This window comes from Pithys albifrons, chromosome 18 (assembly GCF_047495875.1).
Source record: "Pithys albifrons albifrons isolate INPA30051 chromosome 18, PitAlb_v1, whole genome shotgun sequence".
In the NCBI taxonomy this organism is placed as follows: Eukaryota; Metazoa; Chordata; class Aves; order Passeriformes; family Thamnophilidae; genus Pithys; species Pithys albifrons.
This window is the reverse complement of record NC_092475.1, coordinates 8,484,626-8,547,784: the sequence shown is the minus strand read 5'-3', so window position 1 is coordinate 8,547,784 and position 63,159 is coordinate 8,484,626. Positions and strand designations below refer to the sequence as shown.

Here is a 63,159-nt window from a genome sequence, read left to right as displayed (position 1 = left end):
AGGACCTCCCTCAGTCAGCTCTAACTTCAGGAAGAACTGCTTTAAGCTGCAATGTGACAGTTTAGCACCCAATATTGTCCAGCTCTCACCCCTCAGCTGCCCCTGAGTCTCAGCAGATGCTCTGGGAAATGGGGGAGCTTCCCAGGACCAGCATCAACTCGGCCAATTCCCAAGAGCAGCAGTTTCTGGGAAACAAAGGGTGCTGCTCTGACTGCCTGTTCAAGCTTTAAGGGGCAAGAAGGAAGAACAAGGAAGGATGTGAGAGCTATTTCAATATAATCATTTAACTTTGTATTTTTACACCCATACAACTTTCTCTACATAAAGACCTCAATCCAAACCCATAAACATCCTGAATTAGAGCAGGTGCTTTGCACAGAGCTGCCCTAAATTAACTTGCCATGCTAAGTTGCATTGACAAAGGCATGAGTGTAATGGGAGTTATCCTTACTTTAGCTGTGAAGAGATACAAATAATCCCCTTTTTAATCCATTTCCTCCCTGTTCATGACTTCTATGTGTTTCTTCACCAGAAGCCATGGCTTAAACAAGCAGAAATGACAGAGCAAGGTGCCACCCAGAGCAGACAGTGCTCTTAGAGGCTCTTGTTACAGACCCCTACATGCAATGAAAAGTGTATTATCGCCCCTGTTGCACACATGGTCAGAGCACAGCATTTGCCAGCATTCAGTAATTTAGCATGAATGTTTCATAATACTGAGTGGGGAAAAAAAGCATTAAATAGTTCCAAGGATTTTTCTAGTACCACATTGCTAGGAAGAACTGCTTCCCATAGCTAAATTAGAGGTACAAACCAACCACTGGCTTAACCACTTGAAGGGAAGTGAGTACCCAGCCAGCCAGGCCCGGGAGGTGACACCAGTAACACAGGTTGAACACCGGCTGTCAAACATAGCAATACACAACAAGACAATTTTCACAGGTTTCAGTGATTGCAAAAGCAAAGTCTGTCCAACACAGACTCAGGGCATTTCTGCAAACTAAATGTGGAGGTTTTGATTTAAAAAACAAGAGGGAGAGAAATAGGAAAATAATTATGCAGTCAAAACAAAGAATAAGGCAAAACAAAAGGCCAAAATTCTAGAGACACATACATTTATAGTTAAAAGCCTTGTCAGTCAATAAACATTGCCCTAATATGCATCCTGGGATTCTATACATCACACCCCCTAGGATGCCTATCCTCTTGCTCCTGCAGAGCTATAGAAGTCCTCAAAGGTGCATTGTCTGCCTTTGCAGTCAGAAATAAGGAGGCCAACACAGGTCAGCGTGACTTGTTCAGGTTGATTCAGATACCACTGCTCAAGGAGGCAAGAACACCCAAATCCCCTGTGTCAGCTCCAGTCACCGCCTATGGAGCAGCAGTGCTTTTGCAGGCTGAATCACCTTATTTGCTGCGTCTTCTATGATACACATATTTAATTTTTATTCTCTAACTCAGCAACATGATCTAACACAGCCGAGTTTTCAGTATTTTGGCTTCTACCTGCTATACCCAAGATTCCTCGATGGTCTGCTATCCCAGTAATAGGAGGACTGCTTCAAGGCCACCAGCAGATGAGTTCAGCTCACAGACTCCATCTAAAACTAAAAGCATCAGTTCCCTATGCACACAATTCCCCATGAGGAATAGCAGACCGACCCAGTGCAAAGTGATTCCCACTGGGTTTCATGCTGGGACTGACACTGGCAGAGGACAGTGTCAGCACCTCAGTGACATAGAGCACCTTCTGATATCTGCACCAGGGCCAACTTTAATGGGTGAGATCTCTCCTTCTAAACAGATTTCAAAGACATAGTTTACTGAAATAGCCAATTGCTTAGAAATAGAATACTAAGAAGTGACTTAGCCAGAAAAATAAACAAAAAAACAAAACAACCTTTCCAGGGAGAGGAGAACAGGTGGGTTAAAGTTCTTCCGAGTGTGTGATTGCTGCACTGGCAACAGCAGCTTCTTCTAATGAACTCTGCTAAATTCCTAGACCAGTTAAGAAATTTTTCCAATTATTACTTTTTCTGAATAAAAACTTTTGAGGTCTTTACACACTGAAGACCTATGGTCACTTCCTGTATTCACATCTCCAGTGCAGCAGGATTGTGTACATTTGGTCTCAGCCTCTTTTGTTACCAAGATGTATCCTTCCAGTTCCACAAAAAGGGTCTCAGAACCAGGAATTGGTTAATTCCATGATCTATGAAAGAAAGTGCTAAGAAACTGTTTGACTCTAAATTGTCTCTCTTAATCTTCCCACTTTGATTGCTCCTTGCCCTCCCCATAAGAGGATTGTTGACATGCCTCCATGTCCACGTCCATTAATCAGTTTAATTCTCAAGCCTCACACAAATCCCAGCTCACCATACCTGTACAGTCCTTCAATAATGTGCTTAGTGCAATAACACCAACAGATTAAACCCAATAATTGGATTGCAGAGGTTTTAGGCAACCCTGGGGTCAGTGGGAAGGGAAGACAAGATTGCTGTGCCACCTGTTCCAGCTGGTCAGAGGTGCCTTGGCATATGTTCTGTTATTTTTACTGCACCCCTTTCTGGAGGGCAGGAGAGGGACATGACCTGCTGCCCAAGTTCTCCTTTTAGCCAGGGCTGCATCAGCCATTGTAGCTGACATTCAGCCTCTGTGACACAACTCAACTGACAAGAAGCACCAGAGGGAGTCTGAATATTTTCTGATATATAGAATAATAACATAAAGCAGTCCTATAGCATCTTCCAGGTGCTCAGAGTGGACCAATCTCCACTCTCATTACAAACACTAATAATTATCCATTTGTAGCAACTGCAAATCTATACATAATTTTATATATTTTTTTTCTTTTTGTAGGAGCTTTTAGCTAAGTCTGATATCCCTATACAACTGTGATGTCTGAACACTTCAGGAACTGACTTTTGCACTCCAAAAGTCTCTTTTACCTTAAGTGAAACAACTTTGTTCCATATCTGCAAAGTACAGGTACATGGTTAATACCAAACCCTCTTTCCATAGAATCATAGAATTGCTTAGGTTGAAAAAGACCTTTAAGATCATCAAATCCTGCACTGCCAAAACCACCACAACCCATGCCCTGTGTTTCTTCCTGCGACTTTTGTCACATCCGTGACGGTGACACACACTCTAGTGAGCACAGAGGTGCTGTGACCACATGAAAAAGGCTGGTTTGCACAGTGAGATATTTTGATTACTAAGCAGCTTTAAAAATCTGCTTCAGCTTTGGATTCTTTGAGTCTCAACTGGTTATTTGCACTGCTGTCCCCTGTCTGTATTCTCTGACCTTCTGACACAGAGTTGCTGCAGCCTGTTGCATGTGTCCCCAAGCAGAGAGCAGATTGGACAGAGATTAGATAACATCATGGGCTATGGGCTGGGTTCTTCTTTTTTTCTTACCAGCTTCCTGTTGATAGAATCACACTGATAAGGAGTTTAGTTGGTAGTTGAAGTATGAAACTGCAAAAAGCTGCCTCTTCAAAGACGTGTTCCAACTGGGATGCAGATGCTGCTCAAAGATAGTTTGGTGTGTGTGTAGCTGGGCTCTGGTGCTTGGGCCCATCAATGTGATTAGATCCCAGGAGCAAGGAGGAGTTAAGGGATCAGTGTGGGTGCACAGCTCAGGGTTAAGTGTTTTCAAAACTGTTTAAACACAGTTAGAGAGGCACTGCAGAAACAGAGGAAGCTGTTTGAGATGTTACTTCACTCTGGCTTCATCTTACCACTGTGTTTCTGAAGGTTATTGCTCCACAGTGCTTTAAGGGAAGATGACTTAGCACAATAGTGTGCATCTGTCTCATCTGCTTCAGTACAAAGTCATCCAGGTTGCCTCCAACTATCACAAACACTGAAAGTAAGGCTTTGCCTGAAGCTGATGTGCCACAAAACCCTGCCAGCTGAGTTCCAGATGCACAAGCTTTGGCAGCAATGTGGGAACAAACAGCTAGTGGGCACTGAGGTTTCACATTTCCACAGTTCGATCTGCCATGATCACACATAGATCCCAGGCCCCCAAGGCTCACTGTGCTAACGTGAGACCCCAGAGACAGCTGGACTGGAGTAAACCTTGGAACAAACCAACAGACACCCACACTTTAGCTTGGAGGCTTTTCATTATAAATATCTGCCCCTATTGTGCTGAAGAGCTACCAACCCTACAGAATCCCAAGGTCCATCTTTATCTTCCACTACCTGCAAGAGAAATGAAGAAGCGACCGCTGGCTCGGCTGTTGGTGGTTTGTTGCCATCACAGCCCTTCAGTTGGGAAGGTGCAGGCTATGGTTTCACGTGCAGGGGCAGCCCCTGCCCTCACACCCACCATACTGCTGGCACAGCTGGTTGTGCAGCTGCACAGTCAACCAGAACAGCTGAAAAACTCCTTTCAGCTGACAGTTCAGTTTACCGCATAACCGTGGAAAAGGGTGTGCTAGTCCCAAACAGCAGCACTGCAAAAACTGGGACAAGTGGCTAAAGGGAGACTGTGGCCACTGCAAAAACTGACTTGAACCCACGACTTGAGAAATAGAGGTTGTCCTGGAGATCTTGATAGGGAAGCTCAGCAAAGAAAGGGTCAGTCTACACATGTAGCTCCCTCTGAGGCAAAAGGGAGCCACAGATATGAACTGGGAGCCGTGCAAGCAGCAGTACAATGTAAAGCAGATTTTCTTTGATTAGCCATGGCCTCTAATCTCTCCAGTGCCCCCCTGCAGCGAATTCCAGAGTTCAACAGTCCCCACTGGACTTTCCTGTTAAGGCTCAAATCATTAAAAGTATTTGTTTAGTAAAGGCTAAAGCACTCAGGTCCCAGTGCCTGAGAGCTCTGCAAGGTTAAATGTTGTCAACCTTTTGAATGCAAGCCATATTCCACAGTGACTCTACAATTCACTGGTGGAGCCATAGGGACATTTTATCTCCAGGCTTCACCCTTCACCACAGCCCATTGCAGGGGCTGATGAAATGCTTGGACAGAATGAGGTCTCCTGGTCCTAGACACAAGAACTGTGTGGCACAGCCTCTGCCAGAGCCCCCATGATCACACAGGGGTCACAAGCCAGCCTTCTGTGCTGGCCCTGGTGGGGATAGAGTTCATTTCCTTCCCAATCCCTGGTATGGGCTGTGTTTTGGATTTGTGCTGGAAACAGTGTTGATAACTAAGGGATGTTTTCCCAACTGCTGAGCAGGGCTTTCACAGAGCCAAGGCCTTTTCTGCTCCTCACTCCCCCCTCCAGAGAGGGGACTGAGGGGCACAAGGAGCTGGGGAGACACAGGTGGGACAGCTGATCTCAAGTGACCCCAGGGATGTCCCAGACCATCATGGTCAGCATGTGGAGCTGGGGGAGAAGGAGACAGAGAGGGGACACTCAGAGTGCTGTTGTTTGCCTGCCCAAGTCCCTGTTCCATGGGAAGGAGCCCAACTGTCCTGGGGATGGCTGAGCACCTGCCCATGGGATGTGGGAATGAATTCCTTGGCTTGCTTTGTTTTCACACACACCTTTTGCTTCACCCACTAAGCCGTGTTTATCTCAACCCACACGTTTTTTCACTTCTACCCTCCCTATTCCTTCCCCCACCCCACAGAGGGGCAGTGGGAGAGCAGCTCTGTGGGGCTGAACCACACCACCTCCTCCTGACACACAGGAAGGGATCTTCAGCTGGCTGAAAGCTGAGGAGCTTCAAGGCAATTCTGTTGGCCAAGGTAGGTGTGACACAGACAGAAAAACCTCTGACCCTTCAGGCTCTTTCTCAGAAAACTTTCTCAAATTTAAAATCTCACATCTGAAGTCAAGGGCTTACACTGCCTTAGGACCAGGTTTCTTTATCCTCACATTTTTACTGATGGTGATGTGTTCCACATAAACCAGCAAATGTGGTTAGAGTGTTGTGAGTCTGACCCACATCAGCTTTGACTCAACACTGTTGCTTAGGGCAGAAGGTGTTCAAAGACGGGAAGAATCAGTTCCCAGAGCGATCCAGGATTCAATTTCTCTATAGCTTCCAAAGGATTAATATTTCTCACAGAACACTCCTGGTTACACCCTAGAGAATACTCCTCAACTGGCTTAATTTCAATTTCAAAAGTTACTTCAGTGAAATTGCAGTGAATTAGTGGCCAAATTCACATTCCTGAGAAAAACTGATAGTTTGACTTGCAGTGAAGCTGATGTGGGGCAGCTGGAGAGGCTGCATACCTGCCCTGCAGGAGGATAGCTGGTGACCCTCGGAGCAGACAGAGGCTCTGAGCCCCCAAAGCGCTGGGCCCTGGCTGGGCAGGCTTGGCTGGAGGGCTGAGCCACAGAGGGGCCATCCCAGCAGGATATGGGACACCCAGGACTCTGGAAGACACAGTTTGGAAGAGCACAGTGAGGGGCTGACAGAGCTCCAGCAGTCACCCCATAAGACCCCAGAGGAGGTCAGGTGAGAGCCCAGTGCCCTGAGGATTCTCTGGCTCCCAGTTCCCTCTGTCAGCTCCCTGGGAGCTGGGCAGGTGAGCTAGAAGGAAATCAAGCAGGTTTTCAAACCTGCCTGGCAGGCAGTGAAAATCCACCCTGGTTTCTGTCAATTTTTGCAGAAAATGTCATACTACCCCAAGCATCCAAGCTAAGATCAACAGGAAATTCTTTTCCTTTCTTCTGAACATTTTCAAGATTTCAAAAACTTCCCTGGTACCTCCTTTGAATTTCTTTTTATGATTTTCACAAAATAAAAACTGAGGGTTAAAAAAATTTGGGATTGGTCAATTAAAAATTTTGTTTAAAAAACATTTCTTAAGAGTCTTTTTTCCAATACAAACCATTGACTGACACCAATTCTGCAACTCTGAATAATTCCATTTAAAAAATCTGACATATTCAGAGGAATAATATGTCACGTTCAACAGCAACTGTACTCTTATTTTGAATGTCTGTCTGCATCATTTAGCTATTACTGAGCATGTAGAAAGTTGTGAAAACTAGGGAGTTAGTTCTTAAGCCTGTTTATAGCAGTGTTTATGTACAATGTCTGTGATATTTCCAGGCAAACAACCCTGAAGGCCCAGACTTCACAGAAGTATCAGACCCTGCAGAAAATAACACTGGTACTTAGACTCACTTGCCTATGGCAAGCAATCCTTTACCAGAAATTTCACGCTGGCTATTACCTTGAAAAACAGCTAAGAATAATCCACTGAAAGTCTCTTGCATCCCAGCAAAGTGGGAAGGATTTGTTAGTCACCAGTTTCTTCCTTCTGTCACTTTGCCAGGTTCCTGAGAGAGGCTGCTCCAGTCAAAATCCACAGTGCAGTGCTGAGTAACCTCCCAAATCCTCCTGCCTGGCCCACTTACTGCCCAGACAAGTGGTCTGGTTCTGGAAAGGACTTCCTAGGAAACATGCCTCACCGAGGTTTACAGCAATTTGGCACACCTGGAAAACCATGTCAGAAACAGATGTTTATTAGATTGAAACCCAGAAGCAGGGGGCTACATTTAGACAGGCAGACTGAGGTGTTACGGAAGGTAATGTGGCCTCGCAGGCAGACATGATCAGCTTCCACTTCAAGTATGTATTTGATGAGAGAAATTACCAAAGTAATACCAAGCTTTTGACCAAGACCTACTTTTTCACTTCCTCTGCAGCTCAGCCCAGTGAAAGATCCAAGTACAAGTTAACTTTTACCTCAAAAAAAAATCATTATGTCTTTGACCTTTACAAACAAAACAAGAAAACAAATCACAGAGTCCCAGGCCACTCTTAAACAATGCCTGGGCTTGATCCAGTCACTGGTTTCTGTTTGGAAAGGGAGAGTAATCCCTGCAAATGCACAAGACAGTCATGTGTGTAAATATGGGGAGCAGGCAGAGCCCTGTCACCAAAACCACCACCAAGCCCAGGTGTCACAGAGCAGCTCCTGTCTATTACTGGTGATGGCAGAACAATGAAGCAGTTAATTGTTTTTCTAAAGGACAAAAATGAGGGTGCTTTAATCACCTAGGGAAAGAGTCAAGGAATTATCTTCCAGAGGGCAATCCAAAAGAAATTTATTTCTCTCCATATGGGGAACCTAAACTTCAGTTCCCAAACTGGGCACATAAATTTGGGCAGTTTCACATGACCACCTCTCCTCCAGTCATCCTCTGCTGATTTTTGTACAGTTTCTATTTATAGCTTTCTGGATGGGGTGGACATCTTGTTTGACCTCCTGCATAACACAAGGCCATGGAATTTCCCCCAGTTTTCACTGTAATAAGCCCAACGTGGTGGCTGTGTCATAATACTGAACAGACACATGGCTAGAAATACACAGCCAAGGCCCCATGTCCTGAGGAGGAATGGGCTGTACAGCAGCAAGAAATGCCCACGGGTGGGATTGAAGAGGATCAAGGCACACAAAGCTGAAAGAGCCGTTGCACAGCCCTGTCCCACACCCACTGCAGGGCTTGGGAGTGGACACTGTGTGATCACAGCAATCCTAACATGGGTCATCGTGGGAAAGCAGGAAAAGATTCTCCCAATCAACATGAACATGCACAGAGCACTAGGAGGGGCTCCCTGAACCCACTCCCCAGGCCAGGATAACTCTTTGTACAAACAAACAACCAGGAAGCCTCCCAGAACAAGTGAGGCCCCAGGCACACAGAACACCTGGTGGTTTGGCGTACCGTGAGAGAGCTTAGATAAACAGTTCTGAAAGTATTCTGGAAGCAGGCAGAGTATTCCCAGAATCTCATGTGACATCTGAAACATGATCCTGTGCCACACGTTGGTGTCGAGGGAGATGAAAGTCCTGGCTGCAGAGGGGGCGATGGGCACACCCTCACAGGGAACACAGCAGGGAGCACCCAGCTCTGCTCATCTTCACCCACCCTGCAAGGAGCTCTTGGCTGGAAGCCAGCAGAACAGAAGAGATGTTAAATATTGAAAGATAATCACTTCAAGTCAAAAAAACCCAAAATATCCAAATTCCAAAATGAATCTGACCAAGCCCAAGTAATTTGTATCATCTTTTATGGTGCTTTTGGGATTTTCATTAGTGTTAAACATTTGTAGTGTAGTAGTGGTGACAAATAGAGCTGAAGACACTGTGCAAAGTAGCTACTGTGCAAATATGGATCCAGTTAGGATGTATCTAGAGTCATGTACCTACACAGAGTCATGGAATTATCCTGAGTTGGAAGGCACCCACTGGGATTGTCAAAGCCCAACTCCTGACCCTGCACAGGACAGCTCCAAGAACCCCACCATGTGCCTGAGGACATATACATGAATTACAGGGAAAAAAAAAACTCTGACTGCTCAAAATTATCTCCTGAACTTTTCTTTCCAGGTGCATATTAATGTCAGGGGCTTCCTGGGACTTGTGGTGCAATCAGGTACTGGAGAGTGGCTGTATTTTGGAGCAGTCAGCTTTGCAAAGGGACAAAGTGCTCCTCCATGAACAAACAAAATAAGGCAAAAGCTAAGGCCAGGCTGAGCCCACCCATGTCATCTGCCGGCTCACGGGGCTGAGATGATTTCCCCACAGTGGAACGTTGCCAGGCTCAAACAAAGAATCCCCAGAGCTCTGGGCAGCAGGGGCTGTGCAGGAGGTGTGGGCACAGCCTGGGGCTGGAACGCCGCTCCCGGCTCCACCTGCACGGTGCAAACCAGAGCTACAGCGACTCTGGGAACAAACCAGTGAGGAACAGACAGGCTGAGCAGCTGCTGAGCACCCCAAGTGTGAGGGCTTGGTTAAGGCAAATAAGGGCAGATCTATGGAATTTGAAAGAGAAGGAAAAAGGAGGAAAAGGAAGACAGAGTTACATTCCAGATAATGTTCTCTCTGTATTTAAATGAGACATGACTACAGCAGAGGCTGAAGGGAGAGCTAAGAACTTCCTTACCCAACTTACAAAACTTATCTGTTCCTCAGATCTCAAAATTCAGTAATATTCCAGACAGCAATGAATTTCCTTTATAACAAGTATTATTACAAGTATTATCACATGAGACTGAGCTCTGCTTTTTATGACCAGCAGCAAGCAATACTGGACAAATAGCAGAGCTGAACTGTGCCTCAGTTTCTCTTTCCCCAAAAGGGGGGAATATCACCTTTTCTAAAGCACTCACAGCTGTTTGGATTAAGTGCAAGTTAAGTGTGTCAATTTAAATCATAGTCACTGGTATTAAATCAGTCATTAGTTGGCCTGGATGTTGAACATGCTGAAAAAGTCCCCTTGAACAATCAATAACCAAGTTACCCATAAAGTCTGTATTTCATAAGAGATCATTCAGCTCACTGCTCGTGGAGGGTGGAAAGCAGAGTTAGCCATGGAAGAACATGTTGGGGGATAAATTTCCTCTTCCCTGTGTACAGTTCAGGTTTCCCTGAATTTTGGAGCTGAGCAAGAGCCCTGTCATGAATCAAATGCCTCTGGGGCTGCACAGGAGATTCCCACCCAAACCTCCATGTTTTACTAACCCAGGACCTCTCCACTGCCTGAACCAGAAAACACTTTCACCAAAATTAACCTTGGAAAAAGCATCCTTCCTTTATCCAGTCAAGAGAAAAGCTAGAAAACCAATAAAATTTTGGGAATGAACTATCACCAGCACACTTTCCAGAGGCCAAATGTGCACAGATGTTACACATCTGCACAACCAGCCCTTCCAGAAATATCTACTTGTTGATAAAGTACTACAATTACAAAAGCAGCCTAAAGGATGGAGTTTGTTCTCTTTGATCAGGTTTCACTGTTCTGTTCTAGCTGGTTGTTCAGAAGTCTTCACATACATGTACATTCCTGTGGGATTCTTTCCTACTTCACTGGAAGGCTCTGAGTTCTGACTGACAGGAGACCTTTCCTTTCTGTGGTGCATAATTCCCAAAGCTTGTGGCCTGTGGGACAGGAGATGGAGCATGGCAAAACCAAGCCTGGCAATTTGCTACAACGGGGCTTCACATCACTCCTTCCAGAAGGGCACATGCTAATCCCAGAGTACAGTGTTGCTCTTGAAAGGCTCACATGATCCTCATCATGGGCAGAGATGATCTTCCACATGAAGGGCTTTTCCAACACCCTCATTGATTCTATCTGGGAAATGTCAGCTTGTATATCCTTTGGAAGATCCATTTGTTACCATCAGCTCTGATAAACCTGGCCCACCTTAGGCCATGTGGCCATCCCAATGTGCCTTGGAGCTCACAGTGGTCCTGCTGGGGAGATCCAAGCTTGAACACTCATGGAAGAAGTGTAACAATTTTGTGCCCAAAATTTGTAAGCAGTGTTATGTACATGTGTAGGAGTTCCTAGGGGAATTCAGTATGATAAAATACATTAGGCACTCCGAAAATTTCTGCTCTGTTTTACTCTAGTCCACAAAAACAAGGCCCTTACATTTGTTCAGTTCAGAGGCTGCAGTTGAGACCTGATGGAATGACAGTCTGAAAAATGACAGTGTTCAAAGGGTAGGAACTACCTGAAAAACAAGTTAAAAAAGTCAGCATCAAGAGGTCCATCCCATGTTAGAGCAGAACTATGCGCTGGCAGGTGGCCCAGGCAGGTCTTAGGCTTGGTGGTTTCCGATAAGGCAGCGGGGAGGAGAATGGGGGAGACTTGCACTGGTGTTCCAGAGGTGGAACAACTGGCTGGAAAGAAGCTGCCCTGATAAATTGGACCAGCAACCCCTCACTCTGCATCGTAATGCCTGAAGCCAGGGCTGCCTGAGAGTGGGAAACTACAGCCCTGCTTCAGAACAAAGACATGGAAAAGGCCTTGGGCTGGGTCAGACCTCCCAAAAATGGCAACGACACAAGTTTAAGCTGAACAAAAAAAAAAAAAGGGAAAGAAAAAGGAACATGGAAAGGTCAGTCCACCCACTCAGCCATCCTTTCAAACTAACTACTAATAGCATGGAAAGAGGGGCACAAGATACCTATTTTCAGTGCTGCTGTTTGCTTCCAAACTGCAGCTCCCCAAAATATGAGGTCGCTGAGGTAAGAGACAGGTCACGTTCTTTCAGCAAAGGCCCCATCCATGTGGAACTTTCTTCCCTTCTGGGTCGTGACATGAGCACAAATTTCAGAGATTTGGAAAGGCTGACTGAAATTCTCTCCTTTCTCCTAAGGATTTAACCTCAGAGTCCCGAGGATCCAATAGTAATTCTCACTGAAGCAGAAGGGAGCAGGAGTGCAGTTTTGGATTTACTGGGCCCTTCAACACCAAATGGATGGTGGAGATCTATGGGAAGAATGGAGGGATTAAATCCAGATGGGCAATGAAACTCTACTGATACTTAGGAATGAAGAATGAGAAAACTCCCCTCAAGTATCTTTTGGTGTTCAGGTTAGACAGTTTGGAGAGTGACTCATTGTAGATTTGAGTGGAGATGGTCGTGAGTTCCCAGAACTTCAGGCATCCTTGGAGGGAGGAGGAGGTTCTGCACACAAGTGTCACAGAGAGGGTTTTGCCTCAATTTCAGAATGATAAAAATGCTGTGGAAGATCCTGAACAGCTGAACTGTAACAGGTCCTAGACCCCAGCATTAGGGGCAGGCTACACTCATACCAGTGTTGCCACATTTACATGAACAAATGAATGGGAAAGAGAAACCAGGAGGGAGGCCATAGCTGTCCTATAGTCAGTGCTGTGCCCAAAGGGGCAGATGTGAGCAGGAGGAAAAAATTACTCAGCAGACCCTTACCAACACCAGAGTGTGGACACATAGCAGGGAGGCCCCTCACTGAACTTCCCCTGCTCACTGTAAGGCAGTTTCAGGGAAGAGACACCGTGCCCCTATGGCAGCACTCACCAAGTCACAGCCTGGGCACAGGGGCTCTTCCTTCTCCTTTTCTTTCACTGGAGGCCCCTGTCTTGGCTGAGAAGCCTTTTCCTTCCCTCATTTTTTGAGCTGCTGATCTAACGGTTTCCTTTTTTTTCCTCTGAAAACATAGCAAAAAGGAGTAGCCCAAGCCTGGCCACGGGGAAGAGGGGTGGGTACTTTACCAGAACCTTCTGTGAGACTCAGAACAGTTCCCTCATGACCATGATTCTCCCATGTGATGGTTTCCAGAGAAGACAGGCAATAAGGAGGGGGAATTAATTATGAAAATTGGGTTATCAGGGTCTGTGCAACTTCAGTGTGTGGTTTTGTTTGAATGACAAACCAAAGGGAAGGGAGCAGGAAGAGCAGGGAAGATGTACTGCAGCCTGATATCATCTGCCAGGGAAAACAGTTCTATTTAGATCAGAAAGAACTCCCCTAAGGATGAAGAAAACAGTTACCTGTAGGAGATTCTAAACCCAGTTAATGTGTGCTCACCTCAGTGTTCCAGATACACAGCAGGGAGGGGACAGGCAAGGTGTGTCTGTCAGAGCTGCTTGTGCTGTGCCCAGCAGAGTGGAACTGAGCTCAGGGAATACAGCACTGGAAAGTATTCTCATATCTCTGAAGGGGCTCCTGCTGGCACTGTCAGAGTGACCTGGCTGGGCACTAGTCCTGTGTGTTCCAGGGGCACTTCAGTCCCATGTACACATTCCCTCTGTTTGCTGATGGCAGGTTGATCAGTGGTCAGGCACCATTAATGACACCCCTGCCTTTCCTTTGAACCCCCACCATGAGCAAGAAGCAGCTCATTCACAGGGCAAGGAGGAAGAAGAAGGGGGAATGCCAGCCATGAGACTTGGTCCAAAAAAGTTGGAAAACACATCTATTTCTAATTTTAGTCACTTTCTGAGACCATCAAACACAAGATACTATTCTGCTCACCAAACCACAAATTTAGGAAGTGGCTAAATCCTGAGGAGAGTGTGATACTGTTCTCATCAGTGCATACAGCAATCACATGCCCCCCAGGGCCATCAGCTGGGCGGTGGCTTCTGGGAAGGAACAGCACTGGCCTGTGTTACTCACCAGGGTCTCATCCCTTCTCTTCCATCCCGCCGAAGCTTCAGAGCAGGCCAGGAGTAGCAGATAACTCCTCTTATTTGTTTACCTCCCCTTTTGTCATCCTTCAGAACATGGAAGGGTGGCCACAAACTCTGTCACCCTTGCCAATAACTGGCTCTAGAGTGCTAATGACCTTGGGGTCCAGACGATCTGGATCAGACTGGAATGAGCCAACTGGGAAAGCTTGTATGGCATCATCTGTCATCTTCTGCCTGGGTTTGTCCTGAGCCAGAGTTATGCAAACAGCTCATGATCTGAGGCCAGTGACAGACCATTACTCACAAGCTGACCTCCCTCAGCACTGAAGTTTGAACTCTTCATCCATCACCTGCTTTGACAGCCCTTTTAGGTCGAACGGAGGAGCATGTTGCTACAGGACACTACCACAGTCAGAGTTTGACAGCACCCATGCATTAGATGTGTGAGAGTTAAAAACATCCTTGAGTCATTAAGGAGAAATAAAAATATTACTGTTTTGCTCTGGTGCTTACCAATATGTTTCAAGTTAGAGAGATACTTCCTCTTTCATATTGGGGAGCTTCTCATTTGTCACAGGGTAAAAGTAAGGACATGAGGCAAACCATAGCATAGGTGCTGTTCAGGAAGAACACACCTTACCTCACGTTACCCTACAGCAATATATTCACATCTCCATGCCCAAAGAAATAACTATTTTTAATGGTCCCTTGGTAATATTTAATACTCCATTATGCTGTCTGGAAGAAGTTTAAAATCGGGTGATCAGTCTCTCTGGTTTAATATGAAGGAAGCTTTTATGCTCAGTGTTCTGACTTTTTGAAAGCAATGACTATGAGGCAAGTGACACATTTCAAATATCTCAGTCTCATCCTGCAGCAGTGTTCTGGGACACCCAGAGAACTGTGGGTTTCAAGGCACTTTTTTTGTAGAGGCAAAAGCTACTTGTAATTAATTCCCTGTGAGGATGCTAATTTGGAATCCACTTTGGAAGTAAGTAAAATCAATTTGCATTACAACGCTTATATCCTGGAACAGTATCCACGCCGCTGGGGGACAGCGATCCGCTTAAAATTCATACACAGACTTAATATAAATTAATGACTCTCTACGAAAAAATCATTTTGAGCCACCGAGAGAGAAAACCCGTCGCTTGTTTGGTCCAGTCCGTCCGCAGTGCCCGCGCCCGCCGCGCGGGGAATTCCCGCTCCGCTCGGCTTCTGGGAAGCGGGAGCGCTCGGGGGCGGGTCACCGTCACTGCAATCCCCGTGTGGCAACCGGGGCGCAGGGTAGACCCGCTGCCCGGGACCCCTCGGGCGGCCTCCGGCCCAGGCGGGCGCAGCCCGGGATGTCGGAGCCGCCCCCACGGCCCGGCCCGGCCGAGCCGGAGCATCCCGGGGCGCGGGTGTGCGCACACACTGTACACTGTTCGCTTCTGCTGGGGCGCGGGTGTGCGCGCACACACACACACACACGCACTGTTCGCTTCTCCCGGGACACACAAAACGCGCACACACACACACACACACGCACACACACACACACAGCGTTGTCTTCTCCCGGGGTCGCCTCCGGCCCCGCCAGTTGCACTCCCACACCCATACCAGCACTTGGATTCTGCCGATCCCCATCCAGGCAGGATGGCAGCGTTTGCCTCTCACCGGAAAACACGAGTCACACAGGAGCAGTGGGGCTTTCTGCACTTGCAGGCTGACATCCCTCCCCCTGCAGACGTGGGAATCTCATGGTACATCTGGTTTCGCTTTTGCATTCAACTGACCTACATTGTAAGCAGTCACTTGGAATCACATCGCCTTCCCAGCTGATTTTGAGATCAGCCTTTCAAACACAAGGCAGCGTGTTAATCAGTCCTATGCTGCCCCTGTTTGCCGCATATGCCCTCAGTCAGGCGACCCTGCCGCGGTCACCCTGAGCCTGGGCATCAGCTCCGGCTTGGCGCCGGCTCGTGAGGAAAAAGCACTGCTTGCAAGCATTTGATTTAGCACAGGGGAAGTATCCCAGGGAGCAGTTAAATCCAAAATGTGCTCAAACACAGCCTGACTGGATTAAGGCACTTTCCCCCGCTGTGCACTGCGTGTGTGGGATGGGCACTGATGTGGGATGGGCTGTGCATGGAACCAGTGCACCTCCAGCCTGCACCGTGCTCAGGTTATGATGAATAGTCAGTACTGCAGTGGCCAAGCAGCCACTTTGGTGACAGTCTGTGGCTGCCGTGGCTCAGAGCGTCGAGCATTCCAGCGATGCTCCAGCACATCTGGGAAGAAGACAAAGGAAACGCACCTATTCAGCTGTGTATTGAGTATTGTGTATTTCTCACATGTGGTACTTAACAGGAAATAGGAATAAGGCTCTTAATTTTCAAGTAGTCTTTCCCAAACTATCTGAAAATCCAGGAGCCTTGGAGTGCAGGCACATTTCCATAGGGTTTCTCAGCGGTGGCACTTCAAAGGCAGGGAGGCACATAAGCCTCACATTTGCATGTGCAAGCAGCACTCACACATCCCCAGCACGGCCCGGGGTTCAGGGGTGCTGTTATACAGTCAGCATGCACTGAAATTACTGTAATTGTACTTCCAAATTAAAGCATGCACCAACCCTTTTAATTTGTATAGAGATCACTGTTTAATTACCTGCACCATGCTATAATCTAACTTCAAGAAAAATCACCCTATAACAGTATATATAGGTATATAACCACCTGTGTGTAAATAGGAGTATGAGCTGATGTATTTGGAGTAGTCAAAGACAGTAAAGTAGTCTGGGATCTGCATAGCACTGCATGAAAAAATGAAAATATATTCGTATCCCAAAGGAACCTGCTTTTACAAAATATGTAATGTAGGGAGAGTTACATCCACTTTATCATGCGACATATCTACCTTTTTTTTGTTCTTTCTTATGGTGAAATTAGAGATGATTTTACACCATTTTTTCTTGGCTGGGAGCATCTCTAGAGATCTGCATAATTTCTACCTTCAATCACAGGCACACATATTAAGAAGAAAACTATTGTGGTTTGTATAGAAAGCAAAGGCCATTTCTGTACTTTTCTGTGAGACCATAACAACTCCATGATCACACAGAAACACAGACCACTTGTTTCAAGCGTTGATGTTGATCCATCTAAATCACACTGTGGAAAGAATCCTTTATTTTAAGCCCTGCAATTGGTACTTGTGCATCCAAATATTAAACAATCGCTTTCTTTCTAGCCTTATGTCTTCCTCTGAAGGGCTTCCCAGCACTGAAGCTGTTCCACAGCACCTCAGCACAGTCCTCACGGACAGTACTGCCCATTCTCGGGACACCAAGATGGGAACAGACTCCTGCTCTTGCAACATGGTTCCCAGGCTCCAGCCCCTCTCTTAATGCTCCTCTTGGCTGTTTAGGAATTCAAGGACAAGGTTGCCTGTCCAGAACTAGTTATACAGATCCCATTTCTGAAACATAGGAAATGTATTTTCCATACTGGGCATCAATAAACTACAGCTCGTCTGATATCCAGCCTCCTGCTGCAATCCCCCAGCTCAGCCATCCCCTCCCTTGAGCATCTCTGCTGTTGTGCAATGGCACAGACAGGGAAAATAATTCTTTCTTAACTCTTTGCAGCTGAACTCTTTGCACTCTGCAGTATGAGACTGGATCATACTGTTCATTACCTTATCTTCCTCAACTACACATTACTAATGGTCTAAAAATTAGCCAGGCCTTCTGTAAAAATCCACCCACTCAGCTGGTGCCTTTGACTCAGTTGAATGGCAGTGTTGGGGCTGACACATTTAAAACCCCCATATGCCTCCCTGGTGCAAAAACAAGGCACCCACTTACGGAACCTGTTGGTCAGGGACCAACTCTGGCACTCAGTGTTGGTCCTGCACCCAGCGCAGCTGAGTTCAGGGGAACAGCTGGGACTCTCTAACACCATTAAAATACACACAAATAATGCAAACGCTGCTCAGGTGAGTCAGGGGGTATTCTCCAGTCTCAGCATGGGATCAGATGTTATGATTTCAGTCAGCAAGGTTCTGACCACTGCCCATGGGAAGCTCAGCCCTACAGGCTTCACTGGAACATAAAGCTGTTGGTGTTCTACTGGCATGCGAAACTGGTCTCTTTTATTAGAAACTCTAAGCTGAAAACAAGTTCAATTCAAACCATGGTCCTTCAACTTCAGGAGATTCCCCTGCACCGAGCAGGAGGCTCAAGCATAACACAACACACTATAGTCTGTGACAACCAGGTTATTCTTCAGGCCCGGAAACTGAAACATCTGCCCCTGGCAATTAAATACAGCAAGAATTTCAAAGCATTATTATAGTCAGCACAATTAAATAACAAAGAGATCTAAGAAGCCACTGAGAATACAAGGTTTGACATCTTTTACCTTGACAGAGGTTCTTCAGGTGCATTCCCAGGTTCATCTTTAACTGTGGTGACATGCAACAGGAAAAAAGAAAGATTGTTTACTTTGGGCCTGATAGTCATTGCACTTGGAAAGCTCAGACACTTGGAAAAAATACAACAGTTCATAAAAAGCCATGTAATTTTTGGGGAAAAAAAATGCAACATCTGATTAGCCCTTCAAAATTATGGTTGCAGCAGTTACCACAGCTAAGTATGGCTTGGACCTCTAGAGAAGAGACAGCTTTTTATCTCTCAGAGATCCACAGCAAGAGACAATTCATGGCCTAGAAGATCCTCGGGGTCCAGATATAACATGCAAAGAAATCAGCCAAAGGTTTTTCCCCTGGGCAGGGGAAGGGGGTCTCTGGCAGTGGGAGCAGCAGCACTGCTTGCTCTGCTGCCTTCAGCCTCCCTGGCCAAGCAGCACCCCTTTCTCTCCCTGAAGCCCGTGTGTAGAATGGGCTCTGCCCCTTGCCATGGTTTGTTTTGAAGCAAAATTACTGCCTTATTAGACTCTTGTTTAGCAAAAATAACACTGTGAATATAGGCTGAAAAACTGGTCTCTGGAATTGCCCTCGGGGCTCTGGGTAAGTCACACAAAAGGAATGGGTCCTCGGATTGCTTCACTTGGGACAAAGATACCCGTCATTAGCTGGTGCTGAACAACACCCAAAATTGCTCTATGACTGATAAAGACGTACAACATGGGAGATGAGGGGACAGGCAGGGCCTGTGCTGGCTGGACAGGGCGTTGCTCGGTCCATACTGATTTCCTGTAACCCAAAGGGCTCCACTTCTCCTTTCCTTCTCAAGGCTTTTGTCTAACAGGAAAACTGCCCCCGTGCCTTGTTTGGACACTGACTGCTGCGCACAGGCCAGTTGCACAAGCTTTAAGGGTACCTCTAGTACCTTAATCTGCCCCTCCTTAGATGTGTGCTCATTGCCGCTTTTCCTTCCTCTTCTTCATTTCCTTGCTGTTGCAGAACAAACACCAAGTGAGTGGGGAAAGCATCCAGAAAGGGAAGCATCCAGTGGTCCCTCTGCTCTGGGCAACATTTACGGAACCTGCAGCTCATCAGAGATGCAGTTTCTCAGGGCAGTGTCACACATCCCCTGTTGCTGCCTATTACTTAATATCTGCTTCCTCAAATAGTACCCAGTGTTGGGTAATAGGTTTCCTGAAGGTGACAGAGGCAAGGAAAAGATAGCACTTCAATGATAAAACCAAGTTTTTCACCAGGAGCTTTGACCCATGTCCACTACTGAAACGAGAAAGAAGGGATCAAGTAGTACATGGAAAAGGTGCCACACTAACCACTACAATGGTTTGAAGGACAAGTTGGATTCTCTGTGACTACAACAGTAAAAGACGAATTCAATGGCACATTCCCATCTGTACACACAGCAAGGGAAACTCACTGCCAGCAGGTTCAGCAGCAAGAGCTGAGCCTCTCCTGCAAAGCCCTGGGCCAGAAATATCTGTGCCAATTCACCCCACACATCAACTCTTCTCCCTCTTCAATTCTTTCTCCCAGCAGTCAAGTCTGGCAAGAAAACAGCACATTTAACGTAAAAAAGAAGGGGTGAATTTTGAACAGATGTGACATAAAACATTGGATCAGGGTTCTTTCTTCAGTCCAAAATTCACAGTGGGCTTTGAGGAAGTGGGAAAAGTACATCTTTACTCTCAGGAGGGCCATGGGAAGGGAAGCATTGAAGGCATCTGGAGCAGCAAACTCTGCTGTGTAGAAAAGTGGCTTGGCTGCCAGCACCTCTAGGAGGGAGAGGGAAGCATGTAAAAGCACATAGCTTTTGGTTCTTTGCACTTATTCATCAAGAACATCTTCCAAAGGTTCAGAATCCAGCGTCTTGTAATTTATTATTTTTATTAATTAAAAAAAATAAACCCGGGAATAGTGCATTGTATAGCAGCCAAAGTCCAGTAGAATAAAGTAAGTTTCACCAGCAAGAGTAAATATGAAGTAGCCCGACAAGTCAGACACATCTCTGAGCAGCTGTTTGGTATTTTTCTTTGGCTTGTATCTTGTTGGATATGTGACACCTTCATCTTCCTAACCCCAAAAGAAAGAAGGACAGAACACACTGTGCCTATTGTTGGCCAAATTCTCTGCATCAGCTCCCCACATTCACACCAGCAGCTCTGTCACGGTTGGTGCAGGCTGGGGCTCCACCTCCTGCAGCCTCTCACACATCTGAGACAGGTCTGTGCTTCCCCAGCAGCACAGCTCTGAACACTGGGGTTCTGCAGTCTCCAAGGAGGCAGGATCAGCTGTTAATGAGGGTACTGCACAAGGGCCTGTGAGTTTTTAAATTAACTTCTAGATTTAGAACAGATTTTCCCAATATGCAAGGCTCTGGGAGACAGCAGCTGGCAATATAACTTGGAATCCCATAAAACCAATCCTTCAAGTATCCATGTCTCTCTGATAGATTTAGTTTGGATCATTATTGCCTCTTAGATATAACAACAAGAGACCATAATGCTTAAACTCACTATTTCCTACACACACGGGTACCTTTCTAACCTCAACTTCAGTATAAAGCCTTCTTAGGTTTAAAGACACAGTGTGCAGATTTATTTGTTTAATTCCTGTTGGCCAAGAGGAAGCTGTCAGATTATTTGCATTTTCATTACTGCTTTTGAACACATTGAGATCTTGCTTAAATAGAAGTCAGGTCTGACTTTCAGCTACTCAGACTCATGATGCCAAGAATACAAAAATACAGATCTCTATTTCAGGACAGATACAAGATCTAACATCTTTTGGCCAAGAAAACAGACTGGAAGGAGTAGTAAGAGGTCATCTTGCTCATCCAAACAAGATGAGTTCAGCTCTAGTTGCTGTTGTGGGTGTCTGCTCAGGACTTGAGTGAGGTCTGTTTGTGTGCTGCAATAACTCTGGCAGGACCCTCGCAGCACTTCCAAAGCTATTCATTAGCAGGTGACTCATCAGTGGAGCTTGGGCATCCATGGACTGATGCCCCATTGACCCTGCTGAATTATTTTCCCATAAATAAAATTCAAACCTCACAGATTGGTCTTCACAGGACAGACTTTTTTGCCTTTATTTTCACAGTCAAAGAAATAATTCAAAATGGTATAAAAACACCTGCTCAGCAGTGAGCAGGAAAAGTAGCCTGGAAGTGAGTCTTCCCAAACAGCCGTGACAGCACGTGTGTGCCGCTGACACAAAGGGGTTGAACACTCAGGTAAAGTGCCAATGCACCTGCAGGCTGCTGCAGCCCTGAGCACTGGAATGCAGTGTGCTAGAGGGGAAATGTTGACAAGGACACTGGGATTTGCTACCTGCTTATTTAAAAAAGTAGAAGAGGAATTTTATCTTCTACCTGATGGGCAGATGAATTGATCTTGCACTAGCAGAGCATCTGCTGGGCAACACACACAGCTGGGTAGCACGTTCCTTTTACCATACTGTGAGTGCAGCCAGGAACCAAATCTGAGCAGAGTTTCACTTATACAACTGGTGGTTAATTCTGTGCCAACAGTAATTAGCTTCTGTAAAGAGTTTATAACAAGAAACCACAAAACAGTTTTATTCTGATGAAACTGATGGGAACAAGCCATGTGTGTCTGTCCACGGGGTGTGAGCTCCAAGGCTTGGCAGAAGAATTGAGGCTTGGGCTTTCAGGCCAAAGGCAAACAATGCTTCCCTGAGCTCAGAGCAGCTTCCTTTTTAATACTGCTGTATTGGAGCAGCATCTCCAGTCCTCATCCGGGAGCTGTGCTGCTGCTGTTAGGAATGAAGCAGTGAAACAGGACCTTGCTCCCAAGCGTGCACAGTCTAGGGCCCTGTTGTAGACAATAATGACACTTTAGCTGAATCCTTAGTATATTTTTGCCAAGGAAATTGCTTTCAAAATTACAGGACTGGGGTCTTGACCAATTAGTAGTAAAAACTAGATACTAAATAGTATTGACCTGAAAAGAGCAGAGAGTGCATGTTTAACTCTGCAGCTGGGACAAGTTGTATTGATTTCAATGGGATTACATTCCTTTGTAAACCTAAAGCTACTGCACCTAGTTTTTATCCTAGATTCTTGGACCAACATCTGTATTCATATCAAAAATATGCTGGAACAGGGATTCTGTTCCATTCTCTCCCTGCCAGCAAAAGGGGCTCACTGCACTAAGCACTGGTCAGATATGCAGCTCCTTATCTTGCAGTGGGAACAGATACAGGGAAAGAAGGTAAAGGAGCCACAAAACTAACTCTGACTAACTGTGGCCTCACATCAGGACACTGGGAAGAGAGACCAGGTCACCTATGTCACAGCTGTCATTAAAACACTTCAGAAGTTGATTTTACAAAAACAGATTTAAAAATATTTCTATAACTCATGTTTCTTGGAGAAAGCCTACTGAAAAGCAGGTTCTTGCCACACTTGGAGAGGAGAGCTCAAAAGAATGTTGTATAAGGCAGAGTCAGTGTTCACAGGGCTGAAAACTCCTGGTGTGGGAGCTTCAGGAAGAGAGTATGGCTGGGCTGCGCTGGGGCAGAAGCTCTTTGCTCTTAGGGCTGCAGATGGGGATTGCACAAGCAGTGCGTGCTCCTCCTCTGACCCTGCCAGAGGAGAGCTCACACAGCCAGGACCCACTGCAGGCCATAACAGTGCCATTTTATTGCCACTGAGCTAGAAACCATGTTCTTAGAACTCATTCCCTCCGAGCCTGACAGCTTGGGCACCTGTGCTGCCTTTTGTTAAGACTTGATGTTACCCATCCATGGCTGAATGGGGAACACACCAGCCCTCCCTTCTGCTCCCTCCACTCACATCTCCCCCAGGAGGTGAGGTAAGTGCCAGGCTAGTTCATAATAAGACCCTGAGTAACAAAAGAAAAACATCAAAGTCCAGTGTTTTCAGTTCTATCACACAGACCCTCAACCTGCCACACTAAACAAACACATGTGGAGGTTCTCTGAACAGACTGCCCTGTCAAGAAAAAAGTGCAAGAGGAGCTGGTTTCTTTAAACTATTGTGCATTTGCATCAAAAAGGGGAAGGAGTGACTGCAGCATGTGGTGATTTACCTGTGCTGGGCTAATACAGCTCAGTGAAAGTGGCAGCAAAAATGTGGCAATGTGGGTTTAACAGTCAAAGGATGGACACAGAGTCGCTGGAGTCTGCAGTCTGGTTTCCAGTTAATGCCCTCTCAGCTGCACAGCTGGGGCTGTTACTATTCCTGCTCGTTAGATTCAGCTGGCAGAGAGATCTGTGCAAGTGATACAAGCATACCTTCATTTTCCTGGGTGGAATATGTGTATGCAGGGGAAGGTGTGACTAGATATCCTAAATTTCTCCCAAAGTGAGGATGGGACAGGCCAGTTCATCCCTGCAGTGCAGAAGTAAGGAGTTTAGCAGTTCTATGGTGGAGCAGAGTACAGCAGCTCACCTCATCATTTCATGGAATGAGCCCTGGAACTGCCCAAAAGAAAATTCTTACCTTGAACTTGTAATAACTTCTGGATACAGGCCTCTTTCTAAATACAAAAAGGAAGTGGGCAGTGTGGTAAAGCAAATGTATGGTTAACAACTCAGGAGATGTGGGCTCAACACTTGGCTTTTTCCTGACCAAGCTCTATCACCAGCTCTCTCATCCCATTCAAATTATTTCCCCTACTTCTACTTTTGGTTTTTTTCCTCTCACATTCTCTTTCATTCATTCCTGCTGTAGTTTCCCCTGATGTGTTTTGAACAGTACAAGATAACAGGGTCTCAGGCTTAGTGTGAGATTTTGGGCACGGCTGTGGTAGAAATAAACAGTAATTCAAATTTGATCCTATTGTTCCTTGGAGTACATGTGCTCCCTGCCAGTTTAAAAGAGCATGAAAAAATTGCTTTAGTTTTCCTATAGTCTCGTGTGTCTCCTGAGAGGAGCAGGGGATTAGATCCCTGAGTTCTGTGAAAGTCTGGAACTCAGGATTCTGCTGATGACTTGCTCATGTGCTGCTCCCTGCCCTCATAAATAGCACTGCACCATCTTCCAGAATTTGTCCACGTTGCAAACATACTCCAGGTGTAAACATTCTCTGTCCAATGCCCACAATGGCCCTATAAGCTAAGCAAGGAAGTGACTTTATGTGACAGCAGTGGGACAGACAAAGGCTGGTCCTGGCCCATTAGTCATTGGCTTGTTGCTATCAGATTTTACTAACAAGAGGTGGCACTGGCACCTTGTTGTTCTGAAACCACTAGAAGGTCATTTGTCTGCGATGCCAAAGCCAAAACTTACTGCAATTCCTTTTAACATCAGCCAAGAGACTGGGATTAAAAAATATGTATAATTAGAAAAGATTTACAAGAAACTGAAGAGAACCTTTAATCATTGTAACCTTGGACTTTATTCCAAAGACAAACTAAACCAGACAGGCTTTATCCTTGACATGTTCTAAAGAGTGTGCCATTAAATGTGGTCCCAGTGAGTGTCCTAAGTAAGCAGGTGGGAAAAGGAAGGTAAGAATCAGCAGATGTCAGAGTTCCTGAAGGTATGGAACAGGCTTCCCTGGCATCTTCAGCTCCTAAGAGAGAGGAAGGGCCCCATATCTTTATCCTGCTGGAGGCATTCTCCCTGTGGGGAGGGAGCATCTCAGTGCTATCCAACAAGAGGCACTATGCTCCCGGGAGGAATCACTTTGCCTGTCAGGGAAACATCAGGGTCAGCTGTAGGGAACAAGATCATCCCACCTCATGCAAGGATGGTGCTCCTCGGTCAGCCCTCAGTGAGAGGGAGGAACCAGCCCTTGCCTTCCAGTAACCTCCTCCAGCCAGCTGCAGCCACATCCCAGTCCCCCAGCAGGAAGAACAGAGCAGCCTGTGAGGAGAGGCACAGACATAGGCAGAATGGACAAACCTAAGGACAGATTTGGGTCACAAAGTCACTAAATATTCTGCTGAGTTAAAAGCTTGAAATAAACTATGTGGAGCCACTGGGTTCAGCTCCTGCAAGAAAAGGGCCCATGGACTGTGTATGACATTGGTCCAGTACTTAAGGCATGTTTCACTTTCTTGTTGCAGCTACTTGCTAAAAACACCCAGTCCAGATTTTGGAAGAGGCAAAGAAGAAACTTGTGCCAAGTGCTCCAGCACCAGGTCAGCGTTGCTGTGAGCTCCCAAGAGCAATAAGCCGTGCAGGCCCTGGGAAAGGCTCAGAGCTGACAGGACAATCCACACTGACCCCAGCACAGCAGGTTCCTCACAGGAGGGACCATTCCACGGCAGACTCAGGGCATCTGCAGCTCTGTGCTGCTCTGGGGTGCTCCTGGCATCCCAGCCTGCTGCTGACACAAGGACTTGGGCAGGGGGACCAGCTGGGCACTCCTCTTGTCACCTGCACTGTGCAACATGTGTCCAGGACCTTACTGCTGGATTGGCATTATCCTCTTCTGAGATGTATCCCTGTGCAGGAAGCAGGTTTTGGAATGGACAGGGAATGAAGCTGAAAATAATTTGACAGGAAAAGAGGGCTAAAATATACTGTCACAATGTTTCTGAGTAAATAAAGATAAGAGCTATGGAAGTTCTTCTGGCAGGGACATCAGCAGAGCCTCAGCAAATTAGTTTAGCTCTAGAAAACTGACATGGAACGGAAACAAGGCATTCAAAGCAAGGATGTGCTTTCACTAGGCACGAAGCCGAAGTTGTTTAAGAAAAAGAAGTGGAGTTGGTTCCAGAGTAGCTAATTCATTCCTCCTTATCTTCCCTTGGCAGAAACTAGCTGCTTAAAGACCACTTGATGTATGCCTGCTGTTTCCTCCCCTCTCCCCTCATGTGTTTGCCTTGCAGAAAACAAGAATTAGCTGTGTTGCAAATGACTCCAGTTCCCCTGGAGTCTCTGGGCTGCAGGGAAACAAACTGCAGCTTCCTGGGCATCCATGTGAACCCTGGCATGCCAAAGCACGTGGCAGCACCTGCCCTACGCCAAGCTCAGCTCTGCTAAAATATTTGCTGGAATACAAATGCCAGTTCTAAACATTTTTTCATTACATTTGTGTGTTGGTAACAGGCCCAGTAAACATGGATACACTGTCACAAAACACTTATCAAGTGTAGCTTAATTTGCTTAGCAAAACTCAATTGCCTTCCAGTCTTACTGCCTGAATGACTTTGTTGTGGTGAAAGCCCGTTAAAAATTTCAGGGAGGTATTGAAAACAACTGGTTTGATATCTGCAAAGTATTACCCATCTTCTTATTCTCTAGTAGTCAAACTCATTCTCTCAGCAGGTCATTTAGCAGAGCCAGTATTACACGGACAGAGATACTAGAACATCCTACAGGACCATTTTGTCATAAAATTACTGTCTGTACTGATATTTAAAACAAAGTGGTCCCTGTTTATTACACTTTATAGCTAAGTTTCAAACATGTCAGGGCTGAGGCTTTGGACAGGCTGGAAATCAAGCTGGGTTAACATTGTAACTTGAAGCTCAGCAGCTCTTCCAGGTCTGAGCTGTGCAGACATCAAAAGCTCCGCAATATGTGGCACTGATGAATAATAAATATTCTGTGATCCGTTTAAGCTGCTGCTGTTATCGTCCTCCTTCATCTGCTCCGTGTAAGGAGATCCTCTGTCTTCTTTTTTGCCTCTTTCTTCTGCCATTCTGTCCCATCAAGGTCGGCCTTTGCATGTCTCTTGCTGCAGTTCTTGCCCAGGTGTGGGAGTATGGACTGCTCTGCCACTACAACAGCAGCCTCTGGACTGACTCCTCAGTGGAAAATTAGGGCTGTCAGCTCACTGCAAGCATCTGCTACGCCACTGGCAGTGACATTTCAAAGCATTAAACTCAGTTAGTAAGTTATTATTTTAGAGCAGAAGTATAAATTCAGCACACTTTCATACAAACCAGAACACACATATAGCAAACTGAAACATTAGTACTACGAACACAAACACACAGCCCTACGAGCTCTAAAATGTATAGACTGGCAAAGGTAAGTGAGCATGAAATCAGTTCAGCTCTCTGTTAACCTCACGCTGCAGCTCCTCGTGCCAGGAACACTCAAGGAGAACATTCCTGCCCAGTGACAGCACACCGAGCCTGGGAGTAACCCAAGCACAGAACAGCAACAAAGAGTGCAGTCTCAGCAGCCTTGGTGTGAAACAGTTAAACACACTTGAGTCATGTCTTTTCAAGAACTGAAGGACTAGCTGTGAACAGCCGTGCTCACTTCCAGGGAATCAGGCTGTAAACAGCACAGCAGAACTGAGGACAGGGACAGTGTATCTGAGGGGTACAAATCCTCCTCATGGCCAGCGTGGGGCAAGAGGCTCGTCAAAAAGGCATGTGCAGCTGTTCCCTTCTCAGGCTGTTTACTCTGCACGAGGATTTGCCATCTGTGCAGCAAAACAATGTACACACCAGAAATCAGTGTCTGTCAGATGGAGCCTGGTCTCGTGGCTGAAGCACAGGACAAGCAGTCAGGAGATTTAGATTCTATTTATTGCTCTCCTGGTTGCTCCCAGAGCCAATATGGGGAAATCACTTCACTGCTTTGTGTCTTGTTTTCCTCCAAGATACTGCTTTATGTTATTAGTGGAATGAACACTCTTTGTTTGTGTTTATAAAGTTCCTTTTGGTCTTTGGATGCAATGCTTAAGCAGAACTAAACAAGATGTATTTACCCAAAATTTCTAAAGCTTCAGAAACATCAGGTCAACCTTCCCACTGCAGCAAAGTTAAAGGTCCATAAACTCTGTCACAAATGACTCACAACCAGTCCAAAAGTCCCTGTGCTCCACTCTCCATCACACTTTGGACACCGAAGAAGGGATCTTTTAGAGATCACGGCAATGAGAACACTGGAATATGTGACCAAAGAGGCAGAAGGATCAGACTTGTTCAGAGATGAGCCAATGCAAATGACTAGAAACTCTGGGAATTTTTATATTCTATGCTGAATTTTTCAGCTTTTTATTGGCATTGGCAATTGAAGGGCATTGAAAAAATCAAGTATAATATGTTGTATAATACATTTTCTTCTTCAGAATCAATCCTTTAGAGTTTTTTCTAAATCAAGGCACTCCAGCTGTGCAGGACTCAGTATTTCATGTGAAGTTTCTGTGAACAGCATCAGTTCAGGATGCACAATTCCCAGCACTACTCCCACTGTGCTTTGGGAGCACACGAACTTCACAAGCTGTCCCAGCACAGTCATATGAAATTGAGCTCATTTGCTTAAATATTTCAAGAGTTTCTTACATTGCACTTTGGGATTAGCCCCAAGCCTATCTCAAAATTATGAAGGAGATCATGGATGGGTCTTCACTGATAGCACTTTCCTAAAGCCTCTGAATAAAAGGCATTTATGGAGCAGGAGCGTTGGGTGACCCTGCAGTGAGTTCAGTGACACTCCTTGCCAGGATGGTGATGACGGATGTTCCTCCATGGCACTCCAGAAAAAGTCTTGTCCCACTGGGATGAACATGGTTGCTGGAGCACCGTAGTATTATATATAATTCACATTTCCTGTATTCTCTGCCTCCACTGGATAACTGTCATTGCTTCTGCTCCTCTTCTACCTCCATGTGCTTGATTGTATATATAAGGAAAGCAATGCAACCATTTTTGTGTTTGCTTTTAATTCTTGTGTTGTTATTGAGACCTAAATGATCTTGTTTTTGTTTTTACTGCTCTGTAATGAGTCACTGGCTTATTTAATTTAATTTTATTGTAATTGTTATCTTTTCATTCTTGTTTTTTTCCAGTCAGTTACTCATAAGACCACAAGACATAAACAGGACACTGTTGCTTTGACAACTTCTGAGGGTAATTTTTTTTCACTGTCACCCAAATGCAAATCAAATTACTGAATGGTCCTCACTTCCTAAGAACTTTCACCTTAATCCATGTATATTTTTCCCACATGTCATGTTTCTGTTGATCCTTTTGTTTTCCAGCTGAAAGAGATCTGCCTGTCTAGTTTGGTTGTTATTTGGAAGCTTTCTTGGGCTTTCTCACTGCCTGATCTAAAACTTTCCATGGAAATTTTAGTGATAGAACATCAAGTTTAATTTTATATATTTTCTTTTGCAACAAATAAATTCTGCCAAAATATTTTGATTGAAAATTTGGGAGAAACAGTTATCTAGTGAAATGTTAAATTTTCCTTTGCCATCCCCTCCATTTTCATGCCAACTTCATCTTTGGCAGAGTATTCTGCAGTGACTCCTCCTCACCAGACTTCTTATCTTTAACCTGATTGCCCAAGGAAATGGGATTTATGTCGCTGTGCTGTGTTTGCTGTGTTACATACACATGTCTCTGTAACCATCAAGTCTTTATAACTTCAAAGCAACTGGCAGCTTTCCACCAAGTCTGATATAAAGACAGAGGTCTAAATTATGTTAACATTTTATGGCTCACTGTAGTAGTCAGATAGAAAAGAGGTTTTATGAATGGATCTCTGAAGCGAAAAGCTCTAGCAGTGACCTTGTATTCACCAGCACAGAAAGCAGGTGAGAGAGAACAGCAAATGCCCAGCTACAGGAAAATGTCCCACTGGAGGACACACCCATGGGAACAGACACCACAGGGCATAAAGGCACACAAAACCAAGACCCTTTAGTTTTGCTTCCTTTTGTAATTTGTTTCCTATGAGGCTGGAAATCCTTGGAATTTGTGAGACTGACAGACTATAAATGTGCAACACTTTGATTGGAGATGGTTCAGATTATGGGGCAAAGAAATTAAGTATTGCTTCTGTTTAAGGTGATCTGCAGCTCTGAAGTTGCATCGCTCTCACTGGTAACCAGAGGAGACTTAGAAAGCTGAAATTGCTACCAGCATCCCTCCACTTCTCCTGCTACCTGAGCCACCTAAAAGGAGTTCAGAGGCCTCTGTATATGTCATAATTAAAGTTTTAGGCATTCCCCAGGATGCAAAGTGTCTGGCATGAAAAAACATCTATTTTCATCTTTTACTTGAAGCCAAGTTTATGGACTCTTCTGTACCAGCCAAGAACTTCAGCAGCCTCTGCAGATGTCCTGCATGAGGCCAGAAAGGATCACTCTAGGGGCACAGAACTGCTGTCATTCCCCATGTGCAGAGAGCTTTACTAAGGAAGAATCTTGGAATAGCCACCACACGTGGTGGTAAATTTTAGGCAAAGGCTTTGATAAACTCCAAGTGGTGTGGAAGCAGCTTTAGAGATTAGCAACAGTGATTTTCTCTGAATCAGCAATAAGCCAGCCCACCACCCCACAGGAGGAGGTACCAGGATGTTTGGAATGCCATCCATGGGACAGGAGGTCAGTTTGAACTTCTGACCAGTGGGATCATTGAAAAATTTGTGGCTGCTTTTGCAAGAGGTAACACCACTTAACTGAAGTCAGATCCCAGCTTGGGTAATTCCATTCTACCTCCCTAAAATTCCCCATTTATTTCAAACAGATGCAATATTTTTTACTTCCCCCGTTAAAGACAGCTGAGTAGTTCTGCATGTTTTGCTGAGCACTTGATGTGTTTTACCCCAAAGGTAGCTCCAGCTCCCAGGGAATGACCCAGTGCATTCAACACTAGCTGGAAGGAAATGCCATTCTGCCTGTTCACAATCAGAGCTGCTAAACATTCTCTCACAGAGCTATAGTTTGCAGCAAACAGCCAGCACTGAAGGTTTTGTCCTATGACAGATCAGTAAAGTATGAGGCAGACCTGGCCTCCAGTTTTAGCTCTTCTATTTGTTTCAGTTAGCAACTTGATCATGTTCCTTCACTTTCAGTAATGCCAAAAAACATGTTCAGAATAAGTTGGCTTGGACTCTTAATTTCTGTGCCTCAGTATTTATTAGTAACAGTGGAATAGCAAAGCTCATTAATGCATCATTAATATTTACCATAATGGATGTTTTAGGGTCACTTTCAAAGGGAGATGAATTCCTATTTCCCATTTCTTCTGACACATATGAACTGATGAATGAACAAACTGATCAATTTATGCCATATGCTGTTCTAGACAACTCCCAGTGCTTGATGGCAGCAAAAGGAAACACAGGAGTGAAGCCAGAAACACTAATTGAAAGCATGTTCAGTGAGACAGAACTGTAGCTTGGTCTTAACGAGTGTGCGGTGGAGATAATGTAAAAGCAATTACTTTAGCAAAGGCAATTTACTGAGAAATTGTTTTCTACAGAGCACCAACTTACTCAGCTGGTGGGCATGGTGCCAGGAAGCACAGCCAGTTGGTGCCACTTCCACTGGGGCCACAGGGATGTGCCCACGTGCCTCCCAGGCTGGCCCCACATGTCCTCCCCAGACGCGTGGTGTCAGTGCATTCCCTTCCCAACCTGGCCCCACAATGCACGTTGTCATCCTGAGTGCTAACCCTGCACACCACCAATGGAATACCCTCACCTGGAGTTTATCTCTCCTTTTACCCAACGTGGGTGACATGCCCACTGTGGGTGCTGCCTTCGTGGAAGATGTATTGGTGTAAATCCAGGATTTCTCCACTCATTTCTGAATTTCCACCAGGATAACTGAGGCAAGAATCTGAGCCTTCGATCTCTATACATGTCTAGGACTGAAGTTCAGATAACCCTACAGTTTACCAACAAACTGGAAAGGTAATTGGAAAATGTAAATGAAATTACTGAAAAATGTAAATGAAGGGTGTGCTCTGGTTTCCTTATCAAGGACAACTGTGAACCAGCAGTGACATAAAAATCAGCAGGAAGAAAATATAACCCTGTGGGCTTTTGCTGCCATTCACAGGCTTTCTAAATTCAAGTAACACTCACAAAGTTTTTATTAAAAAAGTCAATGTGTAGCCTTTTGGTTGCAATTCAAGTTCTAATAAAACTGTTTATTGAACTCCTTGACCCCTTCCTGGAATCTGCTTGAGCTTCCCAGAACTTTGTGTCATGTGGTTCTCGGTCATTAATAACTAAGTATGACACAGCAGTTTAGACGCACAGCAGCCTTTCCTCGGCGCGGGAGGCGCCAGGACAGAGCCCCGGGAGCAGCGCCGGCTCAGCCGGGGCTCCGCATCCCGCCCGGAGCAGCGGGGCCGGGATGCAGCACACGCACAGAGGGCAGAGGCAGGAAGTGATTCATCCCAGTACAGTACAACGTGTGGGACATGATCACCGAGATCCCAGCCTGCAGCCAGGACGAGTACAGTACTGGGCAGAGGGCTCTGGATATTGGATCCATCTCCCAGTCTGTTTACACTGAAATACTCCTCCACCAGCCAGCTGTGCATTAAAGACAGCATCTGGTGCTAAAGAGGGTCAGTGAATCGCAGGACCTCTGAACACATGGCTGATCTATCCCGTCCACCCACTCATTTACGTTTATAAAGCCCTTCTGGCTTCTGCCTGGAAATCTTTGGATCTCTGCAGCAGTTCCCCTCCAGTCCCTGGCTCGCTTTACTGCCCCTTGAATCTGTCCAGCCGTTTCCCTGCCAGCTCCCAACCCCTCAGCCCCCATCCCACCCCACACCGCGGCTAATTAATCATCTCTGCTTCTGACAGCTGGACTGTGCTAAGAAGTTGTGAGCGTCACTTTCCAAAGGGCAGAGCTGTCGTGTCTGCTGCAGCAAGATACATTCCAGGTGTATTCTGCCTCACCAATTGTATGCTTAAAAGAAAAAAAAATGGGTAGGGATATTGCTGTGTGGAAAAGCTAATCATATCCTAGAGTGAGATGCTGCACTTCAGCTACAGTGGAATGAATGAGACTCATTGTGAATTGATTCAAAAGTCTTATCTTTGCCAAATTTGGATCTAGTTACACATATGCATTTCCTACAAACCAAAGAAAAAACCTGTACAGACCTTTTGGGGAAATGGGTTTAGTTTTGATCAAGTTCCTTGTGCTGACAGTCACTGTAATTTCACTAGAGAGGCTCAAAACTTGCTGTAGGAACTTGAGTGGGAGGGAGACGGAACAGAGAGAAGTGAAATCTCAATTTAGGTGGGAAGTAATACATTAAATCAAATTATCATTTTTTCCCCTTTCTATTTGTGTCTAAGCTGCTTCTGCCTATCTCCCTCCATAGTATTTACAATGCATATTTGCAAACACTGGAGCCCTGAGTCCTCACTTCAGTTAAAGTTCATTTGTTACAGAAACAGAGATGGTCCTGTGTCCTCGGAATAAACTCTCCAGCACCTGAGGTCCATTATTACCTCCTACTCCAAGCATCAGACATGCTTTGACTCACCTTCTCAAGCACAAGTACAGTGCAGGAATGTAGTTTTCAATGAAAACAAGGCTGCAGAAAGAAAAACCTTTGCCTGCAAACCCAGTTCTCCCTCTGGGAAGGGATCAAGAGAATGAAGTGGACACGCCAGGGCTGTGTTGCTTTGTGCAAGGCTGGAACGTGTTCTGCAGGGATGGGGATGCGGCTGCTGTTGGCACTGCTCTAGAAAGGACCCAACATTCACTTCAGGGGAACAAAGGGCTCATCTAAACAAGATATTTAATATCATAGTATATCTAATGAAGTCAACCTAAAACAAGTCAAAGGCTCACTGTCTTATCTGCTCTACTGTTAGCTGGTGTTAGCTAACACATCCCACACCCTGGTCTAGACAAAGCCTAGAAACAAGGGAAGCAAACAAGTGACACAGAGTGAGGACTAAATGAAGGGAGACACGAGAAAAGAGCAGACAGAAAGTAAGACAAAGAAATGGAAAAAAAAGACACTATTTTTATACTGAACAGGACAGCTGAGCTTTCGAGGGGTGCTCTTTTCTTTAATCCATAACACATGCTGGGTCTTAACTCCAGTGATGTGTTTGTTTATTTGTTGTGTGTTTTTGTAAAATGAATCACCCTTAGAAAAAAACTCATGGATTTAAATTACAGAGGGCAAAAATCTCATTGTACGTCAGTTACTTTGGCAAAGCCCATGGGCAGTTCAAGAGGAAAAGCTACTTGGGAATTTTCTGGTAAAAAATTTCTATGTTGGTTTTCTTAAAGGAAAATCACACTGTATAGAACCAGAAATGTTTAATGGGAATGTGGCTTTGGAACTTTCCTGTTTTGTATAAATATTAAGTAGGCATTGAACTTGGTCTCCCACATCCCACAGAAGTATTTTGACCATTTGGGCTCAAAATTATCTCTTTATTTGGGTCCAGTATTCTGCTGAATATATAATCAAAATAGAAGAGCATGACAGGAGAGCCCTAAAGCAACTCTAGTGAATAAGACTCAAACATTAGACTTGGGGCAGAAATTCTGCTCCTGGGTTTGACTTAAGAAATCTTTCACATCCCAACTAATTGTCTGAGGCACTGGGCTTTATTTGTTTTGAGGAGATACTTGCATGTTCTTCCAGGACAATTTGGAAAAGTGAACGTTTTAAACCAGTGGAGAGAAGAAAACTTTTTGAGAGCTTGAAAATTTTAACTAGACCAAAAATCTACTTCTCCCACTGGACATGCAGAGGCTCAGCCGCCATGTGATGCTCCCATTCTCCACAGGCACTTTTTGTAGGTTGCGTTTGCCAGGCTGGGTGTGTACATGTTGCACACATGCATGCCATGGCTCCATCTCCATCCAGAAGTCTCCCAAAGTTTACCTGGAGTCACAGAAATGTATGTGGGAATTGAAAATAAAATTTCATCAAAGAAGTACTCACTTGTAAATAATAATGGCAATATTAAGTCTGAAATTAAAATAAGTAAAGATGCTTTTCCCCCCCATTCTTGAGTGTCTATTCATTTTGGAACGTGAATGGTGACGGATCAGACCAGCAATGTCCAGTCTCTTGGGGATGGTGGTTCCTACTGAAAGCTCTTGAGGACGGTCAACTTTGGGCCTTTATGTGACCAGGTGGCCAGACATGTTTTCAGGTGACTGAAACTGAATCACTTCTTGTACATTAGTGCCACAATATGGGACATATTCCTGTCACATAACCTCACCCAGCACCATTGGGACACTGTCAGAAGGAGGGACAGCTCCTGCACTTTGGTCACCTGGCAGAGACACCTCCCACCACTTAACAGAGACAAGGCAGAGGACGGGCTGAAGGCCACTTGGGTCAGGCACTGGGCTCATGATCTCCTTCTCTTCAGAAGTGGCAGCAGGAAGAAGATGGGAGGGCACAGGAAGTTAAGGAGATTTCACTTAACAGTTAAAACCTCTATGTGAGTGAAGCCTTGAGCCTGTTTTGCTTCAAACAATGTTCCATTCAAAGTATGACTCAACTTTTGGGGCCCAATCCAAAGCCCACTAAAGACAATGAGAGTTTTTCCATTGAATCAAGCAGCCTTTGGATGTGGGCCTTGATCCTGATCCTGAAAGCCTGATTCACATGAGAAAGGCTACACAGGAAAGATTAGCTCTAGAAATCCTTGTTGAGATTGTACCCAATCCTTCCTAAGTGTTCCAAAGTAAACCAATGAAGCCAATCTAGTCTGATGGTCTGCTCACTATCCCAAACTTCACCCAACTTTTGATGGTTCCAGGGATTTATAAGGATAAATCCTTGGTCCCACACTTCACAGAAGTGTTCATGTTTGCAGCGCCAATAAATTGTTTTTCTTCTCTCTTGACTTTTTTATCAGAATGTAGTTCATGAACCATTCAGTGCAGACTTCAGTAAATGCCACACAGTTCATGTTAAAGCCTAAGGTCCAGTTAAAATTAAAAGTGTCTTCATTACATTAGTGTTTAAACTATAATGGAGGTTAAATTAATGGAGTTAATGCTTTCATACACTACTTTTTGGGGCAGGGTTTTTAATAGAAAAGGTATAAGGCAGCCACTTTGGAAGATAACATTCATTATGTTGGAATAAGATGCCTTTAAACACCATTATTCAATTGTAAAAAAAGAGGAAGATCAAACAATGCAATATTTGGGCTTTGCAACTCCCTTCCAATGGGCTGTTCTTTCAAAGCAAGTGTCATCTGAAATTATTTTATTAATTCCTATCCTATTCCCAAATTCCTGACCTCTGTATACAAACATCCTGTCCAAGTGCAGCTCTTTGGGCAGTTATCTGTCCTGGCACCTTCCTCCCAAACACATCTGGAGAGCTCAGTGTGTACCAAAACCTCTTGGATGCACCAAGCACAGACTCCACTCAGCATGTTTGGTTTGTGCCTGACAAAGCTTTGCATTCAAAACTGTTCCCTCTTCTCTTCAGTGCACAGTACATGGTACATAAAAAATATTTGGTTGTCCTGGTGGAGCTACAACATAACAAAAATGTTTTCACTCATCTGGTTTGTATTAACTTTACAAGGAGAATGCAGTATATGGGGAGAAATATTTTTTCCTGCCTGTATAACCATGTCTACACTCCAGCTGCTGCTCCAGTGTGGTACCAATGGGCTACAGTGTGACAGAGCACGAGGGATGGAGTCAGGAGTGCTGGGCAGGGGAGTGCAGATACAACAGCTCCTTTACCTCCACACCCAACCTTGCAGAGAATCTACTTGGGTGATTTCCGTCAAAGCGTTTTCTTGCAAAGCTGCACCGCTGCATTTTTAAGCGCAGCCAAAACCTCAGATTGCCTCACAGAACTGAGCGCTCCAGGATCCATAAACGTCATTTCCCAGGATAATCCTTGACTTTTGTTTCAGTCTGTTATTTCCCACTTAATACCCACAGCTTTTTAATTGGTTATTATTATTTGTTATTATATTTGAAATTTTTAAGAGTCTCTTAAGAAGCAACAAGGAGGACATAATTACAGGAAAATGTAGAGAATAATCCAAATCTAGTGTGACTTTACAGATGTGACGGACACTGGCTCTGGCCCCTGGGGAGGGAGACAGGAAGCTGCGGAGGGCCAGAGCCCTCAGCCATCATTTGACTGCAAAAATATTCCCTCAGAAGTAACTTTGCAAACTGCAGTCACACAATAACCAACAGCAGCTTCTGCACACCAACTCCCCTGCGCAGACCAGGCTGATGCCGTGTTTAGGGTGGGATAATCTTTCCCATTATTTTGATGCCACTGTAACTTAACATTTATTTACTTGATTTGAAAACAACCACTGATCTGCCACAGGACTTCAGGCAGGTTACTTCAGTGTGCTGGTTTTTTATCTTCTAGTGGTTTTTCAGACCTTTAGTTCCTCTTCTAATCATAAATAAAATATAAGCAGTGATGTCAAGAAAAGGGAAAGATGAGATATGAATACTGTACATGGAGAATGAAGAAAGTGATACAACCTTCAATTTTCAAATGGCATCTGCACCCAGACTTGACAAAAAATAAGGCTAATTTTATATGTCTGGTTTCTTTCACACCTCATGTTGAATGTTTAGCTCGTGGGTTGGTTTGCTATGTTGGTTCATACACTGCCATTACAAGGGGGAAGTACAAGATCAAACCTCAGCTTTAAGTTAGATTTATATTCAAAAATAAACAGAGATCTACACAACACTCCTGCCACTGACTTTGGTGTGCATTGAGTTCATCTAAAAATGGCAGCACTACATTTGACTTGGCACAAAATTTCATATGGTGTACTAAAGACTTAACTATAATTTATCATTGTTAGACAGGCAGAGACAGATCCTTGAATGCCAGACCTCCACTCAGTGGGCTGTGCACAGGGACAGCCAGACAGGCTGGACAGCGTCTGTAAGGGATCCTGATTGGGCTGTTGATTCAAGTTCAAGCTACCTTTCAAAATACAGCTTGAAGACTGAAATGTCCTTATCATGAAAAGAGGATCTGTAAAAACAGAAATGGGAAGATACAGAGGATGAGACTGGTGAGCACAAAGATTCTCCCTGTGACTCCCAGTGCTGGAATGACCCCAGCTGGAACAATCCAAGATGGGTGACTTGATTAAAACAGGGTGGTAAACAGGGAAAGATCATGGATGGAAAACATCAAGGGCTCAAACAAGGCTGATGCAGAAATGCCCTCCCTGACTGCTGCTCCCAGTGTGTGTGACACATTCCCACCATGGCAGGGTGGGTGGGGTGGGTTTGATCATTGCCTGATTGACGTTAATGACATTCCCCCAGTGGCTGTGGCTTTCCTCATACCACACACAGGAGGGTCAGAGGCACATTCCTCCTAAGTTCTAATGTGAAAAAAACATATTTTAGTCAAGTTAAATGATGCCAAGTGTTTGCTCTGGTTGCCTTAACTAGAGGCACAGTGAAGCTCTGCCTGCACTTCCCAACAGTAACTCAGCTCTTCAGACTGTACCAGGTACCCACTTGTAATCCAAGTTCAGCAATGAAATGGACTACACTCATCCTGTGCACTGGGAGACAGCAACATCTGTGGGTGTGGATACAAGCCCAGTGTGGTGTTGTGAACTGGCATGTTTATTTGTGTTGCCTGGAAGCTCCATTTAGGCATCAGGAGCACATGTGATAGACACAAACCAAAAACATGGCACTTTCCATGGAGGGCTTATTTACCTCTGTTGCTTTTGTCCTGCCTCTTAGGAAAAGCCTTACTGCTGCCAGTGACAAAAATGCACCAGCAATGGGAGTGGGAGCAGGTCCCCTGCCCTAAATACCACAGTGCAAGATCTGAAGTGTCACCCAGTCCTGACTATCAAAGCATTCTGCAAAGCTGAAACCTTGTCATAAGTTCAACTCTGAGTTTCTAAGCCCAATCCCCAAAGCTGATGAATATCTCTTAGGAAAGGAGAGGTGCATACAAATGCATTGCTTGCTTGCATTTCAGATGCCCTGTACCAAAGGGAAAGGTCACATGGCCATGGCAAACACTCAGCAGATCCCAGGAAAGCTAATGGCAATTGTTAAAGCTCAGAATTCCTGAAAATTTGAATCTGTGTTAGGACCCTGTTTTGGAAATTTCAGTTTATAAATAATTGATTGATGCCATACCCAAATTTAAGGATGCCAATGAAGGTAGCAAAGTCCATGTGCTGAAGGCTTCCCAAGACAGTTTCATAAGAGCTCTGCAGGGTGTCAGTGAAACCTGAGTGCCACAGACTCACCCTGGCTGTGCTGCTCCAGCCTGGCACGGCTGCTGCATGCGTGTTCCATCCTGTTCTCTCTTCCACCCTTACAATCTCTCACTGGGATCAGTACCAACCCTCTGGAAGCAAAACACAGGTTAGCCTGCACTGTTCAATGGCACGGCTGGAGGAGGAGGACGAGGAGGAGGAGGAGGAGGAGGAGGAAGGCTGCCTTTCTCTATTCTCCCTCATGCACACAGTGGTTGGTGATGGCTCAGCCCACTCCAGCCCTTGACAGGCTGACCAGGATCCCAGGCTGGCCCAGCCATGCTCCTCACGCCTTGCAGAGCACTGGGATGGGCAGCTGCAGGTGGAGCCATGGGCAGCCCCAAGCTCCTCCTGCAGACGCTGCCCAGAGCACAGCCCACAGCCACGTGGGCCTGGGCCTGAACCGCCTTCACACTGACACTTTCACCACCACGTGCACACAACCAGGAACCCTTCCATATAGGAATTCCCTTGGGGTCTCAGGATCTGGATGAAGTGTCAGTGCAGATCTGTTTATAGCACGATAAATATTTGTGTAAACATATAGAGGAAAAGAAGGCACATTTTTAAATTAATTAGAACACACTGAGAAAGGAAGATTAAACAGTGAAAACCTTTCACATCCATATTCTGGTCTCATTTCCTAGTTAATATTTTTGAGGATAGAAATCTAAATCAGTCCATTAACAGTCTACCTCCTTTCAAATTTTACAAGAGCAATTTTTTTTATTTTCTTCCAATTTCCCTGATGACCCAATCACACATATGTATTTTCTCAGGATTACCACAGTAATTCCTTTGTGATGATGGTTTTATCCCGCACTTTATATTAAGACTGAATAGTGAGGCTCAGAATGTTAATCATGAAAAGAAGAATAACAGGATAATCAGTGGTTGCTTACAGAACAGTGAAGCTGCAAGTCAGCTGCTGAGGATAAACACCAGACACAAACAGGCTTTAGAAGTCATCCTGAAATACTTAAACACAATATATTTCCCTCAACATAGCCCTTTGAGGTCACAGTCTGGTCCCAAACAAGGTGTCTTCCATACAGAACACAGTTGACACCAATGTCAGGTCTTTCCAGAGGAAAATGGGGATGGGGCACAGGCTCCCACCTGGCAGTGGGTTCTTGCTGTGAGGAGCCAACTCACCTGGTGACTAAAGATATACTCTCTGTGCACATCACTCCAATAAGAAGCTGCAGGCATTTTCAGCTAATCATAGCAGTTGATCATGTTTGGCCAATTAAACTAAACTCCAAAAGTAACAGTGGAATTTGGTGTTCATGATAATATTAAAGGGAAAACCCCCATGTTTTAACATTATTTCTATGGTAGTGGGATCTACAGAGCAACAAAAGTCTGGGGACCATAAAATGGTATTTCATGCACACAGGCAGTAGTAAAGCATTTCAGGCAGCTTTGCTCAGGGTCCAAAAGGACATGGCAGCAGAAACAAAGCCAGAAGAACTGAGAGATTATTGCCCACAGATTACAGCCCTGCAAAATAAAAGCCCAGAGAGCTACGTATGTAGGAGCAGGATAGTCTGTCTTTGATGGCCTGAGATTTCTTATTTGTGCTCAGAGGGATCTGGGTCTCAGAAGATCTTCTTACAGAGCAGAACCAGAGCGTGGACTCGTCTTCAGATGGAGTTTGCTTTATGAACGGGAAAGAGCTGTCACCCTGAGCAGGGGATGCAGGAGCTGGGGCTGGAGTGGGTTTCAGCTCCTTTGACACCCCCAGGAGTGTTCCCTCTGTGATGCAGCCTGAGACCAGAAAGGATTCCTACCCAGGTCACACTCCCTGAGCATGGCTTCTCCCACACACCAAACCTCTGTCAGCTCACATCTCGTGTGGAGTCGCTTCCAAAACACTGGTGACAGGAGGGTTGGGGGGTTTGTGATCAGCCTCTTCTCATTGCTCTGCAAATCTGAGTCAGTCACAGAAATAAGAGGGACACAGGAAAAAATAGCAAGGGAGAAGTGGTTAAGGCATTCCTGTGTGACGCAAAAGGCAGTGATGTCAGAGTTAGAGACCACAGACACCTCTGCCAAAATGAATGGGATTCCAGCAGGCTCCAGCTGGTCTCATGGTTTGTGCATTCTGCGTTGTTTCCTGGATACCAGCAATTCCCAGCTGTAAACTGACAGCCTTTAACCCTTCCCTGGTGTGGGTTTCCAGGCAGTCACTCATGGGGAAGTTTTTCCCTCGCTGGTGAAAGATTCCAATATTTCATAACCAGGCATCTTGTATGAATCAATGGGCAGTTTAAAAATAACCCCTTGACCCCAGCTGTCTGGGAGAGCATCAGAACAATGGCAAAGAAAACCTTTTATACAAAGCAACATTTCTTATCTGATTCTTCAACTGCATCCCTGTGCCCTTGGGTTTCATTCCCCAATCACCCATGTAGCTTATTTTAAACTTGTCCAAGATCTCATTTTTCCTTGCCTACTTCTTCTTTTTAATTCTTTTTTCCCCCTCCTCTTCCTTCAAGCTAATTTTTCCTCTTCCTACCCCTGGAATGAGAAGATGAGGCATGGCTTTAGCACCGAACTCACCCTGGGAATAGATCTGAAATCTTGGACCTGACATACAACTCCCAGAAATTTTTGTGAGGGAAAGCATCCAAATTCTTAATCTAGTGGCTGATTCCTTCCTGGCACAAACTGAAAACCTAATTTTGGATCTCAAATGCCTGAACTTCCCGAAAGTAAAAATCTAGGCATGGATTTTTTTGGCTGAACCAGCCCTCCCACTGCTGGGAGGGAACAAGAGCTCAAACTCAGGCCAGACCAAAATAATCAAATATCTGATTTATTAATCACGATCAACCAAATTGCATTTAAGCTGCACAGGCTGGTCCCCTGCTCATCTCTCTGGGTACTGACTGAAAGAATAGACAGAAAACAAAAATCACAGAGAAACCAGAACAATGTGAAGTTGAGAGCAGAAAGTGTGAGTGGCTGTGGAAGTTGGTAATGAAACAACAAATAGATACAAAATAAGAGTAAGTTAAAATGGAATGATTACATTGTTCAACAGGGAGAGTATATACTTGGCCAAAACATAACAGTGTGTTTAACTCCAAGGGCTGAATTGCATCTCCAGCCAGCTCAGCACGAACTGCTGCTGCTGTCCCAGGGAGGCACTGACTTATCTGGCAGAGCAGCGGGGCAGCGACACCCAGCCAAGCAGCACAACATTCCTGCCTGAGCCCAGAGCTCCACACTTCCCCTCAGCCACCACGAGGGACAGGTTGTCCTGTCCTCACCTGCATGGGTCATATTGCCTTCACCAGCTGAGACTTTAAACAAGGCCAGACTTGTGTTCTTTTCATTTCCTGGCTAAGTTTTGAAATTTATGGCTCATCCATTCAAATTTTTCTCTACTAACATGAAAACTGATAATTCTCACATGGCAGTGAAAGTTCAACTTTAAGAAAAACAATAAAATAATGAAATTTCCTCTTCCTTGGCACGTGGTCAGGCCATAGGGCCAGGGGTCAGATCCCCATTCACAAAAGGGGCTTCAGCCCCCAGTGGTGTATCATGGGACAGCTTTTGTGGCAGCTGAGCACAAAGACAACCTTTCTGGCACCGCTCCTCATCGTCCAAACCTCCAGCTCATGGTATGGCTGTGGTGCAGCCAAGGAGACTCACAGCTTCCCATCCCAGCCTGTAAATCACCCTGCACTGGCCCATTTGCTCAGACCAGAGTCCACAGGGATTATTCTGCAGAACGTTTTATTTCTTCCTGCACTACAACATAGATGGATTATTTACCACAAGCTCCAGCAGTGGGGAGGTGTAACTCCAGTTCCTCAAGTCTTCTTCAGAAATAGTAAAGGTGAATTTTCCTTCAGCAAGACAGTGATACAAGAAAGAAGGTCAGTAAACTCAGCAAAATGGAGAGTAAAAAGGAACGTGATTTTTGGCTATGAATGCATCAAGAAAATAGGAAAGAAAGGAACAGAACAGATTAAGCTAAATACTATTGCTGGTGTAAAAGCAAATAGGCATGAACTGACTACTAATAAACTAAAGCTGAATGAAAACTAGAAGGCTCCAAATCAATTCAACAACCTGATTCTAAAGCTGTCAAATGTGGGAACAGCACAGACAGAACTGTTAAGGCAACAAAACCAGTTGTATAGCCTGATAGTGCTGAGAAGGCCCTTGAGTCAGCATCCCAAGCAGTCCTTTGTAGGCTTGTATTTCTGAAAGTTTCCCTTTCCTTTTTAGCTGCTTTAGCAGAGCAGACAAGCATTTCCCTTTAATTTCACTTGCAGTAGTGTTTTGATTTCTGAGACCAAAGAGGAAGAGGAGAGGTTGTGTTGGAGTCCCGGGGCTGACACAAAACACTCAGCCAGTTCTGTTTCTATCCCCACCTCCTCAGTCCCTCAGTCACTGCCTTCCTGCCTGTTCCTATCATTGTTTCCACCCGTTTTGACTCAGTGTATATCAGGTCAGAGCTACAAATAGTTACATCTTTCATGCTCCTACTGTATCAGTGCTGCACAGCCAAACACCACTTCTCATGAGGCATACAATGCCCACCTCACAAAGTACTTATTACTGGGTATATATAATAAGAAAATGTTGGGAGAAAGCCTAAGTCAGAAAGAGTTGATCCCCAACAATGTAATGAAGCTCCCTTTTGAGCTTTGGAAAGATCTTTGGGACCTTTGAATCCCATTGACACAGGTTAAATTATTTCTATAGGGCCTAAAGATGCACACATATGGTGCTAGTAGTAAACAACTAATATTAAACACAACTATGATCATGAAAATGGTATAAAAATCTGAACTGTAGAATTACAGGACAGTTTAGGTTGGAAAAGACCTCAGGGGGTCACTAATCCAACTGCCTCACTCACTGAGGGCCAGCTCAAATCCCACTGAATAGAAAGGATCTCTGACAAGGCAGACATGCCAGAATAGGTCTTTCCAATTCCTCGAGTGCCAAGAAAAGGACAGTCCTGTATAACCCCAGCAACTCCCGAGACAAAGCTTCGGGGATATTCACTGTGATGCTCACACAAATCTCTGGATTCCCCAGCTTGGTGGAAATTAATTTCATTTGAATCTTGTTCTTAAAATCATGGGTGGTCCTGCGATAATTATCAGCATGGAACCCCGCTGGAAGGCCACAGAATCACAGAGTGGCTGGGGTTGGGAGGGACCTCTGAAGACCATCTAATCAAAGCCCCTGATGAAGCAGGAAGATGCTGCAAAAGGCCAGTCAGGTCAGTGATATGAAGGCATTAGAGCAGCCAGCCAGCACACCATGATTAGTCACAGCAGAGATGAAACAAACCTGCTCGGCCTCTTTCCCCTTTGCTTTGTACTGATGTTCACAGATAAAGCCATGCGGGAGCAGCTGGAAAGAACTGCATGTCCTGTGGGAGCTCTTATCATGACCAGGGAGTGAACAGCCAATAACCACTCAGCAACTCACCTTGTAAGTTTAAAAAGCAGCCTGTTGTTTTAAAGTATGTTAGTCATCAACAAATTGGCTGGAGTGCTCTTCATTCCCTCAGTTTCCCCTCTCCAGTCTCCTCCCTCTGCTGGGATTAGCCAGCTGTTTGTCCTTAGGATATTTTATAGACAAGAACAAAAATATTTTGCCCGTTTTTAGGATCTAGCTTGTATCACCTTGTTTGGAACTCTAACATATGTTTTTTTCTATCATTGTTTGCTCTTCCTCCTTTGAACTCTAACCTCTTGGGACAGGGACTTTTTGCCATCCAGTATTTGTCCAGCATGTTTCTCAGAGTCTCCCTGTGCTCCTGTCAGACCACCAGCAACTTCAGGCTACACAGGATTTGCTTCTGTGATCCTTCACCACTGGAAATAGACCCAACTCCTGGCAGCCAGACCCTGATCAGAAAAGACCATGACGAAGGTCAACTCAGAGTGTGCCAGATGTCTGAGATGTGGGACCAAGCTCTGACAATGTCCCTCTCTCTCCATTCCTAGTTGTTCACACAAAGATACATTGCCCAATATAACACAGTCACCTTTTTCATTCCACATTTCATTACTTACAAACAATAGGGCACATGATCTACACAGGATTGACTGACTGATTTGTTGACTGATTGATTGATGCATCTCTTCAAATGTGTATTCAAAAACACAAACATCAGTTTCTGGCATACAGCCAAGCTGACCACAGACAGCAGGACATCCCCTGCCCACCTGCTCTGCCCTTGCTCCAGTAACAGTGCTTCCAGTATCAGCTTTGCTATTCCCAGGATAGCTTATATTGTTCGCAATTACTATTATTAACCCTCTGTAATTCCAGAAGTGCAGCTGGTTTGTTTAACAAGTACAAAACATGGAATTGGTAGGAGGTAGATACTTAGCAAACATCTCTACCCATAATTCTTATCATGGTTAATTCTTCAGAGTAGCTTCTCATCCAATTTGCAATCCCTGATTATTATTTTAGTTGCCAGTTTAGTTGTAGAGTTTGACTCCAACGTGATTGCAGGATGTCTTAGGGAAAATGCCACCACTGCCCTCTCCTGTCCTTTCCTTGTCTCCTGCTTTCATTCCTTCTTTTCCTGGTTTTTCGTTAACTCTGGACATACAATCTTTGCATGTGACACAGAAGGATGCCTAGGGAAATTTTTGTGCCCTGTTCTTTGTCCTGTTTTGAAGCCCTGGAGCTACAAATTGTGCCTTGCCTGTGTTTTTGTGCCTCACAGAGCACAAAGGTCTTGCCAGGGGCTTCGAGAGCCGGTGCAGTGCAACACCCACTGCGGGGCTGCATCACAGCCTGCTCGCCTTCCAGCCCTCCTGCTGCTGAGGGAAGCTCGAGGATATGAAATTGTCAGCGTTAGGTTGTTGTGTTCCTGGCATTTCACATCAATACCTACTTCTGAAAACCTCTTTACTAGGTCATGGAATAACTCTGGGAAAGCCTGTGTACTTTATGGAACAAGCGGATTACAAGAGTGAGGACAAGTTTGGGGCAGCATCCCTTCTCCCACTGACCCAGGAAGATTTGGCTCTGTGCTCTAATACTGAATTTTGCTGTGAAATTAGCAAGTTATAAAATCAATGATAGATAGTGATAGTGCAAAAATCTGAAAAATCACAGGCTAAACATGCCACCAAATCAGGGGACAGTAAGGATGAGAGAACACAGCTAAGCACACAAACAGCTCACTGATTCCTTGCACAGTGCCTTAGCTGCACAAAATCTGTGAATCACATATAAAACTACCACAGGCACCACAGTGCATGTGCTGTGCCTGCCCAGAGGCTGCTCTGGGGATGGGGAACCCGAAAAGGACAGAAGTGTCAGACTGAAAACTTTGTTGAAGAGCTTTTACACAGAGCCAGACTATTGAATAATTAGGAAAATATTCGTCAGACATAATATGACAAGAGTCTCATTTTGTCCTACATCAAAAGGAGAGATGTGGCATTTCAGTCGAGCCTCCTCCAAAATAGTTGAGAAACAGCAGATTCCACATTCCACCTCTATGACACTGGTGATAAAAGATATGGATGTGCAGAAGGTATGCAAAGACATGTCCCTTCTGCCTGTGAGAGGCTGGACAAACTCAGGCAAATGTTACTTCATGCTGGGACCAGCTGGAGGTCAGGACATACCCTGAACATCACTCGCCATAGGGAGCCGTTTCACCTGCGAAGACGAACACAAGAAAACAAGAAACGATTTCTGGTCATTCCCAATTTCATAAGCAGGAGTTACTAAAGAGGAAAGAATGTTGAAAGATTGTTTCTGACCACATGAATACCCAAACTCACTGTACAGGCAGCTGAATTCTTCACTGTGTTTCTGGGAGCGGGAAGGATTCAGAGCACTATGGATGGCACCTGGACACAGCACCCACCACTACCATTCAGTTCAGTTCCCATCAGAGTTACTTCTTGGATAGAAAACAGTAGGAGCAGCAGGGGAAAGGTCAGTCCAGTAGACCCAAAAATAGAATTTTATGTCCGAGGACACCACTAAGACAGAAGAAGGTACACAAACCCTGTTCCATCAAGGGTCCCAGTAACAAAACCAAGTTCTCCTTCAGCTGCAGAAGGAGTTCAGCTTCACAGGACATCCTGAAACTCCCAGCCACCCCAGTCCTTCAGCCTCCAGCCCAACAGAAGTTTCTCTGAAGTAGATTTATAGATCCAAAGGCTGAAAGACCTGGAGGGGAATATTATGGTGATTTAATTGACCTGAATACAGAGGCTGTAATTCTTCTTAAGGCTAAACTAACACACACGATCTTGAAAAGGATCTAATCCCATTGCAACTGTTCAAAATGGGGTGAAGCCACTGCTGTCCCTGATAAGCAACTTAATTACCTTCACTGCTGGCAAGTTGTGTATTGTTTATTTTAAAGTGACCTTTTTTTTCCCCTTTTGCTTTTAGCATGATTATCTTGTGTCTTTGTCTGCATAACTGAGGTGCCCCAACTACTGCATGGCTTTCATTGCACAAGGTGAAAAAGTAATTTCTACAATCCTTCCTTTGAGATGAATTTAGCTTCAAAATTTGTTTACCAGCTACTGGATTGTTTTGTCTTTTCAATCCCCTTTGGGTTTTTTGCATCCTGGTTTGAGTAAGTGGACATCAGAACAAGACATTGTGTTTAACTAAGAACATTATTAACATAGAATAGTTTTCATTTGTCTCGAGGTCTAACGGCTTTGTGAGCCATGAACAACTGTGTAACTTAAAGGGGCTGCCTGAGTCTCCAGCCACTCTTGTATCCTGATTTTGGGTGTTGAAATTATGTTGTTTTGGGGAGTTTCTTTGTTGGTCTTTTTCCTTTTCCTCTTAGACTTTTTTTCTCTTTTTTTGCATGCTGTGAAAAGAAGCTCTCCATGAAAAGTTAGAGAACAATCTCCCTTGGCCTTTCTCCAGTTCCTGGAGGTAAAAGCATGACAAGCAGCTTTATTTCATAAAACTGAAAAATAATCTTTGCCAGATTTTTCCCAATTAGAGACTATCAATCTTTACAATGAAGCCCTTTATTCACCATAAACAAAGTCCAATTATACCTCAGTTGGAAAGAGGAGGAGCAGGTGCTTCCACAGTCAGAATATGAGCACTAGGAAGATGGAAGGGCTTTGGTTTTAACTGTCTTAACTCTTTGCATGCCATAGCTGTGGATAACTGCCCAGAGCTGCTGGTGAACTTTGATGATCCCATCATCCAGACACAGAGAATATCCAAACATTTCTAGTCAAGGTTTCTCCAAAAGTGTCTGGCACCTTTTACAGCCAATATCCATGCAAAGCACAGCTGGAAACATACATGGGGCAGTTACAAAGTTCCGTTGCTCCAGGCACCACCAAGGTCTCCATCACATGAAGCCTCACCTGCCTCCCGGGCAGACTTAGATCTGGGCTCTCTCCCCTCCTGAATGTAACAATTCTGGAAGCCATGGGAAATCAGGGGAATGAATTTCACAGTGTGGCCTGGCTCATGATTCTCCCAAAAAGCAACTCTTTTCTCTGTTACCAAAGACACACCATTGGACTGGCCCAGGAGGGTGTTTCCTGTGCTTGAACATTATATTCTGAGATTATTCATTAAATATGAAGTATCCAGAGAGCTTTGTATTGCAGCTCAGCTTTCAATTTTTTCTGTCCAATATTTATTTCAGTGAAAATAGTTCCACTCTGAAACTATTTTTCATTAACACATATAGTCACAAAACTTTGAGGGACTCTCTTCTGTCACGGAACGTGATTCATCACTCTACCCATACAGGCCATGATTCATTTGGGTTGGTTTGCATTAGGAGTCTTATTTTAGCACTATCCTTAATCCATTTGGATTAGATTTGCTGGCAAAACTAGTGCACAGGATAACTATAACCTGCCACATAAAACAACTGTTCACCCTCATATTGGTGGTGTTGTATTTTATTGCAGCTTATTGAAAACTTACAGTGCATTTTTTCTCATTTTGTATTTTCTGTGACACATTGTAAAAGGAAACATTATGCTGCATGTGCTACTAAAATAAAATGCTTCTTTTTCTCATTTATATTCAGAAAGGAACTTACTTTACTGGAAGTGGAACATCTTCAGAGTTTCTAAGGTGTAAAGCCACAGGTTGGTATTCCATAGAGGAACATTTCCTGAGTTCCTCTGGGCCTGCAGCAGATTTGCGTGCTAGCCCACTGCCTCTGGAACCACACATCTGGGAGACGGAATTAGAACCAGAAGTCAAGCGAGTTGTAGCTTCCCAAGCATGTAGCTGGAATTTCCAAAGTGACAGGATGTTGTGGTGTCTCCCTGGAAGCTTTCCTCACCTTGCCCATGAATTACAGTTCCTGTAATTTCTGGCCACATGGCATCATGTGATCCCATGATGTTCATTAGTTCCACGAGGAGAACCACAGGAGGATAACCCAGCTTGGCTCCTGGGGACTGGAAAAGAGCTGCTAATCACTGGTGTAGGATGTGCATGTCAAAGCACCTACTGCAGATGGCATTTGTGAGACTGGGCTTCTCCTTCTTAAGAAACTAAATATGGATTTAAATGCACTGAGTACTTTACTGACCTGAAGTAAAAGTGTCAGGAATCAAAACTGGCAATGGAATTGGAAATGTAGCTGTTCCCACTGGTACGGTTGCATTTCTGTTCCTGCTGGGCTGATAAAAAGAATAGTGAAAGGAAGTGGTGAGGTGCAGGCAGCCCAAATACTGCTCACAGCCTCAAGGCAATAGTTCACACACATTATAGAGGCTACTGGACTCATGTTCTTTTTTTTTTCTTTTCTTTAGTGATAAATACTAGAAGAGGAGAGGAAAGTGATAAATTGTGTATTTAATTATTTACTTAGCTTAGCATTAAACCAGAGCTTAGCAATGGTCTAATAGCCTGGCTTACCTATCTCAGAATCCAAGTGCTCAAGACAGTTTGTTGTAAGAACTGTACCCTCTTTGAACCTGTACCTCTAACCAGCACATTGCTGTAACTAAGAATGGTACTGCACCTCCTCCACTAGGAAGGAACTGCAGCAGCCCACCTTGCCTTTGTCCAGGCAGTTGCAGGAAGCGATGTCTACTAGAACAGGAATGGAACACCTCAATAGTTTCATAATTTTGACAGTTTACTTAAGAGCTGGAGCACTTTTACAACAGGACTTTGAAATCTGGACTCCAGGGAGAAACGCCAGATTAGAATCAACCACAGTATCCCAGCTCTGAAAATTTCAAGCTTCATAGATTTCCTATATTTTATAACCAGTACTGGTTTCACAAGAAGAAATGTAGATCACATGCCAGTGTGGAGCTGGGAGAGAGGTAGATTTCTGCCTGCTGCTGCCCCTAAGCACAACTGGACACGTCTCTTGCCTCTCTAGCCCTGCTTCCCCTCCTGGCATTTTGGTGCTAAGGGAGATACTGTTTCTGCTCAGCTTTGAACAGTGATGAACCTCCTGAGGTCAGGTGCTGTCTGGATCAGCTGGGGACTCCTGGCATCAGAGGACACAGCAGTAAGTTTCAGAATAGGGAGATTTTGCTGCTCTTTGCTGATGTAGCCCAGCAGAAGCAGTGGCTCTCCCCACAGCCACAGGCAGTGAACCAGCCGAGGGAGTTTATCCCAAACAAACAAGGTTTGCAATACAGCACACATTAACCCCTTTCTCTTGCCTAACAAACCAAGCTCAAACTTCATGAGGTTTTCCACTCTCTCCAAAGCAAGGTGTTTATGCCATGGGTGTTTTCATTTTGTACAGAATAATGACAAGACTGTTAGGACTTAAGTGCTCTGTGTTCCTTCACAACATGACATGGACATTGCAGAGTGTCACAGAACAGCCTGTGAATAATTCCTAGGGCCTTCCCTATGAAAACGGAATTTACAAAGAATCTTCTCACTCCCAAGCACTCCAGGCAAGAGTATGGCATCATTCAGAGAGGAAGTATACCCACAAACCAGACAAAGGATACTGGCTTTAATTTTGCTTATGCCATAAACACTCTGTGGGACTTCAGAGGAACCATTTAAATCTGATATTTATTCACTTTGCTATGGACTTCTGTGACAGCCAATATCTATTTGATTTGTCCCTAGTTTGTGTGTTGTTTTCCTTTAACACACAAGTGACTGGATCTGAAGAAATCCTGTGGAGGGAGTGAGAAATTGCTTCTTCCCTCAAGGAGCAATTGAGACTGGCCAGGGACAGAAGGTTCCGGAGCAGACGAAAGAGCATAACAGACAAATGGAGTGAGACAGTCCCAGCAAGGAGCTCTGAGCCTGTGGCACTGACAGTGACACTCCTGAGAGGGATGATTGTGCAGGGACCAGGCTCAGAGGTGATGGGGAGAGAGCAGAGGAGCCTCTGCCCATGCAGTGGCCAGGGGAACTTGTGTATAAGTTCTTTCACTTCTGTTCTGTCTCAGCTAATTTGGAGTTTTCTTCATTGAAAACATTAAGCATTATAATTCTGATTCTAACAGAACCTGGCTTTTGGGGAATTGTTTTGTTCTGGCTACTCTGGTTCACTTGGTAACAGGTTCAAAGAAGTTTCCACAATTTCCAGACTAACCTGAAGGATTCATTGGTGCTTCATTGATGTCTGAGTCCTGCAGATCCAAGAGCCTGACTTCTCTGGCCTCTGCCTCTTGCTGGCAGGAGTACAAACTTGGAATGCTGTTCCTTATAGGAAGTATTAGTTTGTGCAATGATGAGAGTCTTCAGTTTTAATGTCCTTTCTCTGAAACTGTTGATTATTGGCACTGGTTTCAATTACTAAGATGACATGAAAAAGCTGCAATAAATTTCTGACAGAGCTGAGTGGAGCTTAGGACAAGGGTCTGGGCTTTTCAAAGCCTTCTGTCTCTGCTCTGTTCTCCCTTGTTCTTGAAGCTGACTGAGAGACTTCCACTGAAATGGCTTTGAGCATCCAGCTCTGCTGTCTTTTTTCCCTCGACAGAGGGCACGGTGTTGAAAGACCCATCATAATTTTATGCTCCAGACAAACAAAATAATAAAGCATTTGAAGACCAGATCTCCAGCTGCTGTTAACAAGTGACTCCAAACAGTGAGGAGAAGCAGTGCAGGGGGGTGGAACTAAATCCTGTGAGATGATTCAACTCTCCTTTGGCAACTGTTGTGTTAGATAACATGTTTAGGCTCCCTGATGTCCCTGTGGGCGATTCCTTATACAATTTCTGGAACACTTTTCCTTAACTACTTCTACATTATTATATAGAGGTCCACCACAGTTTTCTTACAGAAGTTAATCCTTAATTTCCTGTCTGTACTTATTATGAAGTTTATCCTTGTTCATACACACCTGATAGTTAAGACACTTAACCTTATGGTAAGTATCATACAAGATGAAATTAGCCTTTTCTCTTGACAGCTTTAATTGGTTTTGCTTTAGTTATATTTAACTCAATCTAAGAGAACTTACTGTTTCCTTACATGCAGCTGAATAGTTTACAGTCAGACTAGTTTATGCCACAGTTAAAAAATGAAAGGAACCCAAAGGTCACATTATGCTTACAAGGAAAGTCCATTGTGTCATTTGCTCATCTGATATGTAGGTTCTGCTACAGCTTCTTTGGGTGCTTTTTTCAAAGACTGGCTGCTGTAAACAGTGTGTAAGGAGGCACTGTGAAATAGCAGGCAGAGGTTGCACAGAGCTGCTTCACCGGCTGCCACAGTTGCTTGAAGTTGTCTCATTTTCCCTGCAGAATACAGTGCTGTAATCTCCTCCTCTAGCCTTCCATGCAATCCCTGTGCACTCCTCAGTTTTATAAAGTTCTTTTTCCAGCATAAAAAGCATTAGGGTGAACCTTCTAGGACAGCCAGGGCTGGGTTCTGGCCACAGTTCCCACTTTTGTCTTGCCATCAGTATGAAGACAGCTTTAAAAATTCTACCTGCTCAAATCTGCAAATAATAACAAGAGAAGTAAAACCAGAGTGGGACTTCCCAAGAAATGACCTGAGGAGAATTCAGCTGCATCCTTCCCTATCTTCACAAGCATCTTATAAAGGAATTCAGGGTGTTCCAGGGTTTTGTACTGCAAATGACCTGAGCTGTTATTTAGAATATTTGACTCTGCATTCAGCAGCCCCACTGTTAAATGTATTAGCATCAAAAAATATGGCAGTCTCTGCACAGAAATAAAAAGGCCACTGTAATTTCATATGCACAAAGTGGCTGTTAAGGGTCAGTACCAATCTCTCCACAAAATTACACTTCACCCCTTGCTTTCTAATTAGAGACTTTCTTTTATTCAAGATGGAAGTAAAAATCAAGCCCATCTTGATTAACTGCAAACTAAGCATTGGATAAAATTAGAACAGCTTCTGTTTATTCTTTTCTCAAACACCTTTAAATGTGGGCTTGATCCCCTTCCACGAAAGGGAGTGTTAAGACTGTGTGACAGACGCTTTTCCCTGGTGCTCCTGGCCGCCTGGCTGCTCTGCCTGAGAGCCACCTACACACATCCTCCAGCAGCAGGTGCCATGGGAAGGTGTGTCTGAGTCCCAGCCATTAATTCACAAGTTTGAGAGATGAAAATCCCATGGGAGCAGTGAAATGGCCCGCGCTGTCAGCACAGCAATTAAGCTGTCAGGGCTCTCATGTCTAACACGATGCTTTTTACATGATGCTTAACTCTTTTGCGTCCTCCTTGCATCAATCCAAAATTTTACTGTCAGAGGTAAAACACTAAGGAAACTTTACTAGCCCAGATACAATAATTTTAATATTAGATGGCATTGCTCTCCCCTGACTACAGGCTACTGTTACCTGGTTCACCTTTGCCTTCTAATTCAGTATTTCATTTCCCCTGCAGTTTAACAGACAAGGAGCCTATAGGCTCCCCCATTACAAACCTTTCAGACAAGCTACATTATTATTTAAATTAGGACATAAAACACAGAGGATTTTTTATTAAATATTTGGACGAAAATGTCCATTTAGAGATGAAATCTCAGATCTGAAATTTTAAGTGATACATACACAGCCAAACCATGGGGGAAGGAGGTTGAGTGAGAGAATAAAGAACAGGGAGAGTGAACAAGAGCATCCTATGCCAATGCATAATTAGCATGCCATCAGGGAGCGGGAAGGATGAGAGTTCCCTCTTCCTGGAGAAGGGAAACGGTGCAAGTTCCATACAAAGTCAGGTCTGGTAAAGCACTTTGCTCAATCTCCAGTGAAGCAGCAGGTAGTGCACTTGTATTTTATACATCCCAGATGAGAAGTGGAATGATCAGATTGCACAGCACAGGGGAAGATAAAGACACAAGAGCAAACACTCCCCTCTCAACTCTGTCCCTCTCTGTGAACTAACAGGTTCCATGAAATGCTTCAGTCAGCATGTCACAAAGATAAACAGGTATTTAAGCTGGAGTCTGATCTGACAGGATTTATGCTGGTAAGTATTTGTTATTACCCTCCTGTAGGAGATCAGGACAACACCTTTCATTCTGGAAATATTTTACATCAAAAAGTCAAAGCACCAAAAGTTGATTCTCAGCCAGACTGAGAAAACATTGCTTCAGTAAAGTCAGTTGAGCTGGACTGGTGGGAAATTGGGATAAGAAGATTATTTTTCTATACGAGCTGTGAGAGATCATTATCTTTTTCTAAAAAAAAGAAACAATATTTAAGGATCCATTTGCAAAGTGAAATGCACAGCCTGATGAGATGTGGAGGCAGAACAGACCTTATGTCTGATCTCTGACCACTTCCACTGCCTTCACTCCATACTGCTTACTTAAAATATATATATATAACATTTATGTGTAAGTCAGTCAGTCATATGCTAAGGAAAACTAGAGAGGTTGAGCTTCACTGCATGAGAACAATGCTTTAAAAAGGGAACTAGATCAGGAATGCTGACTTCCCTGTTATTGCAATTTGTACTGTAAATTTTGCTGAAATGTTTCAAGAATATATCTTTTTTGCTTCTATATTGCTGGAAACTAAAGATGTGAAAGATAATTGCGTCTTTTGTGCATATACATATGCAAGGATCTGAGCAGAAGAGGGAACTCTGAGCACCCTGAGGTTGTAGCCAGACCATCAATCCTGGAAAATCACCTTTCTCTGTTTGTTTCACAGGGAAATTACTGCAAAACATTTTCAAGACTATAGGTTCTATTTTTGTCTTCATCCAGGTCCAAACAGTGTGTTGCATCAATGTAGGCTTTTAGCTTTTGGTGAGAAATATTCTGTGTGTTTCCTAAATTGATGTGACAAAGGTTTTCAGGACCAGGCTCTGTGTGCCAGAGAACTGCTGCTGCTGCCACCCAGCCTTGCCCTTTGTGAATCCATTTAAGGATTGCTTTCCAAGAATTTTTTTGGTCATTACTATAATGGGTAAGAAATTCCTTAGAGTGTAAATTCTTATATGCAGTTGTTGAGTTTGGGGTTTAGTTGTAACAAATGGCATCAGCTGAAGAAGACAAAAGCTGTATATAATGCAAACCAGAGCCCAGCAATGAGGTATCAGGCAATAGAGTGAACAGAATATAAAAAGAGTGTGAAACTGAAAACCACCTGCTAGTCAAAAGGAGATTAAAAAGAGTTAAATGGTAAAGGAAATTTTGATAAGATTCACACCAAACCTGAGGGTGGGGAAAACTGCTCAGCTTTTTGCTGCAGACTTTACCTTGAGGTGTTAGTCATCAGTCTCCCATCCAGGGGTGTTCAAAGCTTTCTTAGAAAGCACCAAATGCAACAGCTAAAAAGTCTGAGACTATAATCAGGGTCTAAGATTTGCTTTCACCTGAATTCCTTGCCCTCAAGTGAAATTCTGAAGACAGCTGCCATATACTGTGCCATTTGCCATGTAACAGTATTCCCTGCTTGCAAGCCTAGCTGGTTCTTTACATGGAGAGAACTTTTCCAGAAGTTCTGTCTTCATCTCTTACCAGCTCTATCCATGTGCCAACAGGCTGAGTCCCTCGTGGCTCCTCCAAACTCTCCCTACAGCATGTGCTGTGCCCTCCAAATTCATCTGAGCTGCTACATCTCTCCTTTGAAGAGTCACGTTGCTCAGAGTTTTGTTTAACCACTTGCTTGTCAGAAAGCACAGATTAGACGTCTGCACTCTGTCATAACTCATTTCCATGGGAAAACAGGGTTGCATCTTACAAATATGATGCTCTTCAAATCAGCCTCTTCTTCCCTATTTCATACCGGTGTGGATTCAGGTTGTGGTTTTTACATTTTAACACTTCAGCTGCTCCCCTCATGCTCATTGTTTGTATGATCATTACAAAAATGTTTGGAGATGGTTGGAGACATTCCCACATCCTCTCTGGGCACACCTCTACTTCAGTAGGCTGGGACACAGATATGGGCCCTGGAAACCAGCCTTTTTGTCCTGGTGCTCCTGAGTTGTGAGAAAGGGATTCCTTCTTCTCTGCTCTACTTCATTGTTAACCCCCTGGATATATTTACTGTTGACTCAGCCTTCTATTTATCTTATTAAACATGGAGATCTGTTTCTAAAGTTAGGCTTCCCCTCAAGCTGTTTTTCCCCCTTAAAAACTCCTTTTTTCTCAAATCCTGGAAAGAACTCCCAATAACTCTTCTCTCTGACTTCATGCTGAGAATTATCTACTGCTGCATTGCAACCAAACTTATTGTTTGCACGATGGCAATAAATGTGCATGTCAACAATCATAAACTTAAGGTGATAACATCTTTTTATTTCCACAGGGTTCTTATCAACACGCAGTATTTGTCTACTGACCTTGGCTGAGCTGTGTTGTGAAGCCCAGCAGTGAGTCCATTCCTTGGGGCTGCTCTGTGTTTGTGGAGTGGCACTGGGATTACATTGCAGGTACTGCTGGAATACAACTCAAACCCACCAGTCCATGAGCAGAGCTGCAAATGTAGGAATCACACCACTGGCACCTGCTTCTGGGTTGTGTATTCACTGGCAAGACCTTGGATTTGGTGTAACTATTTTGCAGATAGCATTTCTTCATGGGAAATTCCAGGATTCTTGGTCATTGTGCCTGATGCTGCTTTATTTCAGGGGATGCTGTGGCACTGGGACATAATATGCTGTTATATGATTTTCCACATGTTGCATTCCTGCTGGTGAAACAGACACTAACATCACCACCTCCTAGACTGTCTTCTATGGCACACATGCCAGACCACCATGGATGCTCTCAGATGACGCCTTTAAAGGATCCCGTACTTCAGAAAGAATGGAAAGTGCAGGGCTCTGAAATACCAGTACAATTACAGCATGAGGCCAATCCTGACTGCAGGAAGATTCACTGAGAGTAAGTCTTACACATGAAGCTGGAATATGAGTACCTCTCTGTCTAAGGATTTGGCTGCAATTATACAGTAAGAAAAGCAACATTACAGGAGTCTGAAGTTGAACATTTTGAACTCTGGGAGACAGAGAAGCCAAAACCTGGGTATATAACTAAACTTAATGCCACTATTGGGAAAGAGCTGCAGAAAGCTGGAATTTGCATGTGGCTGCCAACTCCCTAATTATAGAGTCAGCCACCCTTCATCTGCTGCACCACAGGAACATAAGTGTGAATATCCTCACTGTGCCCCAAGTAAAGCACGTTTGTTGCAGCCACCATGGCAGCAGTTGGGGACCACAGGTCTCCTTTCCTAGTTCATGGTTTACTCTGTCTTAGTTTGCCCAGCACTGCAGAACCCTCCGTTCTGGTTGGCAGTGAGAAAAGGATCAACAACCCTAATCATCAACAAACTATGATCATAATTAAATTCAAATAAGATGTCCTGTACCACAATCACAAGCATCAACTCATCCTTGTTTGAACCAATAGGAGGTAAACAATGAAAGCATTTGGGGGGAGCTACAAGGAGGAGAAAAAACTAAAAACAAAACTGAAGAGGCTTTTTTGCCACAGCAATTTATAAGCACAAATTCTAATTAATGACAGCCTGAAGGAAAGGCCGAGGCAAATCCAACTGTTCCCGGCAGAATGAGGAAAAACCCAGAGAATGCAGAGTGTCTGGTCTGGCTTTTGATTACATTTGCTGTTCTTGTTGTTTGCATCAGCTTAATTTTAATTGCTGGTTGCTGTGTTACTGCGGCTCCAATGTGATTTCCCACAAACCAGCACTTCACCTGCACTGCTCCTCTGCCAGGTGGAGCAGGAGGAACTCGGGTAGAGAACAGAGGAAAGGAACTACACAATGCTAAGGAAACTTGCTTTCAGTAATTAAAGACAAATTAAGTATAATTTGTGTGAATGCAAATTAGATGTTAAATTATATAAATCTAAGCTGTCTGATCCCTCCTGTACAATAAAAAGGCCAGAGAGCAGGACTGTAGAGTGTTGGGAACTGCGTGTGTATGGACATCTGTGGATATACATAATACAGATATGCATGTGTGTATATATACATATGCCAGATATATTTAAGCACATACCTGATAACACTTCAGAAAACTGGGCTACTTTTTATCCTTCTATGTTGCCTTAAATGCTGCTTCAAATTGTAGCAGTGCATTGAGTGGAATGTATTGAAATATAGAGAACAGAACGTTGCTTTGAACCCCCGTTGCTTGTGATGGCTTTTGATACCATCCTAAAGACAGTAAAACAAAAAATTAACCATTGCATCATTATTTCTACTTATATTCTCTCTGTAATTAGAGGTGAATTTTCAGGAGTGACAGGAATTACTGTAGCAATTGTCAAAAAGGTAAAAACGACACTCAGTTTGCAGGTAGCTACAAGAATGATGTAAAATCAGGAAATGTTGAGCTTGTAGTTTTGATCCATCTGCCTTTTGATTTTTCAAATCCACCCCCTCACCCCTCCAAGTTTTGCATCACATTTCATATTGTCAGCCCCCCAGGAAATACAGAGGGAAACAATATTATGCTGCAGGTGCTTATTCACACTTCTGGCTGCTTTGGAATCTCCAAATCAATCCTAACTCTGCATTTTCCCAGCACATCAGTTCTGCTGTACCCCCTCACATGCTCCTTTTCCCACAGCTTTCTCTTGTTTGGCTCCATTAATCCTCTCCACAGCAAGTGTTGCAATGAGGAGAAGCATAAAAAGTGATCCCAGAAAATCTCAGAAGTAGAGAACGGGAGAAGTGAACTTGCCCTAGATTCTGTTTTCTCTCTTTGCAAGCAAGTTCCTAGTGGGATGTTCCTGAAGGAATGCTTTCCTTCACATTAAGCTGGGAGTTTACCCCCAGGTAGGTCTGATCTATTCCAGAGGGCAAAAGCTTCTAACAGGACAAGTTTTGACTCGGTCCAGCCAAATCCTGCCACTCACAAAACAGGGCGGTAAATCATCAGCATTTGCAACTGTGCTGTCATTCCCTGGGCAAGAACTCTCTGGATCATAAAACTCCTTGCTGGAATCACAAACCACCATTTATATTCCAGGTACTGAGCATACAGAGCCACTTCAGAAATGTCACTAGCACTGTTTCCATCAGCATAGATGAGTATTCCTTATAAGAATAAAAACTTAATAAGCAAAGTTAAAAATAATCGAGCTGACGAAGAAATCCAACCAGATGAGGAATGAGGACACAGTACACATATGACTCAAAGCTGATGGAAACAAACTAGTCAAATGAATACTTGCCAGTAGTATTCACCCAGCTCTTGGCCAGATAACTCATGATTTTGTTCTTAGTTTGGCAATTTTTCAGTGTTTTTCTAAACGTGATCCTCCAGAAGTGTCCAGCTGGTTCTTGGATATTCTTTTGCAGTTCAGACTCAATCCTGCACAGGATCTGTCCAACATGTGATGTACACAGCAGGAGCACATTTGTTTCTGCCAAGATGATGCATGTTTTGCCTCTGCAGCCATTCTCACAACCCACATTAAACTCCTTGGTCACCCATAGGCCAGTGAGTGGCAGTTTGGCCTCTGCCACCACACAACTGTAGAAACCAATAGAAACCCTCATGTTGCCCTTAAAAAATCCAGTATTCGTGAAGGATAATCCTTAAGAGTCAATCTTAAAGCTCCAGTTACAGGAGGTAAAGAACAAAACCCCATAATAGCTATCACTGGAATATCTTAAGGCTTTGAACGCAACCAAAACATGGTGAGTGGGGCCCTTCCACCCAGAGAAGGGCCTGGCTGGCTAAATTTCATCCCTGCCCTTGGTTGTACCAGTGGTGGGGCAAGAGCAAGCCTTGACACACATCTCAGCTCCCCTGGCTGTTTTGCTCTCCCTGTTACCAGCAGGTCCAGGCATGGGTTGTTTCTTTGTGTACAAAGGGTGGTATTGATGGAAACAAACAGTTGAGGCTTGTGGGACAAGTTCTTCAGGTGGCTTATGGGAAGGTGCTTGGGACTTTCCCTGTTCCTCTTCCTCCTCACTGTTAAAACTGCAGAATGTACCTGAGAGTCACTCCAGCCCAGAAATGCCAATAATGTGATTCAGAACTGCCTACTGGGATTCAGAGGTGGCTTGTGAGAATTACTACTAGATCTTCATCCAGACATGGCTAATGTAGCAATTCAAGCCAGATGCTCAGTAAATATGATTTTCTCCCTCACTTTCTTAGGATTTCTCTCACTGTAAATTTTTTTACCCATAATTCCACACAACTAATTCATCATCCCCCTAATGAAACTTTTTGCACCTTTAAATTGTTTTGCTCTAAATTCCAACCCAAAGCTTTACTAGTTTACATTAACATGACTTAAAGACAGAAAGGACTATCCCTGTTCTGGTCTGACCCTCATAAATCATGGTCCTTCACTATTACCCCAGTGACATTTTACTGTGACCAGTAATGTTGTTTGGCTACAACATGCCTTTCAGGAGGGTATCCAGTATTCCTCAGAAGAGAAGTCATGGAGAATCTTCCTCTGTGTTTGACAGTTCCAATAATTATAAGTCTTTTTCTCTAATACATGGGTGTCTGATTTAAACTTTTACTCAGTTCTTGTTTTACTTAACTTCACATCTTAAATATTCTACCACTAATTTTCCCCCCCTCCAGATTGTACCATGTTTGAAAACCAGAGGATGAACATACCACACAGGCACCAGAGCAGGAGGTGGGTGCACCCCTGCCAGCCAGCCCTGGAACAGGAGCCTTTGTGCTGAATATACCACGTAGCAGGGAGCAGTAGGATAACCCACACATCACCACATCAGTTCCAGCTGGTTCCACACCACGTGCAACTGGCCTGAACACCCAGCACTGCAGTTCCAGCTCAGGTGTGAAATGCTGCCCTCCTTCAACACATTCAGGAAGAAGTGGAACAGACACCTCACTCGTGTGACCAAGGGAACACCGGGAAATGCTTCAGGTGTGCGCTGCAGTATCTGAAGGACACACAGAAATCAGCTACTTGACTCCATAAATTAGATGACATTTGATATGCCAAAGGAGTATTTTCTTTAAAACAGAGAACACACAGACTGAAATATCCCAAACGTACTTTGTAACTGCTACAAGGCCCTGTAAGGTCTTCTATAACTCCAGAACTGAAGTAATTTCCAGTTATTAAATTATTCTTAATCATATAGGCACAGTTCTTTGGTGATATTGTTTATTCACTGGGAGTTACTTTGGAGTATCAGTATGACATCATATATTCCACTTGTAGAGACAATAGACCATGCCTTTTTTCCTTTCCTTTTTTATTTAATGTGGACAGGAGATGTCTAAGATCAGGTCCTCTAAGGAGAATTTGGCCTTCAAATTTTTTTATTTCAGACTCTGATTCCAATTATAGTTGTAGTTCCACCCAGCCTAAGCATTTTTTTGTTAAAAAAAAAAAGTTACAGGCTAAATTAATTTCTGGTTTAAATCAGTGGACATGCATTAGGATAAATTTGGCTGAGTGAAATAATGATGGCAAAGCAGCTGAGCCACATGATTTACTATGCTAAATGCAAAGGCTGGATCTAACTGTTTTTCCCAATCCTTTTTTCTAGACATGTGAAAGTAAGGAAACAAACAAGAGACCTGCCTGGCAGAAGAAATAAAGCTCTGTCAGAGGAGTCACGTGCTGACTGCTGATTTTCATATTTTTCTCCTTTAAATACATGTAGAGTATGATTGCCTCTGTCTCAATCCACAGCAGCTTATGTTAAATTATCCATATTTCTAATAAGCAATATAAATAATTAGGCAACAGTACAAGACAAGAAAATTACATTTTGAGCTACTGCTGACATGCCTTTGGTGTTGTTGGCAGAAGCACATTATTGTGAAATGGAAATTGAATTGAAAAACCCCAGTGAGAAGAACTGGAGAGTGCACAGCACGTTCGGTGCCAGGTAGTGCTGCTGTGAGTGTGGATTTCCCAGAAGCCAGCCCAGGAGTCTCTGCTCCCCTCCAGCAGGAACGTGGATCCCTGCAGGGCTGCTGAGCATCCAGGGGTCCTTCTGAGCACCCAGGGGTCCAGCTGAGCACCCACCTGTGCTGCTGGCCTGGAGTGGGGCATTACCACACAGACATAAGCTTGCCCCAGAGAGCTAAACATTTAGAAGAGTGCATGAAACCTGAGAGGGAAACAGAGAGCAACACTTTGTTTCAGAAAGTTCTGTTCTGTTTAAAGCCACAAGGCCACACTGTGAATAAACAGTGAGGACAAGCCAAGGCCATCATTACATGAGTAAAAGTATGTAGAACTCGGTATTTCTATGCATGACCTTACATAACACCACCAGCTCCCTCGAAAACAGAAGGAAAGAAGAGTCGGAACAAACAAGAGTTCAAACACTGCAGCCACTTGTCCAGCAGGGCATGGTAGTCCTGCTTCTGATCACCAGAAATCCTATGAATGCTGGCTACCACATTATTCCCCTCCCCAAACTGTCAAGGATGTTGATCCTTCAAGTGTGGTCAGCAAAGGGTCTGACACTTTCCTGCCCCCAGGACCAGGAGGGATGATTCAGCAAAGCAGTGTCTG

General features: G+C 44.4%; 1 long non-coding RNA gene across 1 annotated transcript; it reads right to left on the bottom strand.

Annotated features, from left to right (window-relative positions):
• Nucleotides 1-45,995: 45,995 nt before the first annotated feature.
• LOC139680449 (uncharacterized) lies at nt 45,996-52,114 on the bottom strand. The gene is made up of 3 exons (XR_011699350.1): nt 51,821-52,114; nt 49,829-49,919; nt 45,996-46,935 (listed from the first exon to the last, which is right to left on the bottom strand). It is a non-coding gene; the product is annotated as an uncharacterized lncRNA (long non-coding RNA).
• Between the last annotated feature and the right edge of the window lie 11,045 nt (nt 52,115-63,159).